Source organism: Pistacia vera, unplaced genomic scaffold (genome assembly GCF_008641045.1).
Source record: "Pistacia vera cultivar Batoury unplaced genomic scaffold, PisVer_v2 Contig140, whole genome shotgun sequence".
Lineage (NCBI taxonomy): Eukaryota > Viridiplantae > Streptophyta > Magnoliopsida > Sapindales > Anacardiaceae > Pistacia > Pistacia vera.
In genome coordinates, this window is record NW_022195467.1 from 820,443 (window position 1) to 892,531 (window position 72,089).

Sequence of the window (72,089 nt, forward strand, 5' to 3'; positions counted from 1 at the left end):
TGCCCAACATATGATGGAACCCTCACTAATCCTATCACAGATATCTCAATATTAGCTTACACCGAGACAACTCCTTTACAATCTCCCCATTATCTATCCAACCATTGGAATATCCATTCTGAACCTACAACGGATGTATCTGACTCTGATTCTTCTTCTGATTCTGATCATCTTTGATCTTTAATGCATCAGCCGTCTACTTCGGCAGCTCCAAGTCCGTTCATTGATCAGAGAAGGCAATGATGTTGGGCAAGAAGCTAAGTGAAGAAGAAGTTGCATACATGGTCTCTTGCATAAGAAATTGGCTTTCGCCATTGAACGCAAATTGTTAATCATCTTGTGGAATCTGACTTGACTTCCACCTTTCATCTCTTAATTTGGATGCAAGACGGTGATGCTTAAGAACTGTAAAGCAAAACCAGTTAGAAGTTTCTCAACAATGTCCTGTAAAAAAGAGTGCCTGTCTGTAACAATAAAGCCTTGTATATCTTCTGGTAATTTGACTGCCCTCTGTTTATCAACAAGTTTTCTTAGCTTCAATTGAATTTGCAGAGGCCATTGAACCTGTTTTAATTACAAGATTAACTAAATAATAATTATAGTAAGATTAATTAAATCATGATCCAAAAAAAAAAAAAAAAAAAAGGTAAATTATAATATTCATAAAGTTGACTGCAAGTCAAAGAATAAAAAATCAGTGACCAGTTTGTCTGAAATTCAACTTTGGCGGCGCTCCCTTATCTTTATTTATTTCTAATTTCCCCCCAAAATCTAATTTTATTTCAATATTACCCCTAACCTCACCTCATTCATTTCATTTAATCACTTCAAATCACCCCTCACTTTCTGATAATCATGACGCTCGACTAGAAGTTGCTTGCTTTTCGATCATCACCAAATCTTCAATGGCAGAGACCAGACGGGTCGCTCTTGGTAATCAACTCGGTAATAATCGAACTTTAACTCACTCTTTTGATTGATTTGAGTTAGTGAATTGGTGTTTAACTTTTCATTAAGCTGATTAGTGAATTGATGGGGTTGCAGATATCGAGCAATTGCTTATAGAAGCTCAACATCGATGGCTTCGTCCAGCTGAAATTTGTGAAATCCTAAAAAATTATAATAAGTTTCGTATTGCTCCTGAGCCTCCTAACTTGCCTGCAAGTATGTGTTTTGCTTTTTTTGATTGAATCGTTATCATACAAGTGTTAATAAGCTTTTTGGGTTTTTGGTTTTGTCGTTTAGTCACTTTGATCAAGTGGGGTTTTAGTGCTTTGAACTTCAGAAGTATAAAAATCAAATCTTTCGTTTTTACTGTTGCAGCTTCATGTTTGGAGGGTTGTGATTTGTTTGATACTGTATGAACTTGAATTGAATATTTTGTCATTGGAGCTGTTCTAATGGTTTAATTTGTACCCTTTAGGTGTTTTAATTTGCTTGAAAGTTATTGTATTCAAATTCACTATAAATTGAAAAGTAGTTGGTTTGTGATCTCTTAGGCTGTCTTTTAAGCTTTGTATCTTTGATTGAATTCTATTGTTAGTTGTTTGAATTTTCAACTATTTATGTCTTCAACAGTAGTAGAACTATTGTATTTGAATTCATATATCCATTTCCTTCCTTTGTTAGTATCAATTAGGTACCCGATGAAACTCCTTATTTTAAATCTCAAAAGGTTGTACTTAAACTGTGAAGATGGTAACTAAGTAACATGTAGTGTATTTTGTTTTATCAGCTTGTAAGGCATCATCACCGCTAATGCCAGGGCACTCTTCGATCATCTAACTAGGATTTTATGTTTGGTCACAAAAACATCTTGGCTTGACTTACATTTCTGGTTTCAGGTGGTTCACTATTTCTTTTTGATCGGAAGGTGCTTAGATACTTTAGAAAAGATGGCCATAACTGGAGGAAGAAAAAGGATGGGAAGACAGTAAAGGAGGCTCATGAGAGGCTCAAGGTGAGTACCAAATTAATTGATTGATTTTTTTAAGTTTGTAAGCTCCACTCTAAATTAAGGAAATCTTTAATTATGCAGATTTTGTGCAGGTAAGTTTATCTTGTGGTGTACATGCTGGCATAAGATTTGTTTATGAAAATTTTCATTGTGCTTTCAAATAACTAATACCGAAAAAGTGTAAATTCTTTCAGGCGGGAAGTATTGATGTGTTGCATTGCTATTATGCCCATGGAGAAGAAAATGAAAGTTTCCAAAGACGCAGTTACTGGATGCTGGAAGAGTAAGTCTTTGAAATTTCATTAGTATTTGTCTTCAACTAACTACTGCTGTGTTGTGTACTCAATAGCCCAAAAGAAATGAAAGTTTTATGAACATCATAAATTGCTTTGTACTTAAAATATGCTAGAAATTTCAGATTTTTTTTAAGATCATGTGCTTTAAATTCTCTCTCTCTCACACACACACAACGGGTAAGTGCGTGCAATTTCTGTTGTTATAGATCTTTCTATCTCTTTCTGCCAGAGGTGTTTCTTAACTCAGTAATGTTTTCATCTTTGGCTGTGACTTTTTATTGATTTGAAATTCCATGCTTGAAATAATTGTACTTTTTCCTATTTCTTTTTTCAAGGACGTTTTGTTGGGCTTGTTCTTTTTCTTCTTACTGAATTGATGACTATGCAGGGAACTCTCACATATAGTTCTTGTCCACTATCGAGAAGTAAAGGTTAGGCTTTGTCCTATCATCTTTTACACGAGTGTGTGTGTGTTCATTCAGTTATCTACAAGTTAAAAACTTAACTGTATTAATAGTTTCTGTAAAGACCATAGTGGTTAAACTTCCAAGAGTATTGAGGATTTGTCGTGAATATTTTTTTTAATTAGTGGGCAAGGTCTTTTAAATTGCAGACTGCAAGGTGTTTAATCTGGGAATTATAGAATTTCAAAGTAATGTTCGTGATTTTTGACTTGCAGTCTAACATTGTGGATTCAATGTTCTTAATATTTTTTTTATGTGTGCTATAGAATACATTTAGTTGATACTTATACTATTTCTTGTTTACCTAGTGGATGGTGAATGGAAAAGAAATATCAGCCATACACTTCCAATATGTAACATACATGAACCTTCCTGTAGAGGCAGTGTAACGAGGCATTAATGATGATATTATTGTCAGTAGGCCATATTTTGAAATTGTGCACTCATGATCCTTGTAGATTGTCCCATAATATGTCTTGTTCAATGGCATTATTACTGCATCTTTATTTGACTTATCTTATATTTCAAGTCTTATTTTTTTCTACTTTTTTTTTTCTTGAATAATCAGGGAAATAGGACAAATTATAACCGCATTAAAGTGACTGAAGAAACTACTCCTTATTCCCAAGAAATTGAAGAAACTATACCCAGTTCTGAGATAGAAGGTTCTATGTCTTCCAGTTTCCATCCCAACAATTACCATTTACCTTCACAAACTACAGATACGACAAGCCTGACCAGTGCTCAGGCATCAGAATATGAGGATGCTGAATCAGGTGCATTTCTTGAAGCTTTTTATGTCTTAGCTCTCAATTGATCATGAATGTCTTCTGTAAGATTGCTTTTTTATGATGAATGCCTTCAAAATTTTTCATAATCATACAAAAGATGATACTTGATGCAGTGTATAATAACCAAGCAAGTTCCAGATTCCATTCTTCTCTTGACTTACAGCACCCTGTAATTGAGAATATAGATGCTGGATTCTCAGATCCTTATTACCCTGCACCATTTACAAGTAAATCAGTTTTCTCATTTTCATTTTAGTAAGATTATGTTCTGATTAACTTGCCAATTTTATTGTAATACTCTTTTGTTAATAGATGATTACCAAGGAAAGTTCTCAGATGTTCCGGGGACAGATTTTAGTTCACTTATTCAAGCAGATAAAAGTAAGGACAGTAGTGATGCTGGATTAACATATGACCTCCGGAAAAACCTTGACTTCCAGTCATGGGAGGATGTCTTGGAAAATTGTCCTTCTAGTGTTGGATCATTGCCTTTTCCCCCACCATTTTCATCAAGTCAACCTGACACCGTGGGAAACATTCCTAAACAAGAGCATGAATTACTGGGACAGCTTCTTACCAAAAATTGGAGCTTTGGTGAACGGCATGAGTTTGGGAGTCACCTACCGGCCCAGGATTGGCAGGTAGAATATGATATACCTTGTAGGTTTATATTATTGGCATCAAATGCTTATATATGAATTTCAAACTTTATTTATTTATTTTTATTTTTTACTATTATTTCATATACCACTCAGAAGAAAATCTACTTCAAGCCTTCCTGGGCTTTTTCTATAATTAGTGGTATGCCTTCATGTGCACATTCCGATAGGAAAATGATCATCAGACTCAGCTTTCAGACTCAGAATATGAATATTTCTCAGAATCGGAAAAGATCATCAGACTCAGCTTTCAGACTCAGAATATGAATACTCTCAGAATCAGAAAATGATCATCAGACTCAGTTTTCAGACTCGAATATGAATATTTCTCAGAATTAGAAACAGATAGTAATTTGACACATTGGCATATTTCAGTTGGATCTCAAACTGATGGAGGTCTGAGTACAGAACTTGGAGATGTAACTGAAATGACAACGGGATTTGGATTCCACATTCCTGCTCAAAAGGTATGCTTCAATTTTGCATTCAATATAGCCAGGAAAGTGATGAATATTAAAATAAGCACTACTTCTCTGTTAAAGTAACCATTAGTAAATGCGATTAACTTATTTGTCAGGTCTTTATCATGAGAAGTTCCTTAGAATCAACCAGATTATTGCTGATACTGTTCTTCCTTGCCGATTCTCCAAGTGAAAGTCTCCATATGCGATTTGGAAGTTGAGTCTTAACTCTGTTGCCACTCCAAATTATAATCCTGAAAATAGAACCTGCCCAAGCAGAACTGTCCTTAACTGGCACTCTCAAAATGCCTCAGCTCGGATTCTTTGCAACTACGATCTCTTCTGGATGAGCTTCGACAGAAATCAAGACCTTCACCAAAGATCCTCTCTTTGATCTCTCTTCGCCAAGACTTCTCTCGGCAAGAAAAAGAAATCAAGCATTTAAAGATTCAACTAAAATCCCTAGAGCGTACCCGACTGAGCGTACTTTTTCTGAAAATACCCTTGGTATCAACAGACTTCTGGTCCTTCTATCTAAGTCTGCTAACCCTCGTCCTTCGAATTCTTCTGTTTGCCACGAGGTGCTTCTGCCTCACTCTTTACTCCAGAAGAATAGCAAGAAATTGCAACCACGACAACCCCCCACTGGAAACCAAAAACTCAGAATTCTCCACCCCAGTTACGAAGCCCACTCCTATTCCTGATCTGTATCCCCTGCCCACAATGATGGAACCCTCGACTAATCCTATCACAGAATCTCGATATATGCTTACACCGAGACAACTCCTTTACAAAATCTCCCCATTTCTATCCCACCATTGGAATATCCAGTTCTGAACCTACAACGGATGTATCTGACTCTGATTCTTCTTCTGATTCTGATCATCTTTTGATCTTTATGCATCAGCCGTCTACTTCGGCAGCTCCAAGTCCGTTCATTGATCAGAGAAGGCAATGATTATTGGGGCAAGAAGCTAGAGGTGAAGGAGAAGTTGCATACATGGCTCTTGCTAAGAAATGGGCTTCTGCCATTGAACCCAAAGAAATGTTAATCATCTTGTGGAATCTGACTTGACTTCCCACCTTTCATCTCTTAATTTGGATGGCAAAGCGCGTGATGCTTAAGAACTAGTAAAGCAAAACCAGTCTAGAAAGTTTCTCAACAATGTCCTGTAAAAATGAGTGCCTGGTCTGTAACATAAAGCCTTGTATATCTTCTGGTAATTTGACTGCCGCTCTGTTTATCAAACAAGTTTTCTTAGCTTCAATTGAATTTGCAGGCCATTGAACCTGTTTTAATTACAAGATTAACTAAATATAATTATAGTAAGATTATTAAATCATGATCCCAAAAAAAAAAAAAAAAGGTAAATTATAATATTCATAAAGTTGACTGCAAGTCAAAGAATAAAAAATCGGTGACCAGTTTGTCTAATACAACTTTGCGCGCTCCTTATCTTTATTTATTTCTAATTTCCCCCCAAAATCTAAATTTTATTCAATATTACCCTATCCTCCCTCATTCATTTCATTTAATCACTTAAATCACCCCTCACTTTCTGATAATCATGCGCTCGACTAAAGTTGCTTGCTTTTCGATCATCACCAAATCTTCAATGGCAGAGACCAGAACGGGTCGCTCCTGGCAATCAACTCGGTAATATCGAACTTTAACTCACTCTTTTGATTGATTTGAGTTAGTGAATTGGTGTTAACTTTCATTAAGCTGATTAGTGAATTGATGGGGTTGCAGATTCGAGCAATTGCTTATAGAAGCTCAACATCGATGGCTTCGTCCAGCTGAAATTTGTGAAATCCTAAAAATTATAATAAGTTTCGTATTGCTCCTGAGCCTCCTAACTTGCCTGCAAGATGTGTTTTGCTTTTTTTGATTGAATCGTTTCATACAAGTGTTTAATATTTTTGGGTTTTTGTTTTGTCGTTTATTCACTTTGATCAGTGGGGTTTTGTGCTTTGAACTTCAGAAGTATAAAAATCAAATCTTTCGTTTTTACTGTTGCAGCTTCATGTTTGGAGGGTTGTGATTTGTTTGATACTGTATGAACTTGAATTGAATATTTTGTCATTGGAGCTGTTCTAATGGTTTAATTTGTACCCTTTAGGTGTTTTAATTTGCTTGAAAGTTTTGTATTCAAATTCACTCTAATTGAAAGTAGTTGGTTTGTATCTCTTAGGCTGTCTTTTAAGCTTTGTATCTTTGATTGAATTCTATTGTTAGTTGTTTGAATTTTCAACTATTTATGTCTTCAACAGTAGTAGAACTATTGATGAATTCATATATCCATTTCCTTCCTTTGTTGTACAATTAGTGCCCATGAAACTCATTATTTTAATATCAAAAGGTTGTACTTAAACTGTGAAGATGGTAACTAAGTAACATTTAGTGTATTTGTTTTATCAGCTTGTAATGGCATCATTGAAAAACTGAGGGTGAGTAACCAAATTACTTATTTTATTCAAAATATATTCAAAAGATGAAGCTTTGTTCTGGGGTTTAATCTTTCAGGTTGGGAGTGTAAATGAGTTGCAATGCTACTACGCCCATGGAGAAGACAATAAAAACTTTCAAAGACGAAGTTATTGGATGCTTCAAGAGTAAGTCTCTGAGATTTTGTTTGCAGGAGTTCTCTTACATTACATTAGCAGCTCTGCTGGTCAATGAAGCTTATATTTGTTGATTTCATAGGCAGAGCTAGCTATTTGTGCTCTAACTGAGATGCCATGGGGTTGTGTAATTAGTATTACTACCAAAATGGATATGAACATCCCATAAGCCAGTTGCGGAATCAGAAATGTTCAGTTTCTGCAAAATTCTGCTGTGGTATCTTATTTAATTGACACTATTGACTATTGCAGGGAGCTTTCAAACATAGTTCTTGTCCACTACCGAGATGTAAAGGTTAGAGACAATTATCTCTTTATATTCTGGGCTCATTATGCCATCTTTATATTACTGAGCTCAGAAACCTGTAGTCCACTATAATTTATCTCTCAGCATCTTATATTTTTCCAGGTTGCTAAAAAATTTACGAATTGGCAGCTAAGCCTTTTCCTTGCTTGTCTTGTATGGCTTAGACAGAATCTACTGATGCTTGAGAATGCACATTTGATGGTTTTATGCTATGTTATCTTTTTGTGCCAGCCCCAGGAAGTTCCTAACTTCCAGCCACCGGAATATATCATGGAAAAATGTGATCTCGATGTTGGATCTCTGCCTTCTCACCCATCATTTTCTTCAGCTCAAACAGAAACCATAGGAAACATTCCTGAACAAAGACATGGAATTTCGGAACAGCTTGTTGCCAAAAGCTTTGGTGAATCACAGGAGTTAGGGAGTCACCTACAGTTCCTTGGGGAGTGGCAGGTACAATATCATATAGCTCTTCTTTTGCAGTAGTTTCAAGGTTGGTAGAAACGATTTAAAATAGAAAAAAAAAAATTTACGAAGTTCCTTCGACAGTATCTTTTGGGATTTTTATTTGTAATTACATCACGGTGACAAGAATAGATACTTTGGAAGCTGTTAGGACTGAGAAATCTAGTGCTTATGCATCACATTTCCTTATCTACTTAAGTTCAATTATTTTTTTCAGACTGTAAATTTTCTTGTCGACAGACATTTGAAAATGATTCTGCTAGCAAATGTCTCACATATTCAGACTTGGAACAAGGTCCTACTTCAAAGTTTTGTGAGCAAGACACCGATTGTGTTGATTTACTTGACTCCTTTGTCCCTTCCTGTGCACATCCACAAAATCAAAATGATGTTCAGAGACAGCTTCCAGATGCAGAACATGCACACATTTTGCAATCAGATTCAGAAACAATTTCGAATGTGGAGGGGAAATCCATCTACTCTGGAGCTATAAAACAACATTTATTAGACTGTTCACTACCGGAGGAGGGTTTGAGGAAGATTGAAAGTTCCTATGGCTTGATGAGTGAGAAACTGGCAGGTGCTGATGTGCAGTTCAGTTCCGCAGCCCACAGAAAGACAGTTGAAACTGAGAATAGGATTGATGGTTCTAGCATTCCCACTCAACCGCATGTGGATACCTCTATGCCGAGTTCTTCTCTCTCTGAAGACCAGCTATGTGACATTATTGATTTCACAGCAAATGGGGCATGTGTGGGCTCAGAAACTGAGGTATACTAAAATTTAAATTCCATTTTGATTGCAATATGTCAACTAAGCTCTAGGCATCTCAATTATTCGATACAGGCAGGAAAATTAACTAAGTCGTCAGAGTGAAGCTTTATTTCCCTTATGCAGTAATATTCAGTAAATGCTATTATCAAATTTATGGCTTCTTTTTTGTTTTATTTTTATTCAGACTTTAATTTTCATTGTAAACAGACATCTAAAAAGGATTCTTCATGTTTATCCAAGCACCATACGGAACAGAAGTTGTATTCAGACTCGGCGCATGATCTTACTTCAAGCTTTTGTTGCCAAGATATTGATCGTTTTGATTTACTTAATGCCCTTGAGCCTTCCTTTGCACATCCGAACAAACAAAATGATGTTCAGACGCAGCTTTTAATGGAGGAAGATTTGAAGAAAACTGAAAGTTCCAACGGCCTGAGCAGTAGAGACTTGGAGATGCTGGCTTCATCATCCTCCCAAGATCAGCTCAGTAGCATGATTGCTTTCTCACCAAATTGGAAATATATGGGCTCAGAAGTTGAGGTAATACTATATTTATGTATATGGTTGAAGTAAAGCTTTACTTCAATCCTGAAGTAATGCTTTACTTCAATCCTGAAGTCTAATTTGTAGTTTCTTTTACCCTAGATAATTATTTAATTTTGTTCAGACTAAATTTCCTTGTAAACAGATAGCTGAAATTGATTTTGCACATTCATCTAATTGGCCCATGGATCATCAGTTATACCCAGACTCAGAAGAAAATCTTACTTCAAGCCTTCCTGGGATCTTTTCTATAATTAGTGTCGGTATGCCTTCATGTGCACATTCCGATAAGGAAAATGATCATCAGACTCAGCTTTCAGACTCAGAATATGAATATTTCTCAGAATCGGAAAATGATCATCAGACTCAGCTTTCAGACTCAGAATATGAATATCTCTCAGAATCAGAAAATGATCATCAGACTCAGCTTTCAGACTCAGAATATGAATATTTCTCAGAATTAGAAACAGATAGTAATTTGACCATTGAGGAGCATATTTCAGTTGGATCTCAAACTGATGGAGGTCTGAGTACAGAACTTGGAGATGTAACTGAAAATGCCAATGGGATTGATGATTCCAGCATTCCTGCTCAAAAGGTATGCTTCAATTTTGCATTCAATATAGCCAGGAAAGTGATTGAATAATTAAAATAAAGCACTACTTCTCTGTTAAAGTAACATTAGTAAATGCGATTAACTTATTTGTCAGGTCTTTATCATGGAAAGATTCCTTAAGAATCAACCAGAAATTATTGCTGATACTGTTCTTCCTTGCCGAGTTCCTCCAAGTGAAAGTCTCCATATGCGATTTGGGAAGTTGAGTCTTAACTCTGTTGCCACTCCAAATTATAATCCTGGAAAAATAGAACCTGCCCAAGCAGAAACTGTCCTTAACTGGCACTCTCAAAATGCCTCAGCTCGGAGTTCTTTGCAACTACGATCTCTTCTGGATGAGCTTCGACAGAAAATTCAAGACCTTCACCAAGAGATCCTCTCTTTGATCTCTCTTCGCCAAGACTTCTCTCGGCAAGAAAAAGAAATCAAGCATTTAAAGATTCAACTAAAATCCCTAGAGCGTACCCTGACTGAGCGTACTTTTTCTGAAAATATCCCTTGGTATCAACAGACTTCTGGTCCTTCTATCCTAAGTCTGCCTAAGGCCACTCAGTCCCTTCGAAGTTCTTCTGATTTGCCACGAGGTGCTTCTGCCTCACTCTTTACTCCAGAAGAATATGCGAAGAAATTGCAACCACGACAAACCCCCCACTGGAAACCAAAAACTCAGAATTCTCCACCCCCAGTTACGAAGCCCACTCCTATTCCGGATCTGTATCCACCTGCCCAACATATGATGGAACCCTCGACTAATCCTATCACAGAATATCTCAGATATTATGCTTACACCGAGACAACTCCTTTACAAAATCTCCCCATTATCTATCCAACCATTGGAATATCCAGTTCTGAACCTACAACGGATGTATCTGACTCTGATTCTTCTTCTGATTCTGATCATCTTTTGATCTTTATGCATCAGCCGTCTACTTCGGCAGCTCCAAGTCCGTTCATTGATCAGAGAAGGCAATGATGATTGGGGCAAGAAGCTAGAGGTGAAGGAGAAGTTGCATACATGGGGGCCCTGGCATCAGAAATTGGCTTCTGCCATTGAAGCAAAAAGAAATTGTTAATCATCTTGTGGAATCTGATTGACTTCCCATCTTTCATCTCTTAATTTGGATGGCAAAGACGGTGATGCTTAAGAACTAGTAAAGCAAAACCAGTCTAGAAAGTTTCTCAACAATGTCCTGTAAAAAATGAGTGCCTGGTCTGTAACAATAAGCCTTGTAATCTTTGGAATTTGACTGCCGCTCTGTTTATCAAACAAGTTTTCTTAGCTTCAATTGAATTTGCAGGCCATTGAACCTGTTTTAATTACAAGATTAACTAAAAATAATTATAGTAAGATTATTAACTCATGATCCAAAAAAAAGAAAAAAAAAAGGTAAATTATAATATTCATAAAGTTGACTGCAAGTCAAAGAATAAAAATAGTGACCAGTTTGTCAATTCAACTTTGGCGGCGCCCTTATCTTATTATTTTCTAATTTCCCCCAAAATCTAAATTTTATTTCAATATTACTCCTATCCTCCTCATTCATTTATTTAATCACTTGAAATCACCCCTCACTTTCTGATAATCATGACGCTCGACTAAAAGTTGCTTGCTTTTCGATCATCACCAAATCTTCAATGGCAGAGACCAGACGGGTCGCCTCTGGTAATCAACTCGGTAATAATCGAACTTAACTCACTCTTTTGATTGATTTGAGTTAGTGATTGGGGTTTAATTTTCATTAAGCTGATAGTGAATTGATGGGGTTGCAGATATCGAGCAATTGCTTATAGAAGCTCAACATCGATGGCTTCGTCCAGCTGAAATTTGTGAAATCCTAAAAATTATAATAAGTTTCGTATTGCTCCTGAGCCTCCTAACTTGCCTGCAAGTATGTGTTTTTTTTTTGATGAATCGTATCATAAAGTGTTAATAAGCTTTTTGGGTTTTTGGTTTTGTCGTTTAGTCACTTTGATCAAGTGGGGTTTTAGTGCTTTGAACTTCCGAAGTATAAAAATCAAATCTTTCGTTTTTACTGTTGCAGCTCATGTTTGAGGGTTGTGATTTGTTTGATACTGTATGAACTTGAATTGAATATTTTGTCATTGGAGCTGTTCTATGGTTTAATTTGTACCCTTTAGGTGTTTTAATTTGCTTGAAAGTTATTGTATTCAAATTCACTCTAAATTGAAAAGTAGTTGGTTTGTGATCTCTTAGGCTGTCTTTTAAGCTTTGTATCTTTGTTGAATTCTATTGTTAGTTGTTTGAATTTTCAACTATTTATGTCTTCAACAGTAGTAGAACTATGTATTTGAATTCATATATCATTTCCTTCCTTTGTTAGTATCAATTAGGTGCCCAATGAAACTCATTATTTTAAATATCAAAAGGTTTACTTAAACTGTGAAGATGGTAACTAAGTAACAGTAGTGTATTTTGTTTTATCAGCTTGTAAGGCATCATCACGCTAATGCAGGGCACTCTTTGATCATCTAACTAGTATTTTATGTTTTGCACAAAAACATCTGGCTTGACTTACATTTCGGTTCAGGTGGTTCACTATTTCTTTTTGATCGGAAGGTGCTTAGATACTTTAGAAAAAATGGCCATAATGGAGGAAGAAAAAGGTGGGAGACAGTAAAGGAGGCTCATGAGGCTCAGGTGAGTACCAATTAATTGATTGATTTTTTTTAAGTTTGTAAGCTCCACTCTAAATTAAGGAAATCTTTAATTATGCAGATTTTGTGCAGGTAAGTTTATCGTGGTGTAAATGCTGGCATAAGATTTGTTATGAAAATTTTCATTGTGCTTTCAAATAACTAATACCGAACAAGTGTAATTCTTTCAGGCGGGAAGTATTGATGTGTTGCATTGCTATTATGCCCATGGAGAGAAAATGAAAGTTTCCAAAGACGCAGTTACTGGATGCTGGAAGAGTAAGTCTTTGAAATTTCATTAGGATTGTCTTCAACTAACTACTGCTGTGTTGTGTACTCATAGCCAAAAGAAATGAAAGTTTTATGAACATCATAAATTGCTTTGTACTTAAAATATGCTAGAAATTTCAGATTTTTTTTAAGATCATGTGCTTAAATTCTCTCTCTCCACACACACACAACGGGTAAGTGCGTGCAATTTCTGTTGTTATAGATCTTTCTATCTCTTTCTGCAGAGGTGTTTCTTAACTCAGTAATGTTTTCATCTTTGGCTGTGACTTTTTATGATTTTGAATTGCATGCTGAAATAATTTTATTTTCCTATTTTTTTTTCAAGGACGTTTTGTTGGGCTTGTTCTTTTTCTTACTGAATGATGCTATGAGGGAACTCTCACCATAGTTCTTGTCCACTATCGAGAAGTAAAGGTTAGGCTTTGTCCATATATCTTTACATGAGTGTATGTGTGTTCATTCAGTTTTATCAAGTAAAAACTTAACTATTAATAGTTTCTGTAAAGACCATATTGGTTAAACTTCAAAGGTATGAGGATTGTCGTGATATTTTTTTTTAATTAGTGGGCAAGGTCTTTTAAATTGCAGACTGCAAGGTGTTTAATCTGGGAATTATAGAATTTCAAAGTAATGTTCGCGATTTTTGACTTGAAGTCTAACTGTGGATTCAATGTTCTTAAATTTTTTTTATGGGTGCTATAGAATACATTTAGTTGATACTTATACTATTGCTTTTTTACCTAGTGGATGGTGAATGGAAAAGAAATATCAGCCATACACTTCCAATATGTAACATACATGAACCTTCCTGTAGAGGCAGTGTAATGAAGCATTAATGATGATATTATTGTCAGTAGACATATTTTGAAACTGTGCACTCATGATCCTGCAGATTGCCCATAATTATCTTGTTCAATGGCATTATTACTGCATCTTATTGACTTATCTTATATTTCAAGTCTTATTTTTTTCTCTTTTTTTTTTCTTGAATAATCAGGAAATAGACAAATATAACCGCATTAAAAGTGACTGAAGAACTACTCCTTATTCCCAAGAAATTGAAGAAACTATACCCAGTTCTGAGATAGAGGTTCTAGTTTCAGTTCCATCCCAACATTACAATTTACCTTCACAAACTACAGATACGACGAGCCTGACCAGTGCTCAGGCATCAGAATATGAGGATGCTGAATCAGGTGCATTTCTTGAAGCTTTTTATGTCTTAGCTCTCAATTGATCATGAATGTCTTCTGTAAGATTGCTTTTTTAGTGAAATGCCTTCAAAATTTTTCATATCATACAAAAGATGATACTTGATGCAGTGTATAATAACCAAGCAAGTTCCAGATTCCATTCTTCTCTTGACTTACAGCCCTGTATTGAGAATATAGATGCTGGATTCTCAGATCCTTATTACCCTGCACCATTTAAAGTAAATCAGTTTTCTCTTTTTATTTTAGTAAGATTATGTTCTGATTAACATGCCAATTTATTGTAATACTCTGTTGTTAATAGATGATTACCAAGGAAAGTTCTCAGATGTTCCGGGGACAGATTTTAGTTCACTTATTCAAGCAGATAAAAGTAAGGATAGTAGTGATGCTGGATTACATATGACCTCCGGAAAAACCTTGACTTCCAGTCATGGGAGGTGTCTTGGAAATTGTCTTCTAGTGTTGGATCATTGCTTTTCCCCCACCATTTTCATCAAGTCAACCTGACACCGTGGGAAACATTCCTAAACAGAGCATGAGTTACTGGGACGCTTCTTACCAAAAATTGGAGCTTTGGTGAACGGCATGAGTTTGGGAGTCACCTACCGGCCCGGGATTGGCAGGTAGAATATGATGTACCTTGTAGGTTTATATTATTGGCATCAAATGCTTATATATGAATTTCAAACTTTTTTATTTATTTTATTTTTTACTATTATTTCAATGTGGGTAGAAATTCTAGGAAGCATTGGTTCATACAAGTTACAAGTGAAATTGAGGTTTTGAATAGAAGTTTGCAATTTGGTTATTTCTTTAGTTTTGAAACCTTATTTTAGTTTGTAAAAGTCATTCATCTTTAGGATTCTGTTTTGGAATTGCTATTCTGACTTCCCATTGACGTTGAGATAATAGATTCTTTGGGATAAAGTTAATCCGGCTCAGGAAAGGGATAGCTGGATATTTAAGATGTAACAAGTTTTGAGGACAGAGAATAAATATCTGTTTTCTCATCTTAAATTGTGTAGCATGCTAGTAATATCAATTATGTTTCTAGATTTGATGTTTCAGGATTGTTACGACTTTCATTTATTTATCGCTTTAGAACTTTAGTTTGATGAGTTTTATGAGTTATAAATATAATGTGTGTACATTGGTGCTTTGGCATTTGGCATACATAATATTATACTCATAAGAAATTTTACAAAGATTTCCATACAAAGTGAGGTGGCACAAAAATGAATGGAATAATGAATTTAATGAGTTTGACTTTTTGTTTCACTCTTTCATTCATTTTTTGTCACATCACTTTGTATGGAGATCTTTGTAAAATTTCTTTGTAAGTATAGTATTATTCTTGTGTATAATTTGTCTCAGGTTACTCGGTCATCTCTTTCTTTTTAACTTTATGAAGTAAAGTGCCCCGAGGCTTGCTTACCTAAAAATTAACCATGGTTGTGTTATGTTTTCCTTTTTTATGGTGATATAATAACTTTACTGTAGTGTGATACTGATTGGTGGTTATGTTGGTTTGTTCAAGTCATTAATTCTGATCGTATAAGCAATTGTTGGTTTAAAATCATCTTTAAATAATCCTTAAACCTTTTACATATATACCAGTGTCATGATGCATCATACTACAGATTGTAGAATTCATGTTCTCTTTAATTCATCTTGTTCAGACTTTAATTTGTCTTGTGAACAGACATCTGAGAATGATTCTTCACTTTCATCCAAGTGGCCCATGGATCAGAAGTTGGCTTCAGACTCAGCACATAATAGTACATCAAGGTCTCATGAGCAAGATAATGAGAATGATCACCAAATAGAGCTGTCAAACACTGATCGTGAACATCTTCTGCAATCAGATCCAGAGAGTAATTCAACCATACAGGGGAAATCCCTCTTTTCCTCTTCTTTAAAACAGCATTTGTTTGATGGTTCTCTAAATGAGGAAGGTCTGAAGAAGACTGATAGTTTCAATCGCTGGATGAGTAAAGAACTTGGAGATGTAAAAGAGGTGCATATGCAGTCCAGTTCTGAGGCTTACTGGGACACAATTGAAAATGAAAATGGAGTTGAGGATTCCAGTATTCCCCCTCAAGTACGCTTGGATACCTATATGCTGGGTCCTTCCGTCTCCCAAGACCAGCTGTACAGTATTATCGATTTTTCACCCAACTGGGCATATGTGGGTTCACAAATCAAGGTATATTTCTGTTTATTATTCAGTATGCATAATATTGTCAACTAAGTATTAGATGTCTCAGTTATTTAACATGGACGGAGTATTGACTGAGTGCTTGATTTAAAGCTGAACTTCCCTGCTCAAGAATATTTACTATTTAGTAAATACGTTTTTCTAACTTGAAGTTAATTTTTCTTTATTTTTGTACTCCTTATTCAGGTCCTGATCACGGGAAGATTCTTGATGAGTCAACAGGAGGCAGAAAATAATAATTGGTCATGTATGTTTGGGGAAGTGGAAGTTCCAGCAGAAATTTTAGCTGGTGGTGTACTTCGATGCCACACTCCTGCACAGAAGGCAGGGAGGGTTCCATTTTATGTTACATGTTCTAATAGGTTAGCATGTAGTGAACTGCGAGAATTTGAATATCGAGAAAGCAATGTCCATGATGTGGATCTTGCTGATAATAGTGGTAACATCACAAGTGAAAGTCTCCATATGCGATTTGGAAAGTTATTGTGTCTAAATTCCATCAGTACTCCAAATTATGATCCTAGCAAACTAAATGAATTATCTGAATTGAGCAGTAAAATTAGTTCATTGCTGAAAGAGGACAATGATGATTGGGACGAGATGTTAAAACTTACTTCAGAGGAGAAATTTTCATTAGAAAAGGCTAAAGAGAAGCTTCTGCAGAAGCTTCTGAAGGAAAAGTTGCATGTATGGCTCTTGCAGAAGGTAGCTGAAGGTGGAAAAGGCCCTAGTGTTTTAGATCAAGATGGCCAAGGTGTGCTACATTTTGCAGCTGCTCTTGGCTATGATTGGGCCCTAGAACCCACAGTTTTTGCAGGTGTAAATATCAACTTCCGTGATGTAAATGGATGGACAGCACTTCATTGGGCGGCATATTGTGGCAGGTGAACACCGTTAAATATTTTCTTTCTTGTTTCTTTTGAATTTGCCTCTAGTAATTTCTTCCTATATGTTTTACTTCTTCCTGGCCTGCCTTTCATTGTAGAAGACACCATATTGGGTAATGCTAGACGTACAAAGAAATTTACAAAGATTTCGTGTACAAAATGATATAATAAGAGATGAATAGAAGAGTGAATATGATGAGTTTTGACTTTTTGTATTCACTCTTCCATTCATTTCCTGCCACATCACTTTATATAATAAATCTTTGTAAATCTCTTTATATGTCTAGCATTATTGTATCAGTAAAGCTATTAGAAACATTTGTCATATTTATATATCATACAATGTCCTTAAAGAAGAAACTAAGAATTAGTTCTTAGAATAATTTCTCTTGTACCTTTTTAGTATCATTTTATGAACTACTTTATTTTCTTTTCAGTATCTTCTTACAAGAATTTTTTTTTTTTTTAAATACCAGAGAGCGTACAGTTGCTTCTCTCATCTCTCTTGGTGCAGCTGCTGGAGCACTGTCTGATCCAACTCCCACGTATCCTTCAGGCCAAACACCTGCCGACTTGGCTTCTGCCATTGGACACAAAGGAATTGCCGGTTATCTTGCAGAATCTGATTTATCTGATTTGAGTTCCCGCCTTTCATCTATTACAATTGAACAAAAGGATGGCAAAGCTTCAGAATTTAGTGGAGCTAATGCAGTTCGTACAGTTTCTCATCGAAGTCCTGCTCCTATGACTGATGAGGACTTACGATATGGATTGTCAATGAAGGACTCATTAGCTGCAGTCTGTAAAGCGACTCAAGCAGCTGCTCGTATTCATCAAGTGTTTCGAGTGCAGTCCTTTCAGAAAAAGCAGTTGAAAGAGTATGGGGAAGATGCATTTGGAATTTCAGATGAACGTGCTCTTTCACTTGTTGCAGTTAAGTCTCACAAGGCAGGACGTCATGACGAACCAGTGCATGCTGCTGCAGTAAGAATACAAAATAAATTTCGTAGTTGGAAGGGTAGGAAAGATTTCTTGACAATTCGGCGGCAAATTGTCAAAATTCAGGTGCATTTCCAGTTCTCATGGTTTCCTGGCTCTTGTTCTTCTAGGCATTTATCTTCTCTTTAAATCTATACTGCAAGCTCATTTTTTTTATTTAATGTCAAATTTGTGAAGTCTTATCTAATGCCTTTTTGTGTGATAGGCACATGTTAGAGGTCACCAGGTAAGGAAAAACTATAAGAAGATAATTTGGTCAGTAGGAATTGTGGAGAAGATTATCTTGCGTTGGAGACGAAAGGGAAGTGGTTTGCGTGGATTTAAGTCGGAAGCACTTACAGAGAGTTCCAGCATGATAGATACTTCCACGAAGGAGGATGATTATGATTTTCTGAGAGAAGGCAGAAAGCAGAAAGAAGAAAGGTTGCAAAAGGCACTTGCCAGAGTGAAGTCCATGGTTCAGTATCCTGAGGCAAGAGATCAATACAGTAGACTGCTGAATGTTGTCAATGAGATCCAAGAAACAAAGGTAACTGAACTCTCTCTAGTTAACTATATATATATATGCACCTACACAGTATCCTCTTGCACTCTTTCATGAAAAGGATTTTGGAGATTAATGGCCTTGAGGCCTGGAAAATACATGATTGATGATGCAAGGACCGGATTAAAGTCCGGTAGAATTGTTTAGGTTTTCTGTTCCCAAATGAGTCTCGCTACTATAAAGACAATGGTAAAAATTAAACATTAGAGTATGAATTCCACATTATAGTTTAACATACAAATACGGATTTTTAGATTTCTCAAGCCTTATTTACTTTTGTCTTCTTTATGTTAATCACATGGCAACTTAAGGAGCTCAATACTTTGATCATTATATTCAAATTACAATATCTAATACGACCCAGTTCATGTTTCATTAAACATGTTTATTTCTTCTTAATGCAGGATAAAGCTCTCAACAATTCAGAAGTTTCAGCAGATTTCGACAATGACCTGATAGATATTGAAGCATTATTAGATGATGACACTTTCATGCACACTGCTTGAGTGAGATAAAATGTGGGTTCACTCCGTAATCTTGTAAAAAAAAAAAGATAGTATTAATATCCATTGGTAAAAGTTGTAACTTCTCAATTAATCTGATTATTCCTTCACAGCTGAAGTGTGAGTTAGGAATTGTATCAAAATCAGCTGTCTGTCTTAGACATGGTATGACTTGTATCATTAATAATAACCTTTAACATTGAGGCTGTGTTTGGTTAGGGCTATGGGCAGGTAACTCTTGTCATCTATCTTTGATTCCAAACATTCCTTTGTTTGGTTTGACAGCAATATAAGATTACGTGAATATTTCATTCCCAATAATGAATACTGCTAGTCATTTTAAGGGTTATCAGATTACCTAATCCAAGGGTGTTAATCTTTTTTAACTAAGGTTATCATTTTTTTTATACCAAATTTGCCCTTAAATAAAAGTCATTTTGGATTTAAGCTCTCAGATGTCTACCAAATAACAATTACCCAAATCCCTTATATTTGAGAATTTAGCTAAAACACCCTAGCCACAAAAAGTTTAAAAGTTAAATAAAATACCCCTAACTACCAAAAACCACCATTGACTGTCAGCAACCATCGTCGACTATTAGCAATAGTCGCTAGATCAATGTATGACTAACGAGATCTGGCCAGTTGTGTGCCGATTTGATTGTTTTTTGCCATATCGAAGGCCGAAAACCGCCAAATCGTCATGGATCTGGCTGAAAACAACTAAAACAGATCTAGCTATTTGTGGCCGTTTTTGGCCAAATCCATGACGATTTGATTGTTTTTGGCCTTCAATCTAGTTAGAAACAGCTAGATTGGCGTGGATTTGACTATTTCCGGTTAGATCCACTGCGATCTAGCTATTTTCGGCCTTTGATCTAGTCGAAAGCAACCAAAACGATGCACAGCTAGCCAAATCTCGCTAATCGGGCACTATTTCGGTGACTGCCGCCAGCATCCGATGGTGGTGGCCGACAATGGTCTTGGGTGGTTGGGGGTATTTTATTAAAATTTAAACTTTGTTGTTTGGGGTTTTAGCTAAATTCTCAAATATAGAGGGTTACAAGTAATTTGTTTAAAAAATAATAATAATATTATTATTATAATGATATTAAAAAAGAAGGGCAATAAAATAAGCTTCATATTGTATTCTTCTCAATCAAACATCTTAATTATTTATACCCTCTAATATAACTAAACATTTTGATATAACATTCCCCCATAATTTTTAAAAGTAATTTATCTTACTGATAATCTTATATTTTCAACAATAAAACATTTCCTGAATCAAACACACCTTAAATGTAAATTACTCAGTATCTATCTTATAGATTACTGCAACATCATTATCAATTCATGTGTAGACCATGAATTGTATTTTATTAATAAATAATAATCAAAATTTTGTGTTACAATAGCTAAATCCGTCAATTAACAATGGGAACAACGTGATGATCCAATTTTATCTATAAAAATAGAAAACTTCAGCATGTTGAATTTAATCAATGCAAAATCTAAATACTAGCAAGTAGGAACCATCTTTATAGTAGTAGTGAGTGAGTTGAGCAAATTGCAATTTTCTAGTGTTAAATTAACATTCTCAAACAGCAAGAATACAAACTGTCTCTGTGATAATCTCACACACCATATACACTGTGCTGCTCTTTTTTTCCCTCTTATTGTTAAACCAAAAACAAAAGGACAGAAGTGTGCTTCCACCACCATCCACTGTACATCCTAAGTATACATTTTTCACAACCCATTTCCATTTCCATTTCCATCTCTCCCTCTCATTCATAGCTCTTCTCACAGGTTGAAAAAAAACAAAAGAAAATTAATAGACATTGACAGTAAAACGAAAAATCTCAGTCCGAATGATTAAAAAGTAACTAATGATTGTAATAAAACCAAAGCCCTTCCTCTCCTCTCCATCTCCTCTACTCAACTCTTGCTACTAGCACTGATGCTCTCATAGAACAAGATGTACCCATGATCTGTATTACTTGAATATTCCTGTGCCGACCCAAAAAATGTTTGCACGGCTGACTCGTCGATCATCTCCACGTTTTCGTCATCAAAAAACAACCAGTGGTTATGGCTTTTCACAAGACTGACATAATGCCCATGGTTTGGCCCACTCCCAACATGGACTACTACAGCAAATAGTGAATACTCGATATCTGAATCCTCCATTGTGTTGCTAAGCTTAAGTTCAAGTGGAAAGACGACCCGGTATGATAACTTCTTGTATCGCCCAAGCTGCTCGATGTATTTAAACCGCTTTAGATGGATGACCAGGATATGAGGAGGCTTCTTTATCTTCATCCTCTTCTGCGCTTCTTGCAAGCTGCAAGATAATGAAAAACAGATTCACTATGTTATTGAATGGAAAAAGTTCCAACCCTGTCAAAGACAACCGCAGTGCCACCTCTTCCCCCTATAATTAGATAGTCAGAGATCTTTCGATGGCGGCGTTGAAACACAACTTTAGATAACTTGGATCGGGTGCAGAAATTCATATAAAATGATTAGTCTCTATTTTGTTACCAATAAAACCTAAAGACAACAGACGACAAGAAAGGAAATTTCCATGTCTAATGAATGTTGTTTAGGTCAACAAGCAAATTAGAATTCCAAAGGGAGCAGGTTCATTCCAATTATAGAACGGAGTAATTTTTTAGCAGAAAACCAGATCCAATTAGTTAGAACAAGTAAACAATAAATAATACCATAAAGTATGATGCATGAAATATCAACTGAGGCAACAGTAATTAAGAATTTAGTATGAATCACAAACCTGCAACACTTGTCACAGAAAAATTGGTCCTCTGCATTCAAAGTTTCTGTGGAGCAAAATTTTTCAAACAGCTTGTTATTGAACTGTTTTGTTCTATATCAACTCAAGTCAAAAAAGTTTCATCTCTACTGTCACCGTCTCACACCGCAGCACCTTGTCTCATTAGTAAGTATCCCTGATTGTTAAAAAAAAATCATGATTCTTGTACAGGTGGCAAATATAACAATTTATAAAGCATTACACGCACACTTTTTTGTTTTAATGAAACAGCAATATTTTTTTTAAGGACCTCATGAGCTTCCACCGTAGAAATACACCCCCAGTAACATTTATAGCAAATGTATTTAAGAAAATAAGAGCTAAATGATATTATTCCAGCATTGTACTATCCTGTTAACTAATTAAAGCAAAAAATGATGAACAAAGATACATGAAATGGACAAGAAATATCACCTGAAAATTTTTGTGCACCCGGTAACCAACGGCTCTTTCCTAACACCATTTGCATGACCATTCTTCGGCCCATTTGCAATCTTTTCCGGTGGTGATGAGTTTCCGGATCACTTTTTGCAGCTTGAGCCTCTTTCTCCAGTATGTCACACGTTCATTCAGCAAGAAATTCAAATTCATGACATCCTACAAACAGAAGGGGAAATGAAGGAAGTAATATTTTATTCCTTTCTCTGATCTTTAAATTACTAAAAAATAAATTTCAAGCTTTTCGATAATACAATGTGGCAAAGACAAGGGATGCATAATAATAGGAGGAAAACGAACATCCACCTTATACTTCATTACTTGTTGCAATACATAATTTAGGGGCATTTCCTTGAGCCTAACTGGTGATGGTAGCAAATTTGCAAACATGACCAAATTGTCAGTCCTCTCTAAATAAAAGGCAGCAAAAACTGGCAAAGAACGAGATAAAAGGTGTTCTAATATACTGTCTTGCAATAGCCAAATATTGTACTTTGATTTTTTCAATGCAAAACATGCTTCAGGCTCTCCAGATATGTGTCACCATTCTCAAGTGGCGATCTGAACCTTCAGAACTCAACTGGTTTTCCAGTAATTGTCCAAAGCAATCAAAAGCTTGCAAAATAAGGTTGATAACTAAAGTCCTATATAAGACATCATTACAGTATAAAATAGAATTCCCGACTAATGTTTCAACAAGTCCACAAGCTCCAGCTACTCTAAAGTGCTTGCTCACAACTTCCGCAGTGGATGCCAGCATCTGCAACTACAGAATTTACCAAAGCGAATTTCATGGAAGTATGATTTGCCATTTTACCTGTTTCACTAACAGCAAACATATGTAGAACACCAACGAAACCCATGAAGTAACATTCTAACCAGCAGCAATACTTTGCAGAGAAAAATCCACCCTATATTAATAATCATCTGGGGAAAATCTCAAGTAATTCCGAAGCTTAGGAAAGAAATACATCGTTATAATGTAGTGTAGCTCCGATGTCACCAAACCTAGCCACCAAGTAGTTGCACTAGTAACATCGATCTTCAAACGATAAACAAGTTTTATGAATACTGGTATCATTTTCATCATTCTTATCATGGCCTCTTTGTTAGCTTCAACGCCCTTTATATCTCCGACATCTTTACCTTCTCATATAAATTCAACATTTCCAGCAATAGCTCATAATCAGTTACTGATAAACGTACCTGGGGCATATAGCTGCGGAAGACTCATTTTGTTTCTTCAATCTCTGCACAAAACGCTTTGGGCAATACACCTGTTTCTTCTTCTCTGAAACTTATCTACACAAACAGACAACACACCTACTGTTAATAGTGGACTGAGCTAGATCCTTCTGTGAAATTACTCACATTATTATTAAGAAAATAAATTAGATTGATGAGAATAATCATACTTTCCATGACACCTAAGAAGAAACCTCAATTAGTTCCCTATCAACTCACATTGATTGCATCAAGAGGATAATTACTCAGTAGTCCACCACTATAAATACTTATTTGAGAACTTATTGTATGTCTTGAGATGAGAAACAAGGAAAAAATTAAGAAAGCATCTCATATGGGTAATATAAAGTTTGGTCATTTACATAACAACTGCAGCAAAAACAACCTATTGTACAATGAAGGGAAAGTTTCTACCTTCAATATGCAAGATTCCTACGCTTAAAAAGGATGGATTGACTCTATGGTGTAGTATGTATAAGAGCAAAACGAAACAACTGTGCCAAGTAACTAACAGGAACTATTAGAACTTTACCTGCGTAAATAGTCTGCCAACATGTCAAGAGATTCTTCACTAGATCCCCTACGTTTTTATTATTTGAGTAGTACTCTAGCAACTGTTCCCGAAATGGAACACAAAATAAAGTGCCTGCATAGAAAGGAAAGGTTTGAGGAGTGTGAGCGTACCCTTAGAACACTCATTTTCAATCATTATAATGGAAAATGCTTTCATTTTTATCCCATAAGAAATAACTGACTCTAATCTCTTAGCCATTTGCAACAGTACATAAAACAAAACCTTTTGAGTTTTCAGCTCCCTTCCAATATGAATACATACAAGTACACGAAACTGTCTCTAATGGATGCTACTATAAACTGACAGAATAAGAGGAACTAAATAGCAATTGCTGGCAAATAAATCATGAATTTAAAATAACGATGTCTTAGAAAGCAAAGCAATAAGGGTATTTCAAAGATGTTAAGTAGAGAAACAATACATTCAAATTCTTCCAATATGGATACTACGATATGGAAAACATGACGTGGATTTGCTAGCAACTGACTCCAAATGTGAGTAAACTGTTTATAAAACAATATCCAGAAAAGGCCAGTCAAATTTCTCATAATTACCATGAAGTAAACCCAAAACGAATCATACTGTAAAATGCTTATTCTTCTTCACTTGTTATTTTTAATTTATTTCAGTAATGTAACCCAGTACTTGAGCATAAATACTACCAAAAATGACAGCGTTTTAATCACAAAAAAAACACACCACAACGACATAACAACACCAAATCAACTACATCTAAACTAATAACTAAACCCGTTTCGGTCAAACACAATGAAGAATGAACAAAAACTCAAATTAAACCTAATTTAAAATGTCTCCACAAAAGAACTCAATCACAAAACTAATAAAAATCTGACCTGCAAAACGCTGTTGCAAAACAAGTATTGCCAAAATTCCGAGGCCAAAGTAACGCTCGCCTTCGGGGAACTGGTCGCCGAGAGCCTTCTCGAGTTTGGAGCCGGCAGCGCCCATAGTTAGACGGCGCACAGAGTAAGTCAGATCTCGTATCGCTCCGATTCAACTCAGCGATTCGCTCTCCATAAACAGACAACGAGTGAGAATGTAATTGGACTGAATTGAATTGAATTGCTTAGGGTTGTAGTTTCCAACTTTTTTTTTTTTTTTTTTTTTTTTTTTTTTTTTTTTTTTTTTTTTAATTGTTTTTTTTTTGGTTGTGTGAAGTGAATAAATATAAATAGAATTGAAAGGAGAGGAGAGGAGAGGAGACGAGAGGAGAGGAGGTTAAATAAAATAAAATATAAAATACATAACGACGGAAGTAACTTCTTATATTGCCACTCCTATTTTATTTGCCACACGTTTGTCACGTGCTGCCAAGCTGTAAATTCAGAGTTTGGTTAATTAAATTTATTTCTCTTTTATTTTTTACAACATTTATTTTATTGTTATAAAAAAGAATTTCATTTTTGTTGATGCTCGATTTTGACACCAATTATTTACACGTGAGAAATGCTGAGTGAGCTTAGAAGTTACATGTGATTATTGATGGATTTATCTGAATAAGGGATGAAGAACAATGTTTAAAGTGGTTTGAAAGCCCAAAAAGCAAATCTTACGTCCACTGGTATTGTATTAATGTATAAAGTCAGGTCGCGTTTAGCGAACTGAATTATAGTTTAGAGAATACAAGGGAGAGAGAGAGAAAGAGAAAATATACTATTTCAGAGTAAAATTAACCAATCTCCCAAATGGAAGAGGAGCCCTCTATTTATAGTGGGATGAATTAAGATAATGATTATTAAATCTGTGAGTGGGACAGATGTCGTGTAAATCTTTCCCTACGTCCCATTGTTCACTTGCCCGAGTGATTTCCTCGACTTGTGTAGGGATTGAACACGTAGACCTTTTCTAGCCTTTCACCAACCTAGCACATACCCACTACATTGGCAGGAGCATGCTGCTCGGGTCATCACGCGACGTGACTGTATTTGAGCGGTTATAGAACTTTTTCAAGCTCTGATCGCTCTTACTGACAAGGCTCGATGTCAGCCCTACTTTCTCAGACATAACAATTTTTTCTTCTATTTTTATAACGTTATAATAAATTTCAAGAAAACCTCTCATACACTACATGTATTTCATCAAATATATTACCTAAGAATATCATAACATCATTTACCATAGTGTAACACATTCTGATTAATCAAATATATATTTAAGGTTTCGGGTTCGGGATATAAAAGAATATAACATAACGTAAATACATTTTAACTAATAAAATAAAGAATCTTCTAAGGGTATATTTAAACAAAGTGATGATGCATGCATTAGTGCAAAAGTCTAAAGTTTGTGCATTGTTTTATGGCAAACAAGGCGTTTGTGCCCACTACTTTTATGCATATTGTTGACCTTATTGCTAGTTATAATATGAAATGACATTACATTACTATACTATACTATACTACTTTTAATTATTTCCAAAACCTTATGAGATGGGCATTGAATTTATATGCTAAATTTTTTTTTTTTTTTTTTTTAATATGTCAATGACCCTTTTGTATTTGTATAGGCACCTATCTGTTTTCTTTAAAGGTAAAGGTAAGATCAGTAGTGGATTCAGAAATTTTTATTAGGATGGACCAAAATAAAAACTAATTACACATTAATATTTTTATCCATTTATATTTTTTTAAAGTGGGCCAAAATCTAAAAATTGTATATATTATATTTAAAAAAAAAAATTTGAGGATAGGCCATGACCCACCCAAAACTAGGTTGGATTCGCCTTAGGTAAGATTTGAACGTCCCATTCTAGAATATAATAATAAGAATGTACTCTACTATATTGTAATTAGAAAATCGACAAAATTATAATATTATCAAATCAATAATCATTTATGATTTGAAATTTTATGATATAAATGTAATTGAATTTTAAAAAGTAATTTGCATGGTTCAATTTTAAATTAATAAAGTGTAAACACAAAATAAAAAATATTAAAATAATTTTAAGGGTAAAGGACTTCTCCCACCCAAGGTTGTCTTAATAACTTTTCCATCCAAAAAGTTTCAAAATACCACTTTTCTACCCAACATTTATATTTTGTTAATATCCAAAATGCACTTCACTTTCTCAACCGACATTTGACGAGTTACCAAGAGCCAGGGTAATAGGGTTTCTGTAGTGTAGAGGCTGGTGGATCGAATAATGATAACCAATTGAATATTTGTCGTTGAAATCAGTTAAGAATAAGAAATTTTAGTTTTGTGATGACCAGTATTGGTGAAAAATCAGGTGTCGGAATGAGAGAGGTTTTATAGAGAGGAGATCGATGGTTCAAATGGTGATAACAGAATTTTCGTTATTGAAATTGACTTTGGATAGTATCGAAATATTAACTTTGGATGAGAAAGTAGTATTTTGAAACTTTTTGGGTGGAAAATGGTTATTAAGGCAAACCTTATGTGGGAAAAAGTCGATTACTCTAATTTTAAAAACAAAAAAATTTCGAGAAAGGGCAGCCTTATCTACAAGAAGCCACAGTACAGAGCTTACTCCTCAACGAAGCTGAGAAGATGCTGAGCCTCTCCGTGACTTTTCCTCCCAAACCCATTTCCCAACTCCCCAAATCTTTCCTCAATGGCGTCCAGTTTCGTCAACCGAACCCCATTCATCTTCCTTTCGTTAAAACTCGCACTTCTTCATCATCAGTGGTTTTGATGGCGAAGAAAGAAGAAGAGTTGAAAGAAATCAGAGCCAAAACCACTGAGGAAATCAATGAAGAGGTTGTTGATTTAAAGGGTGAGCTTTTCATGCTCCGCCTCCAGAAATCGGCGCGAAATGAGTTCAAGTCTAGTGAGTTTCGTCGTATGCGCAAAAGGGTACTCACTGCTCTAGATTTTTTAAAATTCACTTTGTTTGTTTTTTGGGTGGGTGAATTAAATTTGAGTTTTTTTATGTATGGGATTGTTGTTAATTGTGTAAAGTTTCTGTTTTTGAAAAGGTGCCCTCTCATTTAGGACTTTTTATTTGGTTTTCGTCTGCTTCAGTGTAAACTTAGAGTTTTTATGTATGGAATTGTTGTTAATTGTGTAAAGTTTGTGTTGAAATGTTTCTCAATTCTCATTCTTTTTCTGACTTTTCTTGCTTTATCTTCTGGTTGCTATCATGTAAAGTTGTTTTTTTCTTTTACTTATATATATATATATATCTGAGATTATTGTTAATTGTGTGAAGTTTGTACATATGGCATTTTTTAATGTTCTGATTCTGGGTTTAATAGGTAAATTGAAATTGTTATACTTGTTCCATTGAATGTGAACTTGCTATGAGATATGATTTGTGAGTGTTACAATTCTGGTGGTCTAATGTTGCAAGTATAATTTGCCTCTACAATGTTTCATTTGGCAACTTAATGTGTATGAAACTGAATTGTTTGAATGTTTAGTGGATTTTTCGTTTGCGGGTTTATTATCAAGAGTGTAAAGTTGGTGTTTTTGAAATGTATGCTTGTACAAATCTTGGAATTAAGCTCTTTTATCATTTAATTGAAACTTCCATGTTTGTAATATTGAACGTGAACTTGCAATAAAAGATAGTTTGCGAATCTTACAAGTTTGAATGTTACAAGTATAGTTTGCCTAAAGTATTCATTTGGTAACTTTATGGGTACTCAAGCTCAATTGCATTTATGTATTTTGTTGATGTTTGTACATTGAATCTTTATTCAAAAGGGGATGAGATATGGGATTAGGTAAAAAATATTATTATGTAGAATCAAATTGTTGTTCTGTCACAATTGACTATCCAAACTCTTTACTTCCTGTCCACTTGTTATTGGCACGTTGGGCTTAATCCTGGCCTGTGTACATGAGGTTGTGAAGACTTCTTTATAGTGATTTGATATCTTACTATCGCACTAATTAAAGTGTTTTTCTGTTAATAGATTGCTCGCATGCTTACTGTTAAACGTGAAAGAGAGATTGAGGAAGGAATTAACAAGCGATTGTCAAGAAAGCTTGATCGACAATGGAAGAAAAGCATTGTTGTCAGACCACCTCCATCATTGAAGAAGTTGCAAGAGGAAGAGGCAGCTGCAGAGGCTGAGAAATCTGCATGAGCCTATTATGTTATGCAGATAATGTACTTTCTTTGTTTAAGAAAAAGAGTCTTTAGATCATTGCTCATTTTCTGTTTCAGACCATTTTTGTGTATAATGTGCTGTTGCTGGTAGTTTTCTTCCTCTTTTCCCTTTTATAATTTTTGTATCATCTCCCCTGGCAACAAGCTTGAGGAATTGATTATTCTATCCACATTTCAGTTATATAGCAATTACCTCATTTAATTAAAGATTCAGCTCTAACAATCTAGATATATTTTATGGTGTGACAGTGACCATCACCTTGGCCAAATTGGGGAAAGGCTTGAATCAGTTGTTCTGGGTTGACATTGTGGTCCTTTTGGATAATTCTTAACATCCGTTGTAGGAAATGGATGAGCACCAATAGGTAAAATGGATAAGCATCAATAGGTAAAATGGATATTGCTTGAGGTAGTGTAAGTAAGAGATAATGATCTTGAATTTGCTAGAAATAAAGGGCTCTAGCTTTCAGTGACTCCAGTTTATTAGTAACGCTGAAAAAGAGTTGAATTTGCTCTTGGTCTCTTTTTTTCATTGTAGCTGTCCACATTTTTCTTTTTCTTATAGGCTATTGTATGTGGACTTGTGGGGAGATTTAAAAAACCCCATAAACAGGCTGTCAAATATTGGGCTATCTAACCTCTGACAATTTTAGCTTGAAATTAATTCATAAATTGGTTGAAGTACAGTAGTTATTATCACCTGTAAACAGCAAACATAATGATGAGATGTGTGTTAGGGGCACCTTGTTTCATTGTGCTGCTTTTTTTCTGGTGATCCATTAAAGCATCTCATAACTTCTTGATCCTCATAGGACTACCTAACACTACTCATTTCTCTCAAGGAGACACGGCATACCTCCTCTTTTTCTGACTTCTTTCTTACATGAAATTAATTGCATTAATGATATGAGCTTGGTTAGTTCGAGTAATACTACAGTTACAAAGTTGGATCCCAAATGCTGTGTTAACTCTTTTATTACATTACATTAGTCGAGATACAAAGTTAAAATCTCGATTTTGTTATAGTAGCTTTTATTTACCTTCACCCGAATTTTAGAAGCTTGATTTTTCATACTCTTATATATCTATTAGTAGACAAAAAATAGGAAAGATGCAATGATCCATGGAATATATTATACGTGGTCTCAAGAAAAAGATAGAAAACACAGACTGTTTTATATGTAGCAGAACATAACATAGACTATTTTATAGGCACTGCACTCTGTCCTGGAAAGGATTAGGACTTCAGAAGTACCAACTTTTCATTTTCATCTTTCAAAATTTCTGAAATCCTGTTAAGATTAGGTCATTTTAGCTGTTCTTGAGACAGCCAGTTTTTGATGGAACTTTGACCTTGTCAGCCTTTGACAATAGATGGGAATCTTACCAGTTTACCATAACAAACTCCCTATTAAAAAAACCTGAATGTTGAATTTTTGATCTCTTCAGCAATTTAATACAATGATCATATATAAACTTAAAGACTTTTCTTCAAATGTGAATGAGGTCTCCCTCCTCATTGTCAAAGATCAAAGTTGCTGGGTTCACACCGATCTATTTTTATAGAAATATCATATCTGTTGAATTTTATTGTATGAACATAGGAGTTTTTGTTGAACGAAAGTAAGAATGAATATAGAATTATACTCTAACTCAAGACTCTTTCAAATCATAGTTATGGTGCTAAGTAATGTAAGAGAAGATGGAGAGCACAAGATAAGAATGTGAGCTTGTCCTCATGGAAGCCCCTCTCTTTCTCAATGATTAATATCCTTAATCTTACCAACTCCCACCATGTGAGATTGACTGAACTATACTTTTTCAGATAATGTCCAATAAACTTTTTCTCCCACTCCCACTCCAACTCCAACCATGCAACCTGCTGCTTTCCATGCAGCAAGTTTTCAAACTTTTGACCAGATTGATTCCTCGACAACTCTGCTATATATATATATAATATGCCATATTTAATATAAACGAATATAGCTGTATGATTCATGCTTCTCTCATCCTAAGACTAGATTATTCTCCTCTGAATTCTGAGCATCGATCTCCTTTACTGGTGTTCTCTCCATGCTTTTCTTCAAACTATGTCTTCTCTTTACTGACATTTACAAGATCAATACTGGTGTAATATATATGTAAGGTATGTGCTTCTTTCTCTTCTATTTACTTTTCTTGTTGTGTCATCTTTTGAATCTCTCAACATCAAGTTCCATGCTGCCATTGTTACACATTTTTGTTTTGGGTTCTTTAAATCATTATGGTCTCTAGAGATATATGAGTCACTTCTATGCATTATCAACAAGACTATAGTACTGGATTGGATAAATACTTTTGCTGAAAAATACTTTGTTCTGAAAAATAACCTTTAGATCTTGGTCAAAGTAATGTTACTTTGATACTGTAGTATGATTCTCTTGTAAGATAATACATGGTCTCATTTAAGATTCTCTTTAATCAATACAAAACTTAAATTCACCATTTATCTCATATATCATATGTGTATAAAATTGGAACAAAAATAGGATTATCCTAGTAATTTTTAAATATCAACCTTTGAGTCAGTAATCATATAACCCTTTATATCACCTTTCGTATTATTTGAATAATAAAAGAATACCAAAATCTTTTATTACTTGTTAAACCAAATAAGATAATAATTAGATTAAAAGATAGACCACCGGAGTAATCTTTCAAGGGCTCTAACCAAACGTCCTATAAGGGTAACTTTGTCCCTCAACGGTAACCTTTATATCTTGATTAAGAGTAACTTTAGGGCTTTATAGTTGGGCCAGGGTGTTTGATGAAGCCTGTTTTCAGGTAAAGAGGGTCAAATGGGTTAGGTTGAGATTGGGTTTCTAGACACTGAATTTGGGTCCCAAGATCGGATTGATGGGCCCTAAACAATCCTATAATCTGTGGATCCAAGTTTGGTCAGGATTATGATAAATACTTATCAAGACATTAGATAATTAGATTAATTACTTAACATAGTGATTATAAATCAAATTAATTCTCATTTTTGAAGATAAAGAATATATAAAAAAAATTGATAAATTTCATTTTTCATAAATTAGTTTTAGGATCAAAATAGAGCAAATTCGACCTTTAATAGAGTAAATATTTATCGCGTTACAGATAAATTGGAGAAAAAAAAAAAAAAAAGGTGATTATATTCTTCATGTTTGATAATAGATGTTAGTTTAGCTAACTAATTTAATAAGGTATAGTATATCTCTAACAAGATTAAAAATTAATTTCACAATTAACAATAATCTTTTTTAATATTTAGAATTGAAACACAAAATCAAATTAAAGTATCATCTCAAGACAAAGATTCCTATAAGGCTATTGGTTTTCCAATCTAATCTAATGTAATTAACAAATACTTAGGTTAGTTAATTATTTCGTATACACTACATTAATAAAAACTATATATTATATAATGACAAGTTGCTTACGTCTTACTGGTTATAATTATATATATTTAGTATCATTTTAAGTGTAAATTTCATTGTTGTGTGTATGATGTATCTGAAGATAAGCTATATAATTGTTGCTAAATATAGGCATTTTCTGATTTAATTAATTATAGGATCTATAATCTTAATTATTTGGACAGGAAGACACTTGTATGTAATTTAGAATGGGAAAATATAATAATTAAGTTGCACACGAAGAGAATAAGGGGATTATGTAAGATTGATGATTAAATAATAATTAAGGGAAGATTAGCTGAGAACTAAACATTGATTATCAAATGGAATTATGAGACTCCATCACGTAATTAAGTATCAACAATAATTGGTTTGTAACATCAATTATTAAATGACTCTCTCTATGTGTGTTGAATACGCGTCAATGCCATGGTACGTATGAAACTATAGGTTAATTTTACCTTATAAAAATAAAATTAACTACTGCTTTAGACTTTGACTAACTATATTATGTACTATGTGATGCTTTCATTAATTTTTAATTAAGGTTTATACGTACATATATATGAATGTTTAGTGTATACAATAAGCATCTAATTGAGAAAAAATAATGTTATTTTAATTAAGTAAGTAGTTGTTTAATTTCTCTCTGGTTTTTATGGTGATGATCGATCAAGTGATCAGTCTTTCACTGTCCACAGCTGTGAATTTGATGTCATTGCTGATGGTTCAAAGTAGTTGATGATTATTGCTTAAAATATAAAGACACAGAAAAGCATAATTATAAGATTATGTTTAACCATTGTTTGCTTACAAATCAATTCATATAATATGTTGGTAATTCCAAACTGTTGGGCATAACAGTTGAGAAAAAACTATAGATACCATGCTAGTATTAATGGAAATTAAATTAATGAGAAGTAACAGAGAAGATATCAACTAAAATTGAATCAATGACTCGACGTCCCTAGTGTCATTTCATAAGAAACCATAAACTAGTAAGACCAATAGGGTTTCGATTTGGAAGGAGCATATATATATATATATAAGAGAGGAAGTGAACCTTTCAATACGTAATAAGCATTGAAACAGTAAAGATATGATGAAATTAGCATAAGATTTTAAAGACCCCACATTAAAAATTAAAATTAAAATTAAATTGAATTCAATTAGGGTTGTTGGATTATGAATAGTTGAAAAAGGGAGAAGTTGGTGATTGATCGATGCATGCTCTCACAAATACTATTCACGTGTACTAGACGTAATACAAATTTTAATTAACTGTTTGTATTAGTTTAATGGAAAGTACTTACGTAGCTCCATTAACTGTCATTTTCTCTAAGAGAAGAATTATATCCCCAGACAAAGAACCCTAATTTTATTATTTTCCTCTAACTAATACAATATATGATCCTCCTCTTGGTCAATAACTTCTCTCCTATTAAGCTGCCACATATTACATACATAGAACATACTGGAAACCCACTTTGATATATATTTGAAATCAATAGCTTTTTTTTTTCTTACAGATTTTAATGAAACAGTTTTCTGAATCGTCAAATTTTTTCATATTGAAAACTAGATTTTAACAAACTGCGGATGTTGTGTGGTTTTAAACGAATTTATAATGGGAAATTGTAGCTGAAAATCGATCATTCCAAGAAGAAGGGTTTAATTAATTGATTTGTGTTTGCATGGAAAGGGAAAGATAGAGAATCAATATACGTGGCATGAGAAGTATAGAAAGTCCGAGTTTAGATGTATTGGGTAGAAACTTAACACAGCAAGCAAATCAGTTGTTTAGCTGACACTACAACTATGATATTTTTTTATATTAACTTAATCACAAAAGGTTTTAATTAATTAAGTGACATCACTTACCCTCTAATTTTCTTTCTTAATTAATATTAAACCTGCTTCTTTTTCATGTAAAACAATGGTGGTCCACCCGACAAGGAACCCTAGTTCAAGAAGCAATCTCTGTTGTGAATATTAATTTTCACTGGTTATTGTAGTTTTCGTGAACAAGGTGATAACGGTTATCTAAACCTAAATTACAGAATATTTGCTTTTTCTTTTAAGAGTAAAACTTGTTGCCGACAACTAATGAGGTAAGTGAAACAAAAGAAATATCTATGGAAGATGGAGCTCGTCCTTGTTACTTTGACTCTGTGTGGCCTATGATGTTGATCATATTTTAATATGAGTTTAGGTTTGAAATAGTTTGCTTCTGATGTAAGATATTTTCTGGCTTTTTCCGTGGACATATTGGACCCTCCATCTCTCCCTTCTACATCAATTTCGCCATTCATTTCTTCAGTTCACACTCATATGTTTTTACGAAATCCTTTCATGTTTTTTCTTGTATTTTTGGATTTTGTTGTTATAAGTAAGTGCATGTATCAATTCCTTGCAAAAATCTTTAATCTTTTATCGAATTTTGCTTCTGCAACAGTGAAATTAACAGTATTATTGAGTATGTTGTTTCATTTTACATTAATTTGGTCTACCATAAAAAACCTGTTGCAAAATTTCTTGTAATATGCATATTATGAGAAACAACAGAGATGATTCTGCTCTGGAAATTAAAAAGAGCTAGCTGTCTCACTCAACTATCCAAAGAAGTGTGTGAATTGCGATAAAAGACAATGAAGAAAGGACGAGAGGGTATCAACGAATGCCATTGACGCATTCTCAAGATTAAACAAGATTACTATGCATAAAATTTTATAAATAATTAATTTATTGTCTTATAGGTTTCAAAAGATGGTTGAAAAATTAGAGCGTTTGCTGCACCAACTTCGCCTCTAACCAGCTCCCTCTTTGGTCAAATGGGTCACATCTCTTCATGTCCCCATCTTTCTGCATGCATGTGCTTCCTTTATTTTTGTCTTTCTTTCTTTCCTTTTGTGATGATCGATCATGGTATTAAACATTATCTTGCATCAATTATATATATATCATCCATTTTCGACCACTTGATATTGTTGCAGTGTTGTTGGTTGCATGCAGAAGCATTAAAATATAGGCATAGATTTAAACATTAAAATTATACAAGTTAATTATGACATAAACATGCATTAGTATATGTGACTGATTATAATTATTGATCTCTTTCTCTTTAGTTTCTATGACATAGAGAGACGGCCTATGAGGATTGCGGTTGGTCTAAATGGAAAATCATCAAGCACACGTGGAAAGAGACCCCACATTAAAAATTAGCATTAGATGATCATATATTATACATGAACTTAATTAATCAATATCCAAACCAGACAAGAACAATGATCACATTACCTATATTATATCAGGCAATGTAAACCCTATTCCTACCACCTTTATTATTAGTATACCAATTCTATAGCTGTTCCGAGCCCACCTTCTTTCTGTCAAATCATTATTCTCTGTGTTGAATTGCATACTAAGATATGTGCATATATGCATGGATTACTCTTCATCAAGATCATATATTAGAATCATGCAGAAAGAGTAGGTTTATCTATATATTTATGTTAGATATATATCAGATAACCTTCTTTATATGTTTACCTACGGAGAACGATCTTTAGACTATCTGGAAATTTCTTGAGGTTTTGACGAGAAAATTTGATGAACAAATGTGCTGTAATCAGATTGTTTATAACATGAAAAAATTTATATATAATGAAACCTAACAGTCTCTTTAAAAATGAGAGATAATGCAAACTAATATTTATCGATCTTTTCAAAGTACAAAGGTTGAACAATTCAATTCCTGCAACGACGTTCGACTATTTCAACAAGTATGCCAGCAATTTAAAGGTTCCAGTTGTCTATTTTCAGTCGGGGTTCCCTTAAACGAAGCAACAAGGTTGATCGGAGATGGAAGAAGGATGATGTGGGAGAATGTGATTGGTGGAGGAGTAGGGCTGCAGAGGAGAAGAGCGAAACCCTCAGAGTGAGTGGGGATAGTAGTAAAGGTAGCATGAAATAATATTTGATGGAGTCGAGGACCCATGATGCATGTATTAAATTAATTATACGTAAAAAATAAAAATGAGGAACCATGCAATCAATGACGATATATATATATTGCGTGCATGGAATGGGTTCCTCCACGGCCGCCATCAATCATATGCCAACTGTCCCTGTTGATGACTCGTACTTTGAACCTGTGCATACATCTTTGAACATGATCTAATTAATCATAAATCAGATATTAGCGTTTGGTTGGTTATTTTATATGAAATTTTAGAAATAGTATTGGATAGTTGAGTAAGACAATTATTATAAGGTAAAATTTAAAATTTAAAAAAAAAAAAACCTTATAGGTTTGCCAATTTAACTAAACACCTCAATATATAAAAATTTTATAAAATAATAAAAACACCTCTATCTATCCACAGTGCTAGATTCCGGTTACCATCGTCAGAATTTGATCGAAATCTAACGTTATGACGTAGACCGGTTGGATCTGACTGGTCGTGAGTCGATCTGGCCGAAAAATGTCAGATCTACGACCAGATCTGGCCGTCGATGGCCGCAAAAGGCCAGATCGGCAAATTACCGGTTAGTTTCGATCGTTTGTACGTCGTTGTGACAGATTTCGACTACTACTGACGGTGGTTGCCAAAATCTGACAACTATGGGTGGGTGGGAGTGTTTTTTTTTTAATTTTAAACTTTCTTTTTGGGGGTGTTTAATTAAATTAATAAACTTAAGGGGTCTAAAAGTAATTGAATAAAATGTAATAATATTTCCTAAATAATGAAACAAACAGTTATTTGAGAATGAGATTGAGAATAGGGTATGAAATAATAAACCAAACGAACCCATAATTAGTCTTCATTTCTGCATTCCCATTCTTGCCCCTCTTTCTTCCTCCATCGATCATTACTGATTACTTAAGCTCATTCGTAATTCATTTTAAAGTAATATTATATTTATAATTGAGTCATACAATTAAATCATACAACCAAACAAAAGACAAATAACAGAGTAGTCATTTAAAGTAAATTTTATACAATTTTTATCTGATTATATGACTTAGTTGTAAACAAATCATTATTAATCAATTTATGGTATTTTATCAACCAATTAATTATGCATATGTTTTTGCCTTTTCTATTTAAGCATCGTTGCTTGATTACTTATCTGTTGTATAAGTTAAAAAATTTCATTTTAAGTGATACAACGTATAAATTAGTGGTAAAATGATGTAATAAAAATAATGACAATATGTTAATGTCACATAAGATAATACATTAACTAAAAAAAAAAAAAAAAAAATCTATTATAGATTATATATCCATGATTTATCGACGTGGTATTTCCTCTTACATCCTTTTTAGTATTCTCAAACTTACAAATTTAATATGATCAAAGTTTGATTCNATTTAAGCATCGTTGCTTGATTACTTATCTGTTGTATAAGTTAAAAATTTTCATTTTAAGTGATACAACGTATAAATTAGTGGTAAAATGATGTAATAAAAATAATGACAATATGTTAATGTCACATAAGATAATACATTAACTAAAAAAAAAAAAAAAAAAATCTATTATAGATTATATATCCATGATTTATCGACGTGGTATTTCCTCTTACATCCTTTTTAGTATTCTCAAACTTACAAATTTAATATGATCAAAGTTTGACTCCATAATCTCTTACAATTAGAGCTTTAATAATCTATATTCTTAGTCAACACCCCGTACATATATAAAGAGTATTTACCCCAATGTGACATTTTTGTTGACTCATAATGTTCATGTAATGTATATGTTCGATTAACCGATGGTGTGAGAAAGTAGATATCTTAGAGAGATGGGAACTTCAAGAGAGACTGTTTGGCTGCAATATGTTTGTGGGACACTAACATACATACACAAATTAAGGGTCCACTCACTAATATTCAAGAACATGCAAATGTCAAAAACCATTTTAATATACAATAAAATATAAATGAGTCTTGGACAGAGAAGGGACATAGTTGATAATTCAATAAGAAAAAAAGTGTACAGTGTTTCTGCTAGCAAATAGGAAGCCAGCACGTCTCCTTGCATTGAGGGTTTACCAGGGGACATTTGCAATAGATTGTATATAAATAGAAAGCTGTAGTTAGTGGTTGGATTTGAGGGAGGCAAACAAATCTTTCCTACACTCAACAGAGTTTGAAGATTAAACATGGGTAGATCTCCTTGTTGTGACGAGAGTGGCCTCAAGAAAGGTCCCTGGACCCCTGAAGAAGACCAAATACTTGTCAAATATATTCAAAAACAAGGCCATGGAAGCTGGAGAGCCCTCCCCAAACTTGCAGGTTACCATTTTTTATTTGATTCTTTTGTTTTAATTTGATGATATTTCAATTCTCTGATTATAATCGAGCCTTTTTTTTTTTTATGTTCAGGTCTTAACAGATGTGGGAAGAGCTGTAGATTGAGATGGACTAATTATTTAAGGCCTGATATCAAGAGAGGGAAGTTTTCGCCTGAAGAAGAAGAAACAATCCTCAATCTTCATTCAATTCTTGGCAACAAGTAATTATACATTTACTTTCTTCAACAATTGTATGCTTCTTGTAGACTTTTTTTGGTTTTCTTATTTTTTTTTTCCTTTTCCTTCAATAGATGGTCAGCAATTGCGAGCCACCTACCAGGGAGGACTGATAATGAGATCAAAAACTTCTGGAACACTCATCTGAAGAAGAAACTGATTCAGATGGGATTTGATCCAATGACTCACCGGCCAAGAACCGATATCTTCTCGAGCTTGCCTCATCTTATAGCTTTGGCTAACTTAAAGGAGTTCATGGATAATCACTCTTGGGAAGAGCAGGCTGTGAGATTACAAGCAGAAATGAGTAAATTGCAGTACTTACAATGCCTCCTTCAACCCTCATCTGGTTCAGTTCCGACAAGCCAAACTTCTGCTTTTGATATGGACACCATTAATCTTTTGAACTCACTTTCTTCAATCAAAGAGAATAATAACAACAACTCCCCAAACCGTTTAAATTTATCACCCCAACTGGATATAGGAGCTGCCTCTCTTCAATCTCTCAACAACTCAATCACTTTCTCTCATATGCCAAATTTACAAGTCCCTTGTAGCTTTCAAACAACTCTAAACAGCAAGGATACAATTCAAGCTCCTGACCAGTTTCCTTCTGTTTCAATAAACTCACCTAATTCTCCATGGCAGCAGCTTGCTCCATCTTCAACACCAACACAATCTCCTCTTTCCATGGCTCTGCCGCCTCCGTTAACCGACGCTTCCATCAAGTACAACACTTTGGGGGATGCTTGTAGTACTTCAGTTTGGCCTGATCTCCTCCTTGAAGACCCTTTGTTTCATGAGATTGCTTAGTTAATTTCTAGATATATAGCATGAGTGTGAGACTACTGCAGGTTTGGAGTTAATTCTATACAACCACCTTAATGTATATTATATCTTCCCTCTAGTCCGTCCATTTTATGTATAATTCTTCCTCCCTCATAGACATCAAACATGTGATCACTTTTTCTCATCAATATATATTAGATATAACGTTGCATGTTTTAATTAATCTCTCTTCAATATTAATATTTTTGAACTTCTAACCCAACTTAATTAAGCTAGTTATACACATCATCCATGCATGTAATTCAGCTAATAATATTAGTTAATTAGAAATTTAATTACATCTCTTCTTCATCTAATTAAAATTAGCAAAGAGAGATTGATTTTTCTTTTCAATTATATCAAGATTGTTGATAATGTTTCGAGCTATCTCCATTATCCTATACAATTATATTATTATTGCCCAGAAAGGGTAGGGAAATTTCTTATCGGGGAAACCTGTTGACGTCTGAAGTCTTTGTTGATTAATTAATATGCACCATTATTGCCAAGAAATTGTACGGACATTGAATTTTTCTAAACGCTATTGCTAATCTCTAAACTTTAATGACAAATCATGTAAGAAAATTCAAAGAAATGAAGAACGCTGCATGTAAAGGTCTTACTGTTCACACACAGAAAAAAACAAATATTTTAAATATAATATGGTTTGATAGCCCTACGTTCGATATTTGTGTTGCACGTTAATACTTGTTTAGTAATTAGTGTAATTCATAATCTGGGTAAGTTAAGATCAAGCCATTGACCGAACCCTTTGATCTAACCACTCTAGAAGATAGTGGCTCCAAACTCTATATCTATCACTTTCTTGTTCATCATATACGAAATTAATCACCTTAATTTAAATTATAGCATGGTATATAATATTATACTATATGTTAATTGGGCATATATATATATATATAGGGTCGTACGTGTATCAATAATATGTGTGTATTGAGAGAGTTGACCAAAGTTTTAATGTCAAAAAAGTGACGTATAAAGGATTCTCAATGATAAGAGGGACCCAAGTAGTTAGGAAAGACACAAGTTTTTAGAAGAATTCCCTGACCAGCAAACCATCCATACTCCACAGATTTCTACAGCATAATCATCAGCGAAATGATACTTATTCCAGTCGGAATCTAGGTCGTTTTTATAAAATAGTGCGAGGAGAAGTGTTAAATGTGAGTCTATGTGATCGACTAGATTATATATTTTATTTAAAGAATATATGAATGATATGATATACTCGTTTTACTCGATATGAGTTTAACAATACTTGGTGTTATAATTGATTTGAGCAATAAGGGATGTTATAGGGTATTGTGAATGTAGTAGTACCTAGAAACAATTGAATTTAAAGGAAATAGTTACATTTATTCACGGTTACATTACTTCGATTATGCATATTGAAAAAGCTAGCTAGTGCATGGTTATCAATAAGACAAAGGACGGTGTCTCAAGGTCTGTAAATTTTACTCTGATGGATACTAAAGTTACCATAACAATATATGAATGATTATACAAACGAGTTACTGAAGTTACATGCATTTAAAATTATGTGCTCTTCCTTAAATATATTTACCAGTATTATCTTCCTCTTGCAATGGTGTAAAGTCGAAATTTGTCAGCATATATCATCGTACGTTTAGAGTTCTCAGATTCAGTGAACGAGAATGAACAGGAAGAGGTATCAGCTACAATAAAATAAGATATTTTGATGTGTTCATCTCTTAAAATCAACTGGCAGGTAGTGATGTGTAAGGGGATGGCAACTAAATATGGAAGCTTTCCCAACTAAGTTAGATTTATGACATATATCGATTATGAAATATTTGACTTTTATCATCATTAATTCATTTAATTACCATTTTTATTTTTATTTTTTTTGTTCTTAGGATAATAACATTTTCAAACTGTAACCAAAAAGAAGAAAAGAAATGGTGGTTTAATTTCAACCTTCAATGAAGAAGCTTCTACACATTTATCTCAAGAAAACATTATAAAATTAGATGCTGTATATAATTGACCACATTTGAATCTACGAAAGAAAAACATGNGGGGATGGCAACTAAATATGGAAGCTTTCCCAACTAAGTTAGATTTATGACATATATCGATTATGAAATATTTGACTTTTATCATCATTAATTCATTTAATTACCATTTTTATTTTTATTTTTTTTGTTCTTAGGATAATAACATTTTCAAACTGTAATCAAAAAGAAGAAAAGAAATGGTGGTTTAATTTCAACCTTCAATGAAGAAGGTTCTACACATTTATCTCAAGAAAACATTATAAAATTAGATGCTGTATATAATTGACCACATTTAAATCTACGAAAGAAAAACATGTATCAATTAGCAATAGTATAGATAAATAAGAAAGTCGAGTGGTTGGATAGAAACTCTTAGATATATTACTCAAAAGATTCTGAGTTAAAATCTTTTCTCAATTGTTAATAGGGGTAGTCATTGAAGCTCTTACTTTATTAGTAGTTTCGAGGTTCGGAGAATTAGTTGAGGTATACATAAACTGGCCCAGACACCTCCGATCATTAAAAAAAAAAAAAAAAAAAGGTTGGATAAGAAGTAAGAATTGACGCTGTAAAACTATAATTGAGGTAAAGTAAAGAAACTCAATGGGATTATTGTTAAATTTCTTGGTGAGCAGGTGGATTAAGTTCCTTTTCTTTCAAGGGATTGACTGTAATGTAACACTAATCTTCAAATTAAGTTAAATTTACCTCACTAATACATATTAATATTCAAATTAAGATGTGTCTTGAAAAGTAAGAGATTAGTTGGCGTGTAATGCTTATACTAATGGGAAATACTCAGCAGAGAGTGGTGTATTAAGTCCTGTTTAGTAAACAATATTGTGGAAAGATTAGGACTTGATTAAAAGTCAAAACGGTAATGCTTCATTTGTCAAACCTCCAACATGTAAAATCTTTTAATTATATTATATAAATCATCATCTTCACAAGTCACACTTAATTTAAAAAATTTAGGCTAAAGTTTACTACCTAATCCTATATACAAGTAACAAAAATTTTGATGTTATATATTAATATTACTCTACGGATATATACAAAAAGACCTCGGACAAAGACACAAAGCGATTATGATCATAATTAACAATGGGAAATGAGCTAATCCATTGAGTTCATTTTTAACTATAAACCAAACCCATCTAGCTGCAAACCTTTATATTGATTCCATTTTCTACTTATTATTATATACTAATATACTGAATACTATAAAAGAGTACAAAAATCATAGAGAGGTTTAGACTTTGGCTAGAGACTTTTGCATGCATAATTTTCAATTAACAATTTATTATATATGTCATTGGTTTCTTCCAGCTGTAAGAGAACTTGTCTCTTTGCAGTGTGGCAATTTAGGAATCACAAACTTATTTAATTTAATTTTTAATATATGGTTAACACATGATAATATATGCATGTTCCCAGTGAGATTTGACACTGAGTTGATGGTTTACTCGATTAAATCTTGCTAAGTCAAAAGAGTAAACGTTTGTTAATCTGCAGCTTGGTTTCATAGAAATCTCAAAGATAGAACAAAGCTTAAACAATCCAAGTATATTGATGACTAAAACTCAATGTTCCTATCATGAATGTATGCAATTTAATATCATATAAAAAATATTGACCAATCAATATCATATAAAAAGATTAACTTAAAAAAAAAAAAAAAAAAAAAGGGAGAATATTATATAGTATATAGTTGAGTAAAGGGGTATCAAGTGAGCTTAAAAAAAGGTATGGAGTTGGTAGTAAGGTTGAAGAATTGATGGGTAATAGCTAGTGGGTATTAAATAATTAATTAAATTAAATGAAAAAAGGCATGTTCAATAATTGTTTCATCAAAATTCAAAATCAATCTCTCTCACTCTCATTGTCTTGCCCTATAATTTTCTAATGGGGGCAAGTCAGGACTCCAACAAGTCATCTTTAATTTGATTAAGATGTAATTATGATTAGTGATTCCTATTACTTGATTATGTGTTTTTAATCCAAGTTCTATGGACACTAAGTGGCAAATTGCTAGCCTTGCAATTTATTTAATCTTTATTCCAATCCAATTAATATATGGATATAATAATACTATCAATGAGTTTTTAGTAGGCAAAGCTATCTTCTGAATCTTTTTATTATATGGTCTTTGAGATTATAGTTGTTGGGGCTCTAATTACTACTACTTAACCTAACACTTAGTCCAATATAGTGGGCTTCATTTGGAACCATCATCTCAATCCTAGCCCCTGAACATTTTTCTATATCTAGATGCAAAAATTCTTCAATGCGACAAGCATATAACCACGACCTACCATATACACGTGTGCTATGACTTATGGTTGAATGGATGCACCTTCGTCTCATTAAAGACTTTTTCTAATAGATATTATGTAAATAGTGCATTAGCTCCAATACATTAATGCCTGGAGAAGTTGCAAAGCCAAAAAGATTGCCTTAAAATTAAACATATAATGAATGTTCAATAAATATACCTGATATCAGATGAGATTTATAGTAAAAACAAAAGGGGTCCAAAATTAATACTTGGGTCTGTCTCCAGCGCAGTCACGACTATATTACTCTTTGATATTCCGGTCATCAAATTTCTCAGGCAAGGGAAGCCATACAAGACAGTAAATTGAAGAAGCAGTTGTAGTTCCAAGAATAGGAGCCAAAATGTAAAGCCAAAGGGAATGAAGCTGTCCAGAAACAAGGGCAGGACCTATGCTTCTTGCAGGGTTCATTGAAGCTCCGGTTATGCTCCTGCAAACCAAATTTATTTGCGTGATAACGATACTTTGTTAATATGCTACATCTTTTAAAATGTTCTATGCAAATAAGTAAACGATTGAAGTCAAAGTTAAATAAATTACCCCGCTATTAGGACATCAAACAACATTGTGGCTCCAACTGTGACTCCGGAGAGCTCATTGATCTGTTTTTTGATTAATAAATTAGTTAGAAATTGAAGTAACAAATGTTAGGAAAATAAATAATGCTATAGAAGAAGAATTAATTAGTGTCATACTGCTCTGCTATCAGCTGCTACTCCACAGATTGTGAGCATTAAAATGAATGAAAGAATGAACTCCCAAGCAAAAGCTTCACAATGAGTTGTTGGCCTTAAATATCGAGTCACTGTCACACCTATGTTTATTTGGTCACGGAACAACATAGCTAGTGTTAGTACTGCCAATGTTGAGCCTGCCAATTGTAATGCAACATATACTGGTACCTGAAAAGCAAAGTTCTAGGAATCATACCTCAAGTTTGTAACTAAACTTGATTTTATGCACTGCAAAAGATCAATCTTACTCAATTACATTACAACTTATCCTAAAGTATGAGTACCTGTCTCCATGGAAATTTTGCAGATGCAGCAAAAGCAAAAGTAACAGCAGGATTGAAATGGGCACCCGAGACATGGCCAAGTGTATATATCATAACCATCAGAACCAAGCCCCACGCTACTGCAACACCCACCAGGGTAATGTGGTATCTTTGGTCAATCATCCAGGAGGCACATCCTACAAACATAATTACAAATGTTCCCACAAGCTCTGCAATTATCTGAGCATTAAACAATGGACAAAAACAACAACTTAGTTATATGTACCTGAGAGTAATTTCACGTGAGAACCAAAATGTGCATAGCAAGAAGTTCTCACCTTATGAGCATTTGTGGGAGAAACAGTAGTAACAGTAATGGTAGAGGCTACTGAAGGACTGGCTTTGCCCTCTTCAATTAGGGACAGATCAGTAGATACTGGAGGTTTTGGCGAACATCTAAGATTATTAGGCACAGAAACCTGAGCCATATTTGAAATCAATGCTTAACGCTAGATACCAACCTCAATAAAAGAAGCTTTAATTCTCCTCTTGTCAAGATAAGAATATCATTGTTGCATTGAGATGTTCACAATCATTTAGATGGTTTTGCTTTGTGATTGGTGTAAAGTACTAAGTTAATGTAAAAAAATGATCACTTCAATGTTAACCAAGTGGGAAATATAAATGAATATAGTAGACTTGTGAGCATAGGAATTATCAAATGGATGTTTCCAATAGTTCTCTCTACATTCCAATGCTTTAAAATTCTACATGTTTTGACTGAGAAGGGATGATAATTTACCTGATGATGACAGGTTTTGAACCATAAATGCATATGAATTTTTTGTCTTCTCATAGGAAGTGACAAATGCACCAAGTCATATTTGGACTATAGAAAATAAAATTATCCTAAATCTGAGGGTTATGGAATCTGGAGGCACCACAAGAGGGTAAAAATTTAGAATAAAGTATTGGTTCAAAAAGCAGAATAGATACAATCAGGCAAAAGAGAGACTGCCACTTAGTGAATGTAAAAAGGATCTGCTAATAAAAAATACTATCCCAAATGTTTTGTCTCCATTACCTCCTCTTTGACCTGAACAGTTGGTCAAGTATCTTTGATTTGGTAAAATGTCCATATTTACAGGAATAGGCAGAGGAGGCATGAGAAGGATAACCATTACAACAAGAGAAACATAAGACATTAAGGTACTTAAATGAAACATATGATCCAATACCACGATTGTTAGAAGAAAGAAGCCAAGCACAAAACTAGCTACTAGGCCGAAAGCAAAGTGTCCATGCTCTGACAAAGCACAACATCATCAAACATAGAATAGGGACCCCAAGTGCAAGGAACAGCAATAGCTTGGAAATGAATTATTGAACAGCATGTTATAGGTTTCAGTAAATACAGCAGCACTCAGTCCTGCATAACCTTTGAGAATACCAGTGGCAGTGCCTCAATTGAAACAGAAGTTTCTCATGCTGCTCAACCAAGAACAACTGGTGGTTGCTTGGAGCCGACGCAGACTGCTATCCATAACTGTAAAATCACAAAGAAAAGATCATTCATAATCATAATACAATCTTTTGGTAAGAAATCTCCAGTGGCTAAATTGAAAAACTAATTGAGTTGAGACAAATATCCGCAGAAGCTTAGCCAACTCTATTCCACACATCTAACAAGGCCATTGATATAACTAAGTAAACCTCTCTAAAGCCTTTTTCATGCAATAGACTAAACCAAGTATATGCAAAGTCTAACAATTAAACTGTGTTCATCTGTGTTTTTCATTTCATTAAAAACTGAAAAATTAACAAACAATATAAAGAATAGAGTTATCATTTAGAACATACATAAAAATAACTATAAGGCAAAGACAAAAAATAATTTAAAAGCTACAGATCAACTACAAATCCATAATAATCTGATCCTAAATGCTGGAAACTAATAATATCAGAATGAAACCTCATTGAAGCCCAGATGCAAAGATCACTCTGTCTTGATAACATTCTCTATGCGCAGAGTCTATAAACAGCCAACATAATTGAGTTAGATAAACGCATTAATTAAATAAACAAATTAAGCGTCAACAAATATTTAACAGGCCTCTATCATTCCACAAGCAATTTATCAAAATTAACAAGCTTACAAAACCGTATATAAAATAGCCATATCTTTCCGAAATTACAGAATCGACAATATACTGGCTTCTAAGCACGATTGTGTGTCTACGACAAACACAAAAATACGCCCACTGCCTCACTGAGCTCACTCCACACTGCCACAAATGCCGCCATTTTTAAATATGGCTATTTATGCAAATGACGCCTTAAAATCGTTACTTCTGGGTAATTATTTGATTCTTATCGACTCGCTGCCATTGAACCATTGAATAGAAGCGGAGATACAATTGACATTTGCGAGAGAAGCCATTGGAGGAGACACGAAAGTTTGTTGAACTAACCATTTTCAGAAAGGATAATTTGCAAAAGTAACCATTTGAAAAGTAGTCACTTTTATATTTGATCATTTTCAATAATAGCAATTTTGTAAAATGACAATTTGCAAAAATAACCATTATTGAAATTTTTATTTTTTATTTTTTTGGCAAAACCTTAATGTTTTTTTTTTTAATAAAAACTATACCATTTTTCAGAGAATTATTTGAAAAAATAACCATTTCTACCATTTGTAGAATTAATTATTTACCAAAAAATTAAAAAAATAACCATTTGCAAAATATCCATTTAGAAAAATAATTTATTCATAAATAACCACTTCCGAAGGCAGCATTTTCTACCAATTATGAGTTCCAAAATTGGATCTTCCGCACATTTTAATTTAAATTTTACCAACGACCTTGTTAGATGTTGCGTGGAGTAGAGGTTAGAGATGATATTTCTAGGTACTTGGCTCGGCTCGTCCCGAAAAGGTCAGGCTTTATCTGATGTTTGTGGGCTTGGGCCTGAGCTTAATTTTAAAGCCCAACCTCAGATACAGGTTGAGCTTGAGTATGTCTTTAGACCCCATCAGACAATTTTAATATTAATTTTACTAAATTACTCTTATACTATATATTTAATTGTATAGTTATACTACATATGTATACCCATTTTCCCGAACCCTAATCTCATCCCATTTGGTAAGTATTCAAAAATAAATTAATATTTAAAAACCATTTCTAGAATTAAAAATATAAAAAAAATTAAAATTTATTAATATTTAAAAATTCACATTATAAAAATGGACATGCTTAGGGCAGGCCTAAGGTTACAAAATACCTGTTAGGCCAGACTTGAATTTTATTTGTCATACTCGTAACGGGCCTAGACCAGGCTTGAGCCTTTGTCATGAGGTCAGGCTTAGGCCTGGGCCAAGGGGTACCCGATCCAAGCCTGGCCCATTGCCATCACTAGTAGAGGTAGCTAAGCTTCCACGGATATGTGGCTTCTTTCTTCTGGCAACCGTTGTATTGAATCTTATGTAAGTTTGATTTAAGTGTTTCAATGTCTTATTATGCTTCTCTTGCTATAATGATAATCCTTCTAATACATTCTATGGCTAGTCCTGTAAAAATGACTAATATTTTACTAAATGAGAAGTAGCAAATCGGAGATATTTGACCAACTGTTAAATTCAAGGAGGATAAAGGTTTTTGAAGGTTATTGTAAGAAGCTCTTACTAGCTAAGAGTGGGTAGTTTTGTTTATCAATAATATATCATGTGATTAAGGCCGTCAGGTTTATGAGATGATTTATGATTGTTAGCTAAATATTCTTTCTTGAAGCTAAATCCCGATGATTTTGGAAGATTTTGAGCTGATGTAGTTGATATGAGCAATATCAGAACACTTTTTGTTTAATGACAGTTTAGTTTCTTATTTATTTGTAATGGGACTACTCAAAATCTCCAGGGAAATGGATTAAGATGGGTTTTAGCAAGATTTTGATTTGCTTCCCCTCTCTAAACCATGATATCTTGTCAAATGTTAACAAATAAAAGACATCAAATAAATCCATCACTGTGGAGCATCTATTGAGTATTCTTTTATTTAGTTTATAGGAATTATCAGATGGTTGTGAGATCTCTTGTTAATTTTACTGTTGGGACAATTTTAAACTTGTTTTGACAGAGAAGTTCTGATAATTTATATAAGAGAATAAAGTATTGGTTCACAAAGTAGAAGACATACAAGCTGGCAAAAGAGAGACTACTGCTTATTGAATGTGGAAGGAATCTGCAAATCAATAATGTCGCCTCGTTGGTGGGAACAGTTCGGTTAGTAAGAAAATCCCCAACATTAAATCTATAAAAACAGCATACAAGTTCTATTGTTTTTCCAATCCTGGAGTTTAAAGTACTCATGATATGTATTTGGACTTTGAAATGTAGTTGGAGTCAGTCTTTAAACTCAGTCCTGGTTGATATGAAAATATGAAAAATTTCCGTTCTTTGATTTGTGACTCTTGTTTGTTTAGAGTATTTTACGGATAACGTGTTTGATTTTTTTTCTTTTCAAAATCCTATAGGGACATGAGTCCATCTGGTCTTTAATTAGCTTCGCCTTTGATTCCAAGTAATGTATCATCCTATAGCATGTGTAAACTATAAGCTCAAGATTAATTAACCATCACTAGCTGAGAAAAAATTCTTCAATCTCTTTTTTTGAGCCTGTCTATGTTTCAACTCCTTGATTCATGCAGTTGATTGTGCTTGTTCAGTGATAGTGATCTCTGTCGTGAGAAGTCTACGGTCAGCAGGACCTGGATGTTAAGTTACATAGTGATGAAGTGTTCTTCACTTTATGACCAAGACTAGATTTTGATTCATTTATAATATAAATATAACTGATCTCGATCACTAATTGCCATCATATCTTTCCTCCTCTTTGTAGTCATATTTGTTCCTTTCCTAAAAAATGAGATGGTTGGTTTGGCATCAAGTTTTCTGCTTCCACTTATTGCTATTGCATTCTGTAAGTTGTGCAAAATTGTGTTCTCATGAACAGAGTTCTGCATTGCTTCAGTTTAAGCAACTCTTTTCCTTGGAATACCGTTCTTCTTCCCATTGTGATGGAAGGTTGTCTTCTTATCCAAAAATGAGATCTTGGATAGAGGATAGTAATTGTTGCTCATGGGATGGAGTCACATGTAACAATGTGACGGGTCATGTAATTGGCCTCGACCTTAGTTGCAGCTGGCTTCATGGCATAATCCCTTCCAACAACACCCTCTTCTCCCTTCCTCACATTCAAATTCTCAACCTCTCTTTCAATGATTTTGATCGCTCTCAAATCCTTTCTGACATTAATCGATTTCCGAAATTGACAACTCTTAATCTCTCTAGCTCAAACTTCAGTGGTCAAATTCCATATGAAATCTCACACTTGTCCAAATTAGTTTCACTTGACCTCTCTGGGAATCAAGCTCTGAGACTTGAAACAACAGTTTTGGAAGGGCTAGTTCAAAATGTTACCAAATTAAAAGAACTCTTTCTTGATTCGGTCGATATGTCCACTATCATCCTACCTGGCTCTTTGATGAATCTATCTTCTTTTTTGACATCTCTGAGTCTCAATTACTGTGGTTTAAAAGGGAGCATCCCGGATAATATTTTTCGCCTACCAAACTTACAGTTTCTCAGTTTATGGGATAACTTCAGGCTTACAGTTGCATTTCCAAAGGGTAATTGGAGCAGTCCCCTCAGGTTTTTGTATATGTCTGGCATGATTTTGTCAGAAGAATTACCGGATTCTATTGGTGGCCTGAGATCCTTGAGGCAACTGAGTCTCCACAACTGCAGTTTGATGAGGTCAGTTCCTATACAACTCGGTAACCTTACAGAACTCACAGTTTTGGACCTCTCAGATAACCATTTTAGTGGTCACATTCCGTCATCTCTTTCAAACCTCCCTCAACTTCATCATTTAGATCTTTCATCCAATAATTTCAGTGGCGAAATTCCGAATATTTTTACCAACTTATCACAACTTTCTTTTTTATCCTGCACAAACAATCGGTTGGTTGGTCCAATTCCTTCTCACGTAAGTGAGGTTCGAAATTTGGCCTTTATTTATTTACATGGGAACTCACTTAATGGGACAATACCCTCTTGGCTATCTACTTTACCATTGTTACAGGATATCAATCTCAGCAATAACCAGCTGAATGGGAACATTCCTGAATTTCAAAGCAATTCATTGCAAACCCTTTACTTGAGGAACAATAGTCTTGATGGATCAATTCCGAGTTCAATCTTTGAACTTCCTCATCTCACAGAACTTGAGCTTTCTTTAAACAATTTAAGCGGAGTTGTAGAGCTTAACACGTTTTCAAAGCTTAAAAACCTCCGATTGCTTGATCTTTCTGACAACAGTTTCTCACTGAACACCACAACCATAGCCAACTCTTCTTTTCCCAAGCTTCGGTATCTGTTTTTATCTGCCTGCAACGTAACTGAGTTCCCAGATATATTAAGAACACAAGACCAGTTGATTCACCTTGACCTTTCTAAAAACAAAATTCATGGCCAGGTTCCCAACTGGATATGGTACACTGGGAAGAATACTCTGAGATTTCTGCATCTTTATCAGAACTTCTTGACAGGCATAGACCATCTTCCCTGGAAAAATCTTCAGTTTCTCGACTTGCGTTCTAATTTGTTTAAGGGACCACTTCCTGTTCCACCACCTTTCATGAAATTCATTTTTATGTCAAACAATAGTTTTTCTGGAGAGATTCCTCGAGTGATTTGCAATTTAAAAATCCTCGAAATTCTTGATCTTTCCAGTAACAACTTGAGTGGCACCATTCCAAAATGCATGGGAAAATTTAGCCGTCTTCATGTGATGGACCTACGGAAAAATAGGTTTTATGGTCCCATTCCTGAAACATTCGGAAAGGGCAATAATTTCAGGACCCTTAACTTCAACGACAATGCCTTGGAAGGATCAGTCTCTCGATCTTTGCTAAATTGTACTATGCTTGAAGTTTTAGATCTTGGAAATAACAAGATAAACGACATCTTTCCACATTGGCTGGAAAATCTTCCGAAGTTACAGGTTCTTGTTCTTCGTTCCAATAAATTTTATGGTGATGTATGGAGTTCTGGCAAGGTAAACCATTCATTTAGCAAGTTGAGAATCTTTGATCTTTCAAACAACAATTTTACTGGTTCTTTGCCGGTAAGGTCTTTGGCGAATATGAAAGCTATGATGAGCATTGATGAAGCTGAGCAGCATCTGGAATATATGGGGGAAAAATATTATCAAGACTCGGTCGTGGTGACGTTAAAAGGGTCTGAGATTCAATTACAGAAAATTCTTACTACTTTCACTACCATTGATTTTTCAAACAATAACTTCAATGGAGACATTCCAAAATTTATTGGAAACTTCCAAGCACTTCGGCTCCTTAATCTTTCTCGAAATAATTTGATGGGTTGTATCCCATCATTGCTTGGAAATTTAACAAACCTTGAATCCTTAGACCTCTCTGTAAATAAGCTTGCTGGAGAAATTCCATGGCAGTTGACAAATTTAAATTTCCTTCAGGTTTTAAACCTATCGGAAAACCAACTTGTGGGACTTATACCTCAAGATAACCACTTTTCTACCTTTTCAAATGATTCATATAGTGGAAATTGGGGGTTGTGTGGATTTCCCTTGTCAAAGAAATGTAGCAATGGAGATGGACAGAAACCAGACGGAATGATCTCCCATGACCGAGACAATATCTTAAGTTGGGTTGATTGGCACATCATTCTTATGGGTTATGGATGTGGATTGGGTATTGGCTTTTCTATTGGATATATTGTGTTTTCAACAGGAAAGCCAAAAAGGTTAGTAAGAATCATCGAGAAAGAGAAGGCTTAAAAGAAAAAAGAATTTATTTAATAATAAATGCAACCAGGTGAATTTCCAAATCTTTTTATTTTTATTTTTATTTTTCTTCCTGATAAATAATGATGTTATGTATAATTATCTGATTATATAGTTCATAATATGATGCAGAGCCACACCGAATGAATAGTGTCGACGATGGCCGAATGCGATGATTTTTGCAGAGTACTTTGAAACAGCCAAACGAACAAAACTCATGATTTCATGATAATCATCATTTTTTATCCTTTTGATGTCGTTTTAAGGGACGTTTTCTATTTTTTAGGGGTGCTTTTGTAAGTTTCTAGACCTTTTGGAATTTTTTTTTTTGCAATGTTGTTTAATTTTCTTTTCCTTTCAATTTTTTTTATTAGGGTTTTAGGGATGTATTAGCCCTAGGAATGTAGTTTTGGTTATTTTTTGAATGAATTATTGAGAAAACCAAAAGTTATTTTATACAATCCAATATCAAAATATTGATACAATTAAGTGGTGGTTATTGTATCATTTGTTTTCTACGTTTTTGGTCATCTTTGTTATTGTTTCAACATCATAATATGTATCTTGAACTTGAAGTAGTGTTACATTGTTCAAAGATACAATGGAATGTATAACAATATACACTTGAAGCAGTATTACATTAGATATTATAAATATACACACTTTTAATTAAAATGATTGAAAATTTCGATAAGTTTTTAATGATCAAAAGTCATGACACTTATAAACAAGACCAAAGTCGGCAAGGCATCTACATATATCTGTAGATGCAAAAAATCTACCGTTATAAAAATAGGGTCTGATCCCCTGAGGTTAAGGCCATTGACAATCCACTAGACATGCACATATAAAAGGACAAGTGTAAAGCTTACGGCATGGAAAACACCGGGTGGGGTTTGCCATAGACACTCCGATGCTCAAGTAAGTAAGGTTGAAAGAGATTATTTGATAAGAATTAAAGAGAAGAAGGATTATCAGGAGTCTTGTCGGAGGTTAGGACTATGACGGAGGCGTCGGGTTCTTGGGAACAAGAACTTTATAAGCAAATAGATGGTTTTGAATAGTGTAGATTGACTATATCATATTCTCCCTTATGAGAGGGCAAGCCTCTGTTTATATAGTGAACCCAAGGGGTTGAAATTTTAGTAGGACATTGAGTCTTACTTTGGGAGATAGTCACTATCAGGAAAGAAATAAGATTTCTTGTCTTTATCAGAATAAGTTTACTAGTTTGAGTAAAGTTCAAAATCTCAGCATAAAAGAAAATAAAATATGATTCTGATTTCCTATTTATGAACTGTTGTAGGCTAATGGGTTGGAACCCAGTTCAGCTTAACTTGTAGGATAACCCAACTCATAAAGTAGGCAGTTCACAAGATGATTTTAAGCGTAGGCCCAATCGAGATTAGACTGAAGCCTTGGACCATGACATGTTTATTTCGTTATTGGGCCTCATCAAGCCCATGACAATTTTTTGCCCTAACAATATCCCAACAACAACTAATTAAGACAATGTTTTTAAAGTGGTTTGAAAATTTTCATCTCTCCTTGGCCTTGAGTTTGAAAATTTACTTAGTTTGATCTTATATTAAATCAGTTGGCTTGTTTGTTTCGTAAATCCAGTTTAAGAGCTAAATCTTCACACATATTTATAATTTTGAAAACAAATAATTATTAATTCCATTAAAAGGCGCGCTAATCTCCATATTTAACATAAAATTATAAATATAATAATTACAAGCATTGTGGGGAGAGTAGGTCGAAGTGTTCATGTGGGACAAGTTTTTCTAGGAAGGTTAAGTTGTTTGGACATGTGGCGTTGTTTGAAGGGCACATGCCGGAGGTGGAGGAGGAGGAGGTGGAGATGGTCGATGGATATCAATCTCAGCAGTAAGCAACTGAATGGGAACATTCCTGAACCCTTTATTTAAGCAACAATAGTCTGGATGGATCAATTCTGAATTCGATCTTTGAATGGATCTCGCTGAACTAGAGCTTTCTTTAAACAATTTATGAGGAATATTACGTATGTAATATAATGCGGAATTTAATCACTTACCTCCAGTCATATTGTTCAAGTGTATTGAATGATTTGTGAGTGAATATTTGAGAGATGTCTTCTAGCCTATGCCTCCAGAATCTTTTCTTTCTTTTATATTTTCGTGATATCGCTTTGATGGAGAAGATGATATCTTTATATATGGCTAGGCTAGGGACCAAGTAACTCCCATCAACTGCCTTTAACTTCCCATCAAGGATCAAAAGAGGCAGTTAATAACTCCTTTAAACCACCTTGAACTGCATAATTGTGGCATGTGGCCACATCAAGTCTTACATTCTCCAACTTGGCCTCATGCCGCAATTTGGAAAAATACTATATAGGTGATTAATCCGAATATGGCCATAATATGAGTTATAGCAAGCATTACTTACATAAAAGCTCAATACATGAATGATTGCGGTCATATCCTTTAAATCGAACACTCCTTTCCATCTATTACAATGCATGATATTTTATATAAGTACTTTATGAGTTTCTTAAATTTATGAATGAACTTCCTATAAGTCATTCGTGGTCCACTCTATTTTGACATTTAACTTTATGTGCACAAAAAATGTAATAGATAAACAATATATGTCAAAATATCTGAATAAGGTCATAGAAACAAATGTAAAAGTTAACTTATACATCAAATGAACTAACTAGCCCCATACGATCCACATGATCCTTAAATACTTTAAACGGCAATCCTTTGGTCATGGGATCGGCGACCATTAATTCTGTATCGATGTGTTGGATATCCACATTTTGCTCTTTAACATGACCTCAAACTGAAAGATATTTTATATCTATATGTTTGCTGCGACTACTACTTTTGTTATTCTTTGAGAAGAAAACAGCAGCTGAGTTATCACAATAAATCTTTAATGGACTTGCAATAGAGTCGATAACTCTTAAACCAGATATAAAGTTTCTCAACCATAAAGCTTGTGATGTAGCCTCATAACACGCAATGAATTCTGCTTCCATTATGGATGTTGCTATTATATTTTGCTTAGTGCTTTTCCAAGATAAAGCACCATTAGCAAGCATAAATATATATGCAGAAGTAGAATTCTTAGAATCTTTACATCCACCAAAATCAGAGTCTGTATACCCAATCACCTCCAAATGATCAGAGTGTTTGTATGTAAGCATGTAATCATTGGTTCCTTGTAAATAACGCATACCTTTCTTGGCACCTTTCCAATGTTCAAGGCCTGGGTTACTTTGATATCTACCCAACATTCCTACTGCATACCCTATGTCAGGCCTGGTACAAACTTGAGCATACATGAGTTTCCCCACCGCTGAAGCATAAGGTATTTTAATCATCTCCTTGAACTCCAATGAGTTATTTGGACATTGTTCCAAACTGAATTTATCTCCTTTCACAATAGGAGCTGGTGATAGTGAACAATTTTGCATTCGAAAACTTTCCAAAATCTTTTCGATGTAAGTCTTTTGAGATAAACCTAAAAACCTTCTAGATCTATCTCTATGAATCTTTATGCCAATGACATAAGAGGCTTCACCCATATCCTTCATCTCAAAATTTTGAGAAAGAAATCTTTTGGTGTCATGAAGTAGACCCAAATCACTTCTTGCAAGTAAAATATCATCCACATAAAGAATTAAGAAGATAAACTTGCTCCCACTGGTTTTAAGATAAACACATTGGTCCACAATATTCTCAATGAAAACAAATGAAATAATAACATTATGAAACTTTGTGTACCACTGACGGGATGCTTGCTTAAGTCTATAAATGGATTTATTCAACTTGCATACTAGCTTATCCTCATTACAGAAACCTTCTGGCTGTTTCATGTATACCTCCTCATCAAGATCTCCATTTAAGAAGGCTGTTTTCACATCCATTTGATGTAACTCCGTATCAAAATGAGCTATTAATGCCATGATGATTCTTAATGAATCTTTCTTTGAAACTGGAGAAAATGTTTCATTATAATCAATGCCTTCCTTTTGTGTGAAACCCTTGGCCACCAATCTTGCTTTATATCGTTCGATATTACCATAAGCATATCTTTTGGTCTTATAAACCCATTTACAACCAATGGTTGTTGCTTCTGGTGGTAATTCGACGAGTGCCCAAACTTGGTTTTTGGCCATTGATTCCATTTCTTCTTTCATGGCATTATACCAAAAGAGGGATTTTTCTCCATCCATGGCTTGTGAAAATGAAGTGGGATCTTCATTTAACTGACCATCAAAATCAGTATCTTGAAGGTATACCATATAATCATTAGAAATCGCTGGTTTCCTTACTCTTGAAGATCTTCTTAATTCAACTGTTTCATCCATAATATCTTGATTTTGGACAACAGTATCATTATTAGTTGAATCTTCATGATGCGACTGATTAGGAATTTGTTCATCTTGAGTCAATTGATCTTCTAAATTAACTGAATGATCATTTTGAACAATAATCAATTGATTATCTTGAAAAGATGAACTCGGTTCCTTAATTTCCTCAAACTGTACTTTACGAGGAATGTCACTCCCACTGAATTCAAGATCTTCAAGAAATTTTGCGTTTCTAGCTTCGACAATCATAGGTGCGTGAGAAGGACAAAAGAATTTGAACCCTTTAGAATTCATTGGATAACCAATGAAATATCCACTAACAGTTTTCGGGTCCAATTTCTTAACATTTGGATTATAAACCTTTACTTCTGCGGGACAACCCCAAATGTGTAACTGCCTTAAACTAGGTTTCCAACCCACCCATAATTCAAAAGGAGTTTTTGGAACTGCCTTTGATGGAACCCGATTTAAGAAATATACTGCTATCTTTAATGCCTCACTCCAAAACTTTAATGGAAGATTGGAGGTACTAAGCATACTTCTTACCATGTCCATAAGAGTACGATTCCTTATTTATGCCACAACATTTTGTTACGGTGTTCCTGGCATGGTGTATTGTGCAACAATACCCTCTTCTCGAAGAAATTTTGCAAATGGACATGGCATTTGACCCTTTTCTATATATCATCCATAATATTCTCCAACACTATCTGACCTTAAAACCTTTATTTTCTTTTCACTTTGTTTCTCTACCTCTGCTTTGAATACCTTAAAGGCATCTATAGCCTCTGATTTATTAAACAAAAAGTAAAAATACATGTATCTAGTATGGTCATCTATGAAAGAGATAAAATATCTCTGTCCATTTAGACTAGGTATAGGAGAGGGTCCCCATATATCTGTATGTATGATCTCTAATTTATTAGTACTTCTTCTAGCTCCTTTCGTAGTTCTATTAGTTGTCTTTCCCTTTATACAACTAATACAAGTATCGAAATCAGTGAAGTCAAGAGTTTGTAAACTCCATCATCCACCAACCTCTTAACTCTCTGTATAGAGATATGTCCCAATCTCTTATGCCACAACTTAGAGGAATCCTTCTTAATGATACAACGTTTGCTGCCATTCTCCTCATGCACAGTCATAAGACTACGCTCAAATGCAGGATCTAGATCAAACTTATACAAACCATCAAGTAATTTTCCATATCCAATAGTAACATGGTCTTTTAGAATTTCAAAGATTGAATTACTAAAAGTAAATACATAACCAAGTTTCACAAGTCTGGATACTGAAACTAAATTTCTAGAAAACGATGGAATATAAAAAGTATTATCAAGATCCAATACATAATTAGAGTTTAGAACAAGTCTAAAAGTCCCCACAGCTTCCACTTCAGAACGCATCCGATTGCTTGAATAGCTGCTTTGTTCATTCCCCACTGGTTTCCTTAGGTTTAGGAAGCCCTTTCTTCTCAAGCCAATTCTTGTATTTCAAGTATTCTTTCTTCATGTGTCCCTTTTTCTTGCAGAAGAAGCACGAAATTTTGTAACCACTAGGATTACCTTGTGCTTTACCCTTCTTCTTGAATTTTGAGACACCTTTGCCTTTCTTTCCCTTTCCTTTGAAATGTGCTACTAAATGAGCACTTTCCAAATTCTCATTCTTCAACCTTTCTTCCTCTTGTACACACATGACTAAGAGTTCATTAATAGACCAATCTTCTTTATGTGTGTTATATGAGATTTTGAAAGGTCCATACTCATTAGGAAAAGAGTTGAGAATGAAAGTGACAAGAAATGCCTCAGAAAATTCAATCTTAAGGGACTTAAGTTGAGAAGTTATATCCCGCATTTCCAGAATATATTCACGCACACCCTTAGAATTATCAAACTTCATGCTAGAAAGTTTCTTCATTAAGGTGCTAGCTAATGCCTTATCAGATGTCACAAATTGTGCTTCAAGTGCTTTCATGAAATCTGTCACCTTAGTGCACTAGGAATGGAACCTCTAATAAGTTTACTTATGTGGGTCTTTATCTGCATTAAGCTTAAGCGATTTGATCGCTCCCACTTTTCATAGAGGACCTTTTCAGAGGGCATACTTTTATCCGTAGGGACTGGTGGTTTGTCCATACAAAACGCCAAATCGATATCCATACACCCAAGTACTAACATTATCTTTTCTTTCCAATCAGAAAAGTTCTCACCATTTAACATTGGAACATGAGATGAATTATTAGCAAAAATAGTAGAAACAGCTGCAATATCCAAGAATTAAAATCATGTCATGCTATTGTAAACATACTTTATATTTGAATCAACCAATGTCAAATTCAAAATTATAAATTCAAACCTTCCTTTGGGCAGAGGTTGCTAACTTGAATTGAATTTACACTTATCAATAAGACTAATGAACATACATCACTCATAAGTAATCCATACCTTTGGGTCTAGGATTAATCTAATCATGATGCTAATTCAATGTCTTAATCTAATTATTGTACTAAGGTAATTACCTCCCTTTGGGGCAGGGCAATTATCTTTAAAATTTACATGCCATAAAACCTTACGAATTTTAAACAAAAAATAACTTTATGTGATTATTAACATGCCTTAGGATGCTTTGGCTACTACTAAAACATTACAATATTCACTTCTTCAATATGGCAATAATAATAATATCAACTTAAACTCACGTTGATCATATCAAATATGCACGTAAAATGCTTTTAATTCAGCATATATATAGTAATATCAGAAACAGTTTTAATACAACTAACTTAAATTTCAAAACAAACTACAAAAAGCTTAAAATTCCAGAATACAGCACGAGAAATAATGTAATCCAGTGGTCAAGAGATTCAGCTCTTACCCAAGAGACCTGGGTTCAATCCTCCTGAACGTAGTTTCAGCTTTTAACAATTAACATGACTGAATTAAAAGCATTCTTTGCAGAATACAATAAATTAAATTTAATCAAACAAAATGGCAAGTGCCTTAATCGGCCTGTGTGGTTCAATGAGTCAAATAAAAAACTCTCAATCACTTGACTGCAGGTTCGAGTCCCAGGCGAGTCAGATGCGTAAATTTTTTTTTTTTTTTTTAAATAACAACATGTCGTTTTCAAAAATTAAAGAAAAACAACTTGTCATATCTTAAGGCCCGGTCGTCTTCAACCTTCAGCTGGGTCTGCAACTGGATAACCGACCCGAAAACAACCCAATTCGAACCTAAAAATTTAAATACCATAACTCAGTCAATTTAACTCCGTTTTAGACGATTCAAAAGCCCTTTTTCTCATGATTTCACAGGGAATTTAATTTTCTAACTAATTTAACCAAAAAAAATTCCCAAACATGAATATGAGAGAATCAGAATTGAATAAAAAAAAAAAAACATAAATAAAGTTACATCACATCTTAACACTGAACAATAAGCAAGAAGCATGGCTCTGATACCAAATGAGGAATATTACGTATGTAATACAATGAGAAATTTAATCACTTACCTCCAGCCATATTGTTGAAGTGTATTGAATGATTTGTGAGTGAATATTTGAGAGATGTCTTATAGCTTATGCCTCCAAAATCTTTTCTTTCTTTTATATTTTCGTGATATCTCTTTAATGGAGAAGATGATATCTTTATATATGGTTAGACTAAGGACCAAGTAGCTCCTATCAACTGCCTTTAACCTCCCATCAAGGATCAAAAGAGACAATTAATAACTCCTTTAAACCACCTTGAACTACATAATTGTGGCATGTGGCCACATCAAGTCTTATAATTTAAGCTTAACATGTTCGTAAAGCTCAAAAACCTCCTATTGCTTGATCTTTCTGAAAACAGTCTCTCACTTAACATCACAACCTAGCCAATTCTTCGTTTCCCAAGCTTCGGTATCTGTGTTCATCTGCTTGGAACATAACTGAGTTCCCAGATATGCTAAGAACACAATACCAGTTGATTCAGCTCGTCCCAGCTGGACATATGTTTCGTTCTTATAAAATAGATATATTTTCAATTAAATTATCTGTTTTTAAATGAGCCATAGTTGAATTAGTCAAATAAGATAATATTTGATTGTGGTAGATAGGGACGTAACCAGGATTCTGGGTAAATTTATACTGAAGTAATAAGTATAAAAAATATACTTTTAAAAGTCATATATACCAAATTATTAATTCTACAATTGTTCTTGACGATTTTTCATATTCTAAAAACATTTATAATTGCTTCATTGACAATTCCATCAAATATCTCTCTCTTAATATGTGTAATAAGACAATCATTTAACAATTGATCTCTCGTTTGATTCTGTAGTGGATTTTTTACAATCTTCATTGCAGAAAACGTTCTTTCAACACTTGCAATTGCAATAGGTAATATCAATGCAAATTTCATGTCTAAAAAGATAACAACACAAACAAAAACACTCTCATTTTCTACACTATACTCCAACCAATTTACATATTCTCTAAATCAAACGGGACTAAAACGATGCATTAAATTCTCAATTGCTTGCTTTTTAAAATTATGATTGTGTGGTTGGCAAGGTCCTTTTTGCAAGTATGCATTTCTCACTTTATCTATATCATTAGGATGATATTTTAAAATTTTAATCAATCTAATATCTACAGGAAGACTACTCAAATTAAACTTAAAATATGTTTGTCTTGAATTAGATTTCATAGGCTCATTGTGAACACTATCGTGATGTTTTATGTTTTGTTTAATTGATGGTTCCTCATTAGAAAACTTTCTTTTGATTAAAAACTTACCCATAACTAAAAAAATAAAAGAATTTTTATTATCAGAAATATAATTTATTTAAAATTACAATTGAAAAACAACACAAATTTATCAAAATTCAACTCATAACTTAGGTTTTTCAAACAATTTCTACTAACCCAATAAAATTCAACTCATAAACCCATAAAAACTCATCAAATCTAACTCTAAATATCAAGCAATTAACCAATTTATCAAAATTAAACCAAATCCCCAAATCTCTACAACTTAGGGTTTCATCAATTCTTTAAATCATATTCAAAATTGACTCAATAACTAACCACAATTTATCAAACCCAACTTAAAACAACAATCAATTAACGAATACCTCAACATGAACAAGATTAAATCAAAAACTCACATCAAAATCTACGAATTATTTAAAACTCATTTATTAAACTCAACAAAAACCCGTAACTTATGATCTTTCATCAATTAAGAAAGCTAAAAGAAAATAATTAATTTTTAGTAAAAAAATAAAAATCAAATTAGTATCATCTTACTTTGTGATCCAAAGGATTTGCCTTTTTTTAGTATCCAACCAAAGGAAAATATAATAAGAGAGCAAAAAAAGGAAATAAAGGAAAAAAAAAGTTTAAAAAGTATTAATTAATAATTTATTTTATGAGGTCAACATAAAGTTAGATAGGGTTAAAATTATAAAATCTATAAATTATTAGGGGGCGTTTGGTTCAGGGAATGTTGGATTACTGAGAATGTTGGATTATTGAAAAATTAGATTACCTTGAAGATTACTGGGAATCTTTAGGAAAATGTGTTTGGTTAATTGGTGGGTATGTTACATTAATATGTTTGGTTGAGAAGAATAAATTGGTGTGTATGTTATTTAAATTACTGAATTGTCCTCTAATTAAATATTATTATTATATTAATTTTTAGTATTGATTATTATTTGGACTATTATAACTCTCCTACATTAAAAAACTTAGCAAAAACAATCCCATAATAAAAGTTTGAAAAATCAACAAAGCACCACCACCAACCTAGCCACTGCCGACCGTTGGAAACCTCCATAAGCTGACGGTTAACGATGCACTGAAGGCAAGAAATGATCCCCGTGCACCGTATGACCATTTCCGACCAAATCTAATGGCCAGAGATGACAGATCTGGTTGTTGACGGCTAGATTAGATTTGATCATTTCCGACCAGATATCTGGCTGGAAAAGGCCATATCAGCGCATGGCGGCCATTTTCGGCATTTCGTGCTTCGTTTTGGCAACGGCTAGTAGCGACGATGGTTGTCGGCGACAGGCGGCTGGTCGCGGCGGTGGTTGTCGGCGGCAGGCGGTGGCAGGTGGGGATGGTGGCCTGGGTGGGTTGTAATTTGTTTTGAATTTAAGGGTAATTTTGTCCAAAAAGTTAATTAATTGGGGTGAAATTGTAAAAGCTATATTCATGTAAATAAATTAAAAAATAAAGGCAATTGTCCTAAAATTTTATTAATAAGGGATAGTATTGTAACAAAAAAATATAACTCTGGTAATCTTAGAATACCTAAGAAAATAGAGGTAATCAGATTATCTCCAATATTACTAATAATATCCACTATTGGTATTTGAAGATTATCGGTATCTTATATTACTTGACAACCAAACATGGTAATCAAGTAATATAAGATGACTTAACCCTAATAATCCCAGATAACCCCCAACCAAACGCCCCTTCAATGCTTTTTTTAAAATTTTAAAAATTTCAATGAGTTTAATTGAACCTACGAGCCACTATATGATACTTGCCTGATGGTAGACGTGATTGTTAGAGTGATTATCTCATATTTTCTAGTTCTAGGCATTACCTCCTATTATTTTTATATTTTGTGATCTCTTGTATAAGAGAAATGAAGCAATAAATAGAGGGTACGATTTTATAGTAAAAAAGGTGTTGCCTTGAGGTCTTGGTTTCCTCCATTAAACCAATAATAATTAATTTATTTTTCCAGCTAACTCTACTCTACAGTATGGATACTTCTAAGGGGGCGTTTGGTTCAGGAATGTTAGATTTCTGGGAATGTTCGATTATTGGAAAGATAGATTAGCTTGGAAGATTACTGTGAATCTTTAAGAAAATATGTTTGGTTAGTTGGTGGGTATGTTATATTAATATGTTTGGTTATGGAGAATAAATTGGTGGGTATGTTATTTAAATTACTAAATTCTCCCCCTTTTAAATATTAATATAATATTATTTTTATTATTAATTTTTGAATAATTTCTTTTAACCCCCAATATTTCATATTTAGCTAAAACACCTCCGCTTATATAAAACTTTAATTTATGATGAAATCATCCCCACCTCCTGCCGCCACCGCGAACCATTGCCGGAAAATCGCCAGAGTCCCTAAAAAAGAAGGAAATTCTGTTTTTAAAGCTATGAACATGGAATCCCTGAACTTGGATTTCTACATGTAATATATAGTGTGATGAAGGTTAAAATTCCCTTGTATTACAGAGATCAGTAGAAATGTAACCTCCAAGATTCAAGAACCCAATTAGATGTTAATTATAAATCCAGTTCAATTAAAATGATTAAAAGTTTGGGCAAAAAGTTGTCAACAAGGTTTTAAATAGGAAATAGTGGTAAAAGTGATATTCATGAGAGTTGAACAAGACAAACTAAAGTAAATCTAGTGTTTGATTTTTCCACAAGAAAAAGCCATAGTCGGCAAGCCACCCAACTCTACCTACATTGACATCCCAACAAGCAAGACATAATAATTAATAGGTTGGAGATTATAATTCGAGAAACGACATATTTCTACTTGAGATTTAGCAAAATCCCAAATTGATACCTCTTATTGTATTTATTTTAAATTTTTATATTTAAATTAACACTGCTAGTAATTATTGGAGATGGTAAAAAAACGTTGAGTGAAGTTGACAAATGAATGTGTGAGTTTTATAGAGGAGGTTGTGATTAGTCCAACGATAGTCTCGAAAGTGATTTTAGACTTCGAAATTGGTCGAAGAAAGTAAAAAAACCATCGCGTAAGCTTCTTTTTACTAATATGAGTTTATCTTCTGCCAAAAAAAAGGTCGGTGTATCGCGTTACAGTGAAAATTTAAAAATTTATTAATATAAAGTTTAGAACATTACTTTAAAGGTAGAAAACTATAATAAATACAACCAAAACTATAAATTTGAGATTTTACCAAGTCTCGGGTGTGAATATGTCGTTTTCTTTTATATTTTTTACTAGTGTAGTGCTTATATGTATGTGTCTCACTCAATTAACCATGTCCAAACTAACAATATCTCTTATATAAATCCTGTAAGTTTTTCTCGACGCCATGTTCCTGTTGTAATTACGCCTGTGGATCCAACGACACGTTCTATTCCGACGATATTTAATTACGTCGTAGATATAGAAATCGTAATCCCAGACGTCATGTAGAAGTAGAAAGGCAGTTTCTTCCCCTCTCGAAACACATTTCATTATTCTATGATGTGACCACTAAGACGCCACAATGGACCAGACTGGCGTTTTGGAGAAATTGTTTATTATTTTGGTTTTGAGTTAGTCAAAATCCCATCAAAGCAGTGGGCGTGTGCCCTTATTAATGAATCCTATGAGTATTTTTCTTTTTCTTGTAAATTAAAGGGAGAACGACTTATACATACCTAACGTTTGTCGAAACGACAAGTTGGTATTTAAAAAGTTTTAAAATGATAAATGGGTACCTTCCGTCATGTTCTGTTAGTGTTTTTCGTTAGATAATAGTGAAAAGACTAAAATACCCTTAAAAGTTTAATTTTTAGTTTTTTGAAAATCTCTAAAAAAACCCCCTAGGTTTGCTAATTTGACTAAATACTCCAATATATAAAATTTTTATAAAATAACAAATACACCCCCGCCACCACAGTGCCAGATTTCGGCCACCACCGCCGGAATCTGGCTGAAAAATTGTGTTACGACACAGACCCGTCGGATCTGTGTCGTAACACACCGATGTGGCATTTTCCGGCCAGATCCGCCACGGATCTGGCCGGAAAAGGCCAGATCTATGTCTGGCCTTTTTCGGCCGCGACGGCCAGATCTGGCCTTTTCCGGCCAGATCATCCACGGATCTGGCCAGAAAACGTCAGATCGACGTGTTACGACACAGATCCGATGGGTCTGTGTCGTAACACAATTTTCCGGCAAGCTTCCGGTCTCGACGGCCAGATCTGGCTGTAGATCTGGTCTTTTCCGGCAAGATCAGCCACGGATCTTGCCGGAAAATGAAAGATCTATGCTCTACGACACAGATCCGATGGGTCTGTGTCGTAACGCAATTTTCTGGCCAGATTCCGGCTGTGGTGGCCGGAATCTGGCACTACAGATGGCAGGGGTGTTTTTGTTATTTTATAAAATTTTTATATATTGGGGTGTTTAGTCAAATTAGCAAACTTAGGGGGTTTTTTAGAAATTTTTAAATTTATAAAAAACTAAAAATTAAACTTTTAAGGGTATTTTAGTCTTTTCACTATTATCTAACGAAAATCACTAACAGAACATGACGAGAGGTACCTATTTATCGTTTCAAAACTTTTTAGGTACCAACTATCGTTTCAACAAACCTTAGATATGCATAAGTTGTTCGGCCTAAATTAAATTTTAAACATGGATGAGAGCCACATGATTCCTAAACCTGACTTCGATGGCTTATTAAGATAAGAATATATATATATATAACAAATAATTTAATCGAGACCCCCCAGCTATGAGGAATCTAGACCATGCAATAATTATATAAAAACAAATTAGGAACCATATATATTAATTTTATTTTTGAAACTTTCCTTTTCTAATATTAATTTCATTGACCACTTTTTAGACTCTCAATGTAAAAGTTTACAACTTGCATTTAAATTACTCCTTTTGAACCTACTCGGAACTAACCTAGCGCTGAGACTTAAATTGACGATCAAGTCCAGTGATTCATATCTTCCCACTTTCATCTAAATCAACTATTTTAATATCAATTTTTCAAAAAATATAAAAATTACTATCAGGATTATAAATTTAAAATAGTTGATACACTTTAGGTTGATTTTAATTTAAATAAATAAATATTTAGTCTTATTGATGGAAAATTCTTTCATAATTATTGTTGATGCGTGATTTTGACATTAACTAATCGACACGTGCGAAACGTTGATTGGTCAAGAGACACACGTGATTATGGATGAAATGTAGAATAAATACAACAATGAGAGCTTTTTAAAGTGGTTCGGATGCTAAGGTAGCAAAATAGTTTGTATTAGAATCGTGGGTCAGGTCGCAACAGCGGACTGACTTACAAAAAATTCGGGAAAAGTAAATACAAAAGTATAATGATAAGAGAGAGAGAAAGCTAGTTCAGAGTGCAAGAAGGCCGAATCCTTTTAATGAAAAGAACCTTCATTTTTATAGTGAGATGAGTGCAGATAACCATCCTTAAATTCGTGGGTTGGTGCAAATGTCAGGACTAAATCCGGCTTTACATCCCATTGCCCACATTCCAAGCTGATTTTACGCGATTTGGAGCAGGGAAATGGACACGTGGGAGCTCCACGACGCCTTGCATGCCTGACGTGTGCTCACCGTTCTGACGGGAGCAGGTCACCCCATCACGTGATTTCTCACGTCAGCCTTTGATTTATCAGGTATAACAATTATGTTAATGCAAACCGTAATTATGGGTGTAATGAAGACATTTTCATTACTGATATTATGATCTATTTATGTAAATTAATAAATAATAAGAAAAAAAATAAGCCGTCCATAAAAAACTCATTAATGGTTATATGGTAATTTCACTTGATGTCTAGATGACTTAGGAGACGAAGTCCAAGACAATGAGGTCCATTATCTGTCACATATCAGTCAATTTCCAATCCTATTGGACCATCTTCTTTCACAAAATCAAACGGCTGTTATACCTGCGTGGCCCACAGCCGCCACTTGATCACCATCTTTTGATGATGACACGTGCGGCGTCACGTCTTATCTAACAACACGCTAGTCAATACAATACATACATACAAATCCCTTCAAGCTTTTATCAAACAAAAGCCAGAGCCCAAAAGTCGTCTGAGTCTCTGTTGCGTTATTACAATGTCAAATCTCGCCGATTCCCGGCAAAATCGGCCGGAATATCCGATGCAATACTCAGATCCCACGATTCCACTCTCGAATCTCTCGGCCGTAAAAGCAAGAATGGAGTCCTTGCAGTCCTTCTTATCCCAAACGGTCAACTCCAACACGCTCATTAGCAAACAACAAATGGACATGGTCTCCGCCGAAATCTCCTCCGCCATCCAGCAAACAATCCTCAACGGCGCCGCCCTTATCGCCTGCTCCAATCCACAACCTCCCCAATGTTCAACACTCCCGGAACCCGCCGCTGTCTTGGGTAAATCGGTGCAAAAATTGGAAACTATAGAGTTTGAGTCGGAATCGGATTATGAGGTGGTGGAGATCGACGCCGTTGAGCTACTGGCCGAGCACATGCACTTTTGCGATATTTGCGGTAAAGGGTTCAAGCGAGATGCGAATTTACGGATGCATATGAGAGCACACGGGAACGAGTTCAAAACGGCCGAGTATTTAGCGAAACCCGATAAAGGACAAGTTTCAGGGAGCAAGAAGAGGAGATTTTCGTGCCCGTATGAGGGATGTAATCGGAATAAAAAGCATAAAAAATTTCGGGCTTTGAAGTCGGTAATATGCGTGAAGAATCATTTTAAGAGGAGTCATTGCCCGAAGATGTACACATGCGAGCGGTGTAATAAGAAGAGCTTTTCGGTGGTATCGGATTTGAAGAGTCATTACAAGCATTGTGGGGAGAGTAGGTGGAAGTGTTCATGTGGGACTAGTTTTTCTAGGAAGGATAAGTTGTTTGGACACGTGGCGTTGTTTGAAGGGCACATGCCGGAGGTGGAGGAGAAAATGAAGAGTGTGGTGGAGGAGGAAGAGGAGGAGATGGAGATGGAGATGGAGATGGAGATGGAGATGGAGGAGGAGGGGCGTAATCGTAGTTTGAATGATGGGTTTTTTGATGGGTTGCTTGATGAATTTGGTTCAATTGAGAGTTACTGTTTGCAAGATATGTTTGGAGTTGCTTGGAATGGAGGAGGAGGAGACGATTGTAGCTAAAGTTTATGTTGGTTCTGATGTTATTTAATTTTGCTGTAACATGTAAAATTCTGAGTTGTAATAAAGATGAATGTTGATCTTGTTTTATTGATTATCCACCATTCTTGGTATTTTGGAGCATCAACATACTCTGTCACATAAAAGGTTAGACGAAACAAACAAGCACAAGAATGGTGCCCATTGCCATGCCTTCGATTGGCAAAGACACCATTGGAATTACCTCTACCCCTTATTGTAAAAGACAGTCTTATCATAGCATAGCGGGGGTCCTTCAAGGGCGCTCTGGGTCCAAAATTCTCTGCTTTATGGGGCAGTACTCCTTCCATTGATCGCTAATGTATAGTCACTAGCTAAGGGTCAAATTTTTGTTAAGATCACAAAGTCCATGTTCACAAAACCTTGTTAATTACACTATTTTAGAAATCATAGGAGAAAACAACTATAAAAAGGGAAATCCATAAGGAAATCTAATGATTAAGATAAAGCTAATTATGTTGGTGGAGAATTTATCATAATCCTGAAACAATGGATATATATGTCTGGATAAGTTACAAATGTAAAACGTGAATAAAATATCAATTTCTATTGCAATATATGCATGATCTTCCACTGAGTATACATGCGAAACATGAGCTCAAGGGATAATAACTTGTACCAATATCAGAGAACGTCAGCAATGAAGCTTTGATCTCATGGCTTATTTAAGACATCAGCAAGGTGATATCATATATAATTAATCACCATTTCAGAATTCTAATATTAGTTAATTACTACTTCTATATATGGTGGAGTAGATCAAATAAATATAAACAGGTCAATAAAATGTCACGAGAGTATTACTTTTTTTTTTCATCAATCTCTGTATCACTCTGTCTGTTCTACTTTCAAAAAAGGATTTGAACAAGAAAATAGACTAGAACTAACCCAATTAATTATCATGCCTCCCGTGACCTTTTGACGAGAAAACAGATCTACTTTTACCCCACATGTTTGGACTGTTTCTCTTTACACATATATAAACTGCTGACAATATGTAACTAATCAGAGGTTAATGTAATCAGTTTCCTTCGATTGATGATGATGTCGATTTCTATAGAAGCCTTAGCTATGGTGGGCGTGGATCATGTTGAATGGGGTATGAATGTGGAAGAATGGGAACGAGAGGACTTGGAGTTGAAGCCCCCTCCCCATTTATTAGCTGAAGAAGAAGAAGAAGAAGAAGAAGAAGAAGCAGAGAAAAAAGAAGAAGAAGAAACTTCGAAAGATGATGGTGTTGAGTGTAGTAATGTCGGCGATGATACAAAAGTTAGTCGGGAGGAAAGATTATTAACGGTTGAGAGCATCAGAAATTGGCTCAGTTTTTTGAAGATCATCAAAAATAGAGAGATGGATGTCAAAGTCTTGAGCAGCACCACATTTGATCATCGTGTACATTGAGTTTCCTATTTATTTAGCTTTTGCCTTCAATTAGTCATTTGTTCAGATGTAGTGCACAGTTTTGAGCAAGCTAGTGTTCTTATTTGCCTTATCGCACAAATTGTTGAAATTCTGATGAGTTTTTTGAGATGTAAAATTATAAATATACATGGTACTGCAGACTGTAGTATATCTGGACTTTTCTATACAACTGACTTTGAACATATACGCTGAACTTGAATAGAAGACCAAAATGTACGTGAGATGTTCACGGGTGGAATGATAATAATGATGAAGCTAGAGGTGTAAAAGCCTTGGATTTTTCTCCAATTGTGTTCATACGGGTACGGCTAGCTCACATGTGTACTTACGTACGTACTCAGTCTTGCTCATGCATGCACAAGGCTTCACTATAAATACCACAATCTTAGTTTTCTTAAAGAATTCATATCATTAAACAATGTGTGCTTCGATTGAAGCTTTAGCAATTGCAGGAGTTGATTGTCTTGAATGGGATTTGGATTTTGAAGAATGGGCACACATTTATTACTATCTGTTTACAATGATGATCTTGACGGTGGTGATCACAACAACGGCAGTGACGCCTCTGTTCTAACTGTGGGCTGCCAGCACCAAATCAGAGTTATTGTTGAGAGAATTCTGAAACCAATTCTTGAAGTTAATAAACGTACATCACCATGAAGGCAGCTATTAAGTCGATCTACATTTTATATTAATTGTATAATCATGTTTTTTATTATTAATTCATGTAAATTACTCGGTGATTTATTTCTGGATTAATGCATCCATGTTGCAAAAATATCTTCTAATAACTCAAATTAATGCCT

At 34.3% G+C, this 72,089-nt stretch overlaps 7 protein-coding genes and 1 pseudogene across 7 annotated transcripts; 6 read left to right on the forward strand and 2 right to left on the reverse strand.

Moving 5' to 3' along the window:
• The first annotated feature begins 804 nt into the window (after positions 1–804).
• LOC116123073 (calmodulin-binding transcription activator 3-like) lies at positions 805–19,326 on the forward strand. Its single transcript, XM_031408857.1, has 13 exons — positions 805–945; positions 1,045–1,164; positions 1,845–1,960; positions 2,152–2,240; positions 2,642–2,684; positions 3,286–3,493; positions 3,622–3,735; positions 3,821–4,149; positions 15,821–16,324; positions 16,523–17,220; positions 17,700–18,288; positions 18,428–18,751; positions 19,171–19,326. Exons 1-13 carry the CDS (start codon positions 906–908, stop codon positions 19,270–19,272), a joined length of 3,276 nt encoding a protein of 1,091 aa, XP_031264717.1. The 5' UTR covers positions 805–905; the 3' UTR covers positions 19,273–19,326.
• On the forward strand, positions 7,141–10,972 carry LOC116123074. Its single transcript, XM_031408858.1, has 7 exons — positions 7,141–7,244; positions 7,506–7,548; positions 7,792–8,013; positions 8,266–8,796; positions 9,007–9,339; positions 9,488–9,940; positions 10,053–10,972. The coding sequence occupies exons 1-7, from the start codon at positions 7,234–7,236 to the stop codon at positions 10,929–10,931; spliced, it is 2,472 nt and encodes an 823-aa protein (XP_031264718.1). The 5' UTR covers positions 7,141–7,233; the 3' UTR covers positions 10,932–10,972.
• A 1,504-nt stretch (positions 19,327–20,830) lies between the features above and the next one.
• LOC116123135 lies at positions 20,831–25,331 on the reverse strand (annotated as a pseudogene).
• A 2,495-nt stretch (positions 25,332–27,826) lies between these two features.
• On the forward strand, positions 27,827–29,676 carry LOC116123151 (50S ribosomal protein L29, chloroplastic). The gene is made up of 2 exons (XM_031408957.1): positions 27,827–28,202; positions 29,267–29,676. Exons 1-2 carry the CDS (start codon positions 27,897–27,899, stop codon positions 29,438–29,440), a joined length of 480 nt encoding a protein of 159 aa, XP_031264817.1. The 5' UTR covers positions 27,827–27,896; the 3' UTR covers positions 29,441–29,676.
• Positions 29,677–39,032: 9,356 nt separating this feature from the next.
• LOC116123154 (transcription factor MYB92-like) lies at positions 39,033–40,431 on the forward strand. Its single transcript, XM_031408959.1, has 3 exons — positions 39,033–39,202; positions 39,293–39,422; positions 39,513–40,431. Exons 1-3 carry the CDS (start codon positions 39,070–39,072, stop codon positions 40,249–40,251), a joined length of 1,002 nt encoding a protein of 333 aa, XP_031264819.1. The 5' UTR covers positions 39,033–39,069; the 3' UTR covers positions 40,252–40,431.
• Positions 40,432–44,791: 4,360 nt separating this feature from the next.
• On the reverse strand, positions 44,792–47,445 carry LOC116123214 (nodulin-26-like). The gene is made up of 5 exons (XM_031409013.1): positions 45,977–47,445; positions 45,660–45,878; positions 45,337–45,543; positions 45,182–45,243; positions 44,792–45,071 (listed from the first exon to the last, which is right to left on the reverse strand). The coding sequence occupies exons 1-5, from the start codon at positions 46,124–46,126 to the stop codon at positions 44,885–44,887; spliced, it is 825 nt and encodes a 274-aa protein (XP_031264873.1). The 5' UTR covers positions 46,127–47,445; the 3' UTR covers positions 44,792–44,884.
• Positions 47,446–50,743: 3,298 nt separating this feature from the next.
• Positions 50,744–53,518, forward strand: LOC116123183 (receptor-like protein 6). Its single transcript, XM_031408991.1, has one exon. It carries the CDS (start codon positions 50,744–50,746, stop codon positions 53,516–53,518), a length of 2,775 nt encoding a protein of 924 aa, XP_031264851.1.
• A 15,203-nt stretch (positions 53,519–68,721) lies between these two features.
• LOC116123107 (protein SENSITIVE TO PROTON RHIZOTOXICITY 1-like) lies at positions 68,722–69,919 on the forward strand. The gene has a single exon (XM_031408899.1). The coding sequence runs from the start codon at positions 68,785–68,787 to the stop codon at positions 69,823–69,825; it is 1,041 nt and encodes a 346-aa protein (XP_031264759.1). The 5' UTR covers positions 68,722–68,784; the 3' UTR covers positions 69,826–69,919.
• The last annotated feature ends 2,170 nt before the right edge of the window (positions 69,920–72,089 follow it).

Coding starts and splice junctions, on each gene's coding strand:
- LOC116123073 (XM_031408857.1), top strand. CDS start 906: ATGGCAGAGACCAGACGGGTCGCTCTTGGTAATCAACTCG. Junction 2,685..3,285: donor TCCACTATCGAGAAGTAAAG/GTTAGGCTTTGT, acceptor TTGAATAATCAG/GGAAATAGGACAAATTATAA. Junction 16,325..16,522: donor ATGTGGGTTCACAAATCAAG/GTATATTTCTGT, acceptor CTCCTTATTCAG/GTCCTGATCACGGGAAGATT.
- LOC116123107 (XM_031408899.1), top strand. CDS start 68,785: ATGTCAAATCTCGCCGATTCCCGGCAAAATCGGCCGGAATATCCGATG.
- LOC116123074 (XM_031408858.1), top strand. Junction 7,549..7,791: donor TCCACTACCGAGATGTAAAG/GTTAGAGACAAT, acceptor TTTTTGTGCCAG/CCCCAGGAAGTTCCTAACTT. Junction 9,941..10,052: donor CCAGCATTCCTGCTCAAAAG/GTATGCTTCAAT, acceptor CTTATTTGTCAG/GTCTTTATCATGGAAAGATT.
- LOC116123183 (XM_031408991.1), top strand. CDS start 50,744: ATGAGATCTTGGATAGAGGATAGTAATTGTTGCTCATGGGATGGAGTC.
- LOC116123154 (XM_031408959.1), top strand. CDS start 39,070: ATGGGTAGATCTCCTTGTTGTGACGAGAGTGGCCTCAAGAAAGGTCCC. Junction 39,203..39,292: donor AGCCCTCCCCAAACTTGCAG/GTTACCATTTTT, acceptor TTTTATGTTCAG/GTCTTAACAGATGTGGGAAG. Junction 39,423..39,512: donor CATTCAATTCTTGGCAACAA/GTAATTATACAT, acceptor TTCCTTCAATAG/ATGGTCAGCAATTGCGAGCC.
- LOC116123214 (XM_031409013.1), bottom strand. CDS start 46,126: ATGGCTCAGGTTTCTGTGCCTAATAATCTTAGATGTTCGCCAAAACCT. Junction 45,879..45,976: donor CTCCCACAAATGCTCATAAG/GTGAGAACTTCT, acceptor TTTAATGCTCAG/ATAATTGCAGAGCTTGTGGG. Junction 45,072..45,181: donor TTTGATGTCCTAATAGCGGG/GTAATTTATTTA, acceptor TTTGGTTTGCAG/GAGCATAACCGGAGCTTCAA.
- LOC116123151 (XM_031408957.1), top strand. CDS start 27,897: ATGCTGAGCCTCTCCGTGACTTTTCCTCCCAAACCCATTTCCCAACTC. Junction 28,203..29,266: donor TTCGTCGTATGCGCAAAAGG/GTACTCACTGCT, acceptor TTCTGTTAATAG/ATTGCTCGCATGCTTACTGT.